The sequence below is a fragment of the Coregonus clupeaformis genome, chromosome 29, assembly GCF_020615455.1.
Source record: "Coregonus clupeaformis isolate EN_2021a chromosome 29, ASM2061545v1, whole genome shotgun sequence".
Classification (NCBI taxonomy): domain Eukaryota; kingdom Metazoa; phylum Chordata; class Actinopteri; order Salmoniformes; family Salmonidae; genus Coregonus; species Coregonus clupeaformis.
The window spans coordinates 39,756,099-39,828,187 of NC_059220.1; the positions used below are offsets into that span (position 1 = coordinate 39,756,099).

The 72,089-nt window shown below is 43.8% G+C and overlaps 2 protein-coding genes across 2 annotated transcripts; one reads left to right on the forward strand and one right to left on the reverse strand.

Annotated features, from left to right (window-relative positions):
* The first annotated feature begins 23,934 nt into the window (after positions 1 to 23,934).
* On the forward strand, positions 23,935 to 31,987 carry marco (macrophage receptor with collagenous structure). The gene is made up of 14 exons (XM_041883345.2): positions 23,935 to 24,069; positions 24,363 to 24,464; positions 24,621 to 24,911; positions 25,141 to 25,167; positions 25,288 to 25,323; positions 26,224 to 26,304; positions 26,523 to 26,567; positions 29,399 to 29,476; positions 29,932 to 29,976; positions 30,149 to 30,238; positions 30,425 to 30,469; positions 30,645 to 30,719; positions 31,192 to 31,356; positions 31,548 to 31,987. Exons 1-14 carry the CDS (start codon positions 23,952 to 23,954, stop codon positions 31,676 to 31,678), a joined length of 1,329 nt encoding a protein of 442 aa, XP_041739279.1. The 5' UTR covers positions 23,935 to 23,951; the 3' UTR covers positions 31,679 to 31,987.
* Positions 31,988 to 60,518: 28,531 nt separating this feature from the next.
* LOC121572827 (complement C1q-like protein 2) lies at positions 60,519 to 62,505 on the reverse strand. Its single transcript, XM_041884858.1, has 2 exons — positions 61,584 to 62,505; positions 60,519 to 61,072 (listed from the first exon to the last, which is right to left on the reverse strand). The coding sequence occupies exons 1-2, from the start codon at positions 62,190 to 62,192 to the stop codon at positions 60,893 to 60,895; spliced, it is 789 nt and encodes a 262-aa protein (XP_041740792.1). The 5' UTR covers positions 62,193 to 62,505; the 3' UTR covers positions 60,519 to 60,892.
* Positions 62,506 to 72,089: the final 9,584 nt, after the last annotated feature.

Below are 72,089 nucleotides of genomic sequence, written 5' to 3' on the forward strand. Positions count from 1 at the left end.
TCTCTTAATGATTGTTGCTAATACAACATCTCTTATAAAGCATTAGATTGACACATACTTGATAGAGGTTTCGCTATCGTCTCTAAGATAGACCCCCATGTGCCTGGTGCTGGAATTCTCAACAGGCATGGACCCTCAAGATTCCTCACTGATCTTACAGAATGAGTTAACTGCTGGAACCAAAGATTCCTACCTGCCCATCCATCTTTAATTTGCAAAACAGAAGAATCAAATCCATATGCCTTCCATTTAGTTTCTCTCTTCCCTAACGAGCTGTATTGATCAGATATATCTTCTCGTCTTCCATTAAAATCAAAAAACTCATCCTGTACCTCCATGATAGTATCCTGCACTATTTCAGATGAATCTGCATCATTCTCTACTACCATCTGCTCTCCTATCTCAACACTATCCTTACTACCATTGACAGCACTCTCCATCCGTATCATAAACTCCTGAGTCACTCTTGCTACATCCTTTAGTTTCAGAAAAGTTGTTGTTGGTGTCTGTGTCATATTTCCTACATTTGTTATTGCCGTCGTACCATTAATCTCTTTCAAAGTTACTATTAAAATAGTTGCTTTAGTTGATGTATTAACACTCTTAATTATTTCCAGTGGGAAAGTTACAGATATCCTCTGTGTAGTATTTACTGTTGGAGTGGCTACTGTAATATACTTCTCCTGAACTCCTTTGGTGACTGTGGAAGCTTCAACAGACTTCAAATCTTCCATCATAAGCGTCACCTTACGAATTACATAGCCTTTTAACCAATAATTCTGAGCCGGAACAAATTTTAATGCTTGCACTAGATAAGTACACATATATTCTCCCTGATCTTTCCATGTAACATTACGCAAAATAAGTGAGCAATCACTCATAACCCTCTTCCACTTCATATCGTTGTACAAAATATACTTCCTTTGACTAGGTGAAACAGCTTCTACTTCTGGTCCTGATAACAACACTTCTTCTCCATAATTATCTCTCTACATGAGAGGAATCTCACCTCTACACATTCCTTCTCTCACATCTACAAGGAAGATGAGCTGTACCACCCATCCTAACCCTAATAACAGTATTTTCCTCTAAAATTGGTGCTGGAGCGATTGGCTCCCTTGTAATCAAATGTGATATATTTATAGCTTTAATAACTGTCAATGTTGAAAGAGTTAAATTGCTTCTCACTGTTGTTATAATAGGCTGAAGTGTTGATGTCATTGTTGTTAATTCATCCATTCTCCCTAAGCTTTGAACTCTTTACTTGTATTTCCATCTATCACCACTAGTGTCACTACATTAACTCTCAGTCCCAACTCTAATCCCTCACTTTCAACCTGTTGATTATAAAAAATACATTCATAATCACCTTGATCCCCCTGCTGGGAATTGTAAATATAGATACTGCAATCACCCTCAATCTTCATTCTTCTCTCATCATTCAGCAACGCATACTTTCTCAATGCAACTGCTCCTAACAGATCTAAACTCCTACCATATCTATCTTCCCACTGAACTCTAAATTTCCATTCACCACTGTTCTCTCTCTCTTACTAATAACATTGAAGCTTAGCTGACTGTCCTAGAGTTCCTTCAACCCTAGTTTTCCTAACTTTTTAATCTGACTTTTCTCCTAATTTTTTCAAAAACCATTTCACTGATTTATCCACAAATTCCTTTCCCACTAATTTTAGAATATGTGATCGGGAAGTCCCCACCTGCTTATGACTTCTTTACACACAGACTTGGCAAACGAATGAGCATCTTTTAGCTTAATTTGACATCTTATTCACCTCTTGGTATAGGAATGTAACCAAGAATAACAGTCACCCCCTGTAAACATCATTTTTCAGACAGATTGTCCTCCTTCCTATGATATAATCAATCTTTTCAAACAAATATGGTTCCCAAAAACCCTACTCCTTTATGATCTGTATCCTAATCTCCCCTTGCAACATTAGCTAATCCCTAGCTTCCTAAATCTTCAGACCTAATAGGTCCAGAGGCGCTACTATCAACCCCTCATGGTTTCTCCCCAAAACAACAATTGATTCCTACTCTAAGGATTTTTCTTTTGTCTTCAAAACACATGCTTTTGAAAGTCCTTCAATTTCTGGTTCAATCCCTTGGATTGCTTCATCTTTCAATGGATACTGATTCTTCCAAGGAGGTCTTGCTCCTCAAAATCTTCACTGAGATTTCCAATCCAGAATACTGTAGACAAATCCATCTCTGTCATCATCAACCATTGGTAAACCTTTTCCTTTGGCACTTCTACCAGACAGCCGTCTGGTGTACATCTTATTGTACAATTCAATTTCCACAATGCATCTCTTCCCAACAATGCAATAGGTGTATGTTCTGATACCAGTATGGGTATTGTAATTTTTTGATTTTTATAGCAGAGCTCAATTGGTTCCGTAAGAGGAATCAACTGTTTCACTCTCTCAAATCCCTATCCTAATTAGTTAATTTTACATAGTGAGATGTGTAACCTCTTCAGGCTGAACACAGGTAAAAGCTGTTCCGCTATCCACCATCACTTCCCATAGTCCTTTGTTTATTTTCACCACAATTGTTGGATCTTTTTCCGGTCCTGATGCTACTAGCTGACATCCCCTTTCGGATCTTCTGGGCACCCCTAGAATCCTTGCTCCGGGCCCTTATAGGGGTTCACCTGTCCTCCAGATGATCTTGACTTGCTCCTGTATCTTCCTCTGAAATTCCCTCTGATGTTTCCTCCTGGCCCATTGCACTCACAGCAAAGTCACCAACCTGTCCACAACTATAACACACTTCTGGAGATTGCTGGAAGTATGGCTTAAATCTTCCTCCTCTTCCTCGTTCTAAGCCTTCTCGTCCTCTTCCTCTCCAATTCTTTCACAGTCCAGAAACTATCTATGGATATGAAACAACTTGTACCACTAGTTGTGGCTGGTACAATTGCATTTGACCTTGTTCAGTTGAAGCTGTGGCAGTGATTGTTGATTTGGTTCACACTGATTCTTCATAACCAAAGCTTTTCTTCTCTTTCTTATTCTCCACCAATTGTATTTCATCAAGTTTTCTGAGAGTTTCTTGGTCCTGTTCTTTCTTGTTGTTGACATATCGGTATTCTTCAAAGGCTTATATTCTAAGTTTTGTCCTCGAATGATCACCTTGCATCATCTTCTTACTGGTGCTCCCTTGTCTTTCCTCAATGTATTATTCTTTCTCCAATTCTTGGGATTCTTTTCTCAGCAGTTTTTTCTTCTGTATCTTCAGCTTCTTGAGTTGTTCTTCCAGTTCTCTTACTTCTTCTAAATTATTCCCCTTATCCAGGCATGATACGCATCAGTCTATATCTCTTTCTATTTCTTCTTTGCTAATCATTGTTGGATAAAATCCTCTTGAACATAAAGCACCTTTAATCTCCAAATCTTTATCACTGTCTTCATCTTTACTTTCATCAGAACTGGAATATCTTGTATTCTTCTTCTCCAAACATCCATCACCCCTTCTTTCCGCTCTGGCCAACCTCCGTCTGATCACAGGGTCATATCCACCCATGATCTCTTCTGAATCACTCTGATCATCATCATCATCATCTTCAAGTTCCATCCTCCTGAACCTCATTCCACCCTTAGTTTCCAGACATCTCATTTTCTTCTTACTTTTGGAGTTTGGATTCATTTTTATGGTCGTTTCTGCTTGTCCTCTCTCTATTATTCAATCATCTTCATCTCTGATGACTTCAGGGTTAAAATCCCTTCCACTAGCTATGGTTGTTCAATGTCAGGCCAACTTTTATTCCCTTTTCCAGATAACCTTGCAATACCATTAACTAGAGGATTACTATTTTCAACTATATCAACAGGTGTAATTACTTTCATAGTCCTGATGTCCTTTTTCCCCATTGTAACAACTATTTTATATTCCTTTATTGTGAATTATTTTATTATTTTAGACTATATAGGTTATGGTTTCCTCCCTATTTTTTTTTTCTCCCTAAATTAATTAATTAATTAATTCATAAATTTACTTATTTATTCATTTTATTTTATTTTACCAAATTATTGATTAGTGGCAATCTTACCACATCCAATCAGGAAAGTACATGAAAGTAGTCAACTTCAGAGCAATCCAAAAAAGAAAATACCTATAATCCTGCAACACTACAGTACTCACAAACCCCTTGCTTAATAAGCACCCAATTACCTTAATTTTACAGAATAATGTCAGTACTCGATTCCCAACACAACTCTAATCAAACCCACTCATGCACAAAAACTCCAAAATGCAATTACATCAATTGATCAGTCTGTTGCCAAGTCCCTGTCAAATTGTCATAACATCAAATATGCTAGGCACACAACATATCCTGTATGGGAAGGTAAGTTTTGTAAATAGAACAGTACTGGCTTTAGTTTTGACTTGATCCGTTGCAGCAGACTCTGTCGCAGCACAACCTGTCGCGTGATGTACACGTCAGCAATTCATCTCTCTCTCTCTCTCCCTCCTCCTTCTTATCGTCTCATATGACAAAAGAACAAAGAAACAGACAAGAATTTAGTAGTTTATGCACTCACTGAGTTATTTCAACCATTCAATATTCCTCCGCTCACATTCGCGCTAAGAAATAAGCAAACTTAACTCAGGAATAGTATAAATAGCTCAATAACATTTTATTTTATTTATTTAATTATTTTATTTTTAATCCGTCAACATATCTCTCATTTATCAATTCAATAGATCTCAAGAAAACAGTTTCATCTTTAAACAACAGCCGATTTAACAACCAGAATACACTATTAGTCTCTAAATCTTCTCTCTCTTTGTCTGCGTCTCCCCGCAGAGGAGTGGCACATTTGCCCTTACGTAACTCTAGAGTCATAAAATCACGCGCATGCGTAGTTCATACACCACTACGATTTCAGAGTGGATGGAGCTCTCTCCCAGCTCTCTCCAAGCTAGACAACAGAAAGTTAACAGTCCCGCTATACCTCCGTTCTTTTACCCCTCATAGACAAACAATAACACTTAACAGAGCTCACAAACCATAGGACACAAATCCTACTCTATTCTACACACAGTTTAAGAGGCTTAATCCATTCCTATGGACCCCTAAGGTAGCATGCAGCATGTAGCATGTATCATGTAGCATGTATCATGTAGCATGTTACCTCCATTGTGCCGTATAATTCCTTTGTTCCTAAATTTAGGCTGCCACGAGGTCCGCGGAAATTCAATGAGCGGTCACATCAATCATATAATTCGTCAACCACATGTTGAGAGGTAACTTGCAACCGAATATATATACCACAGCCTCAAGTCCCCTGGACTCACCTAAATACACCTAACGTGTTTTTAGGATTTTTGGCCCATCCTAATGATCGCCTCCTTAAGAGGGCTTTCCATAGATTCGCAATGGTTCTAATTTGTACACATTTACCCTAGTTCCTGGCCTTATTCCTTTCAATCTATTCTTCTTGAATTTTATTCAAGCAAAATATCCCTATAGACACTCCCCCCTTTTTGCGTTGTTTTACCAGCGCAAACAAATTTAGAACGGACTCCTATCCCACAGCAAATCAGCAAAGCACACACGCAAGTTCTTAACGGTGCATTCATTCAACACACACACACAGACACACAAACTAACCAGAGCCCAAAGTGGTGAGAAAACTCACCCTTATCTGCTGGACTCCGGAGCGAAAGTCAGCTCGGCGCCCATGAATGGAACGCTGAGAAAAAACACAAATCGTCCAAATCCTCGTCGCCATTTTGTTGTGTCGAGAAAACATTGCTAATTATGCTGGTGAGAACAAGGAAATCCGCTGACGCTGTACTTTGATCATAAAGGTTTATTTATATCAAAGGGTTACAGCTTCAATTTATGGATGTCTGCAGACACCCGGAGAACAGCCGACCCAAATTCAAATATGCTATTCTCACCGTCCTTTGTCCCAAACCATAGTATATATCCTATGTAATCTGATATGGGTGTTTCCCCTACAGACCAATCCCAGGAGGTCACCTAACAGACTTCCTCTGCTTTAGGGTACTCCTCTAAAATTGCTCTCCAGATGTCTCCCTGGGCTAAATCAACATTCTCTAAGCTACCATTTGCAAACATTAACAAAGTCATAAATTCCTCAGATACTACATGAGTGAGCACATTTTCTATGCCAGGCGAAACCGCGCCTCATTAGCTCATTGTTATGGATGTATCCAAATAAATGTAACTAGAAAACAGCTTAAACAAATGCAAATGCAGCTACTTTGCTGTTATTCTGGCTGCACTTTTTGACGTGACTGTAAGTTAGCTGTAGTTGGCTAGCTAGCAAGCAAGGGATAAGAAGTTTGCCAGCCAGTATGGCAATGGAACATTTAGAACAAACGACTGGGTAGCGTCTCTAGCAACCGAACCGATGGAACAACCCTAGATTTGTGTCGGGACTATATCTTGTAGAATAATTAAATAGTATGAGTGAATTCATCAAAATAATGTTTTTAATGAAAATATGTCAATCATTATTTGAATATATTGGTAACCAGTTGTATAAAAGTGATAATAACAGAGAAGCCGGTGTTTGGAGGCTATATTGGCACGGTTTGAGGGCCCTCGACTTCGTCTCAGGACTAACAACACCCGTGCCAATATATCCTCCAAACACTGGCTTCTCTGTCATTATCACTTAATTCACAGAATCATGGGAAGTGTTTGCGGTTTTCTCCCAAAAACCTTTCCAATTAAATGTTGACTGCAGAGTAGGCCTACCTGGCAGAATGAATCATGATGATTTGTATCAAATGGGTGCACATTTGTTTTGCGCACTCTGCCATCATATGTGCAGGACAGAAACCTGACAGAAACATAGCTAGCCTAACACAAATGTACTGTGAATAAAACTTGAAGAGCTCAGTGACTTTCAACGTGGTACCGTCATAGGATGCCACCTTTCCAACAAGTCAGTTTGTCAAATTTCTGCCCTGCTAGAGCTGCACCGGTCAACTGTAAGTGCTGTTATTGTGAAGTGGAAACATCTAGAAGCAACAATAGCTCAGCCGCGAAGTGGCACGTAGCGAGTAAAAATCACCTGTCCTTGGTTGCAACACTCACTACCAATTTCCAAACTGCCTCTGGAAGCAACATCAGCACAAGAACTGTTCGTCGGGAGCTTAATGAAATGGGTTTCCATGGCCGAGCAGCCGCATACATGCTCAATGCCAAGCGACGGCTGGAATGGTGTAAAGCTCGCCGCCATTGGACTCTGGAGCAGTGGAAACGTGTTCTCTGGAATGATGAATCACGCTTCACCATCTGGCAGTCCGACGGACAAATCTGGATTTGGAGGATGCCAGGAGAACGCTACTGATAGATTAATTATGAATGGGAATTTGGGGGGCAGCTGTAAGATCAAAAGGGGGGGTCCGAAATAGACTCCAGGTAGAGAGGCCATTACCGAACATAAACTTGCCTTGTGTTGAGACAATATGAAAGAGGGTTGTCAAAAGTACACCAGGAGGAATTAAAATAGCATGTGTGAGAAATAGAATATTATAAGTCACAAACAACTGTAGATTAGCAGTAACTCTATCCGTTCCATGAAACTGGAGCCGTAATTTGTCTTAGTACAAACTCCAAGTCATGGAACTGGAGCCGTAATTTGTCTAAGTACAAACTCCACGTCATGAAATTGGGGCCGTAATTTGTCTAAGTACAAACTCCAAGTTGCCGGTAGTGTTAACCAATAATCTTGCGTGAGACTTAAAATTTGCTCAAAAGTCACATCTAAGAATAAATTCCAAAAACAGGGACCAAAATAGGTCGTGTGAGGAAGTAAGTAACTATAATTGACTATTTTGAGGAAGAAACATATAAGAAATTAATTAAAGATCGAATAAATCATTTAAAAGCAAAATTGTAAAATTATTTAATACCTAACAACTCAGTTAAAGTGACAAAAACTATTATTAGAGAGTTGGAAGTAATCTAAATTTAAATAAAGGTGCGAATTTGGTAAAAGCCATAAAGTAATTGTCAAAGTTTTGGGTATAGGACGATCAATATATGGGAAGGAGACCCAGGAGACCTGCCAATATGGGAAGCAAACCCTCCAAGGAGGTCCCGGGTCAACCGGAGATGAGAGATTTATGGAATCCAGGGATAGAATAAATCTCCATTATGTAACCAGGTGGAGGGAGAGGTATGGTTTTGAGGGACGTCTGGACGCAGATAAACTCAAATCCATGCTTAAACAGATACATAAGGTGTGTAAAGGAGAAAGAAGCAGTGAGAGAGAGAGAGAGAGAGTAGGAGGGGGCCAGTACCCACTGATAGCCTTACCTAATCTATTGACAGGGAATGAAAGGGGCCCCAGCAACCTTAGATGTATACAGTAATAATAATAATAATAATATGCCATTTAGCAGACAGGCCATGAACACAGAGGACGTGGCCAGAGCGGTAGAAGGAATGACCCACCCCCAAAACAGGAATAGTAAGGTTTGGGCTGCCGTTAGAGGGCAGTGGGTTTCAGGGGATGCCCAGAGGGCACTTTTGCCATGGGCCGATCACGGAGAGTATGTTGGGAAAATAACTGAATTGTGTAATAGCCTCAGAGAACATTACCATCGTCATGCAGACTTCTCTAAAGCACATGAGTGTAAACAAGAGGATAGTGAGACTGTCAGCCAGTACTTAGAGAGAGTTAAAGATGTGTTTAACGCAAACAGTGGCATACCCGAACCAGAGCAGAGACAGGGGAATGATACGCCCTACCATCAGCAATTAAAGATAGCATTCCTCAGTGGAATGAGACCAGAGATAAGCAAAACCATTAGAAGGACTTGGGTGGGTTGGGGGGTGGCATCGCTAGCTGAGGTTAAACGATATGCAATTCATCATGAGCAGAATAACAGACAGGACAGAGCCAAGAAAGAGCAGAAAGGAGCAGAGTACCTAATGGCCACTCTTGGGGAAATAGTGGGTAAAGGCAGAAACACAGGGAAAAGTGAAGGCTACAGCGGGGGAGGTCGGTGCTTCAACTGTAACAAAGGAGGGCATTTCGCCAGAGAGTGTGAGGCCCCATGCAGATACTGTGGTAAGACAGGCCATAACTCTTTTCAATGCAAACCCAAAGGAAAGGGAAATGAAGAAAAAAGAGAGAAGCCTAACAGACGTCTATTCCCTAGCTTTGAGCGTGAGGAAGAGGAAGATAAGGCGTGACTAGTCCTTGAGGGAGAAAGAGTAGACTCTAGTGAGGGGGAGACTAAGGAACCCATTGATCCAAATTGTGAGGTGTTTGAATTGGCTACTATTGACTTAGCACTTCAACAGGAACAGAAACCTTATTTGACATTGAAAGTAATGGGTAAGAAAATTAAATCCCTTTGTGATACGGGAGCCTGCAGGACAGCAATCTGTGCAACAGACAAGCCAGATGGAGTCAGGATTGATGGGCAGAAAATCATAGTGCGATCTGCCTCTGGTCATCAATTTATTGAAAGGTTATCAGCTCCAATAACCCTAAAACATGACCAATCAGGAGGAGAGGCAACCATACCCATCCTGATATCTAAGCTGTGTCCGGTAAATTTACTAGGACGTGATGTAATGACTAAATTGAATGTGGCCGTCATTTCCACTGAGAGGGGAATGAAAGCACACATAGTCAGAGACAATATGGTGGTCTGTGGGGAAGGGGAGCCATGTTATTGGTATAGTCAAGATTTGTTAATGAGGGGAATAACTGATATATCCCCGAACCTTGATGGAACTTGCTGATGATATAGTACCAGGCCCCACTAAAATGTCCCCCGATGACCTACACTGTACTCTCTGGTATAACCAACACCCAGGTCCAGATGCAATCTATGAGGAAGCATTATTTAAAACCACAGAAAGGACTATAGCCTTGAAATGGTTTCACTATGACAACACCCATGCAGCAGTGGAGGTGGAACTAGGGCCCCAAAGTCAGAGACTGTTCAGGGAAATATGGAGCCCACATGTGTCCCTAGCAAAGGAGCCAGCAAAGGACTGGAAAGACATGGGCCAGTGGGTATCCAAGGGTAAGAGGATCACTGATTGGGTCAATATTGTGAGTGGAGATCAACACAGCCCATCCACAGATAGGTATCGTCGGAAATTGAATTGGAGAGCCAATTCAGTTCCTGGAGTACATTTAGATGAGAATAGCAGATACTGAGGAGAGGAACACCTGTTGACAGAACAACAGGAGTCAGACTTAAAAGAAGTTCCAGAGCATTTGTGGTCCCGGGGTCCAGCAGATGTAGGATTAATAAAAGGGGTAATTCCAGTACAGGTGATACCCAAATCTAATCATAGGCCATATCAGAAGCAATACCCTATGAAACCAGAAGCAATAAAAGGTATTACTCCAACTTTTGAACAGTTAAGGAAGGGAAGGGTAATTGTTCCAGGAGATGAGGCATTTTGTAATTCTCCCCTGTTCCCAGTTAAGAAAGCAGCTCCAAGTACAGATTGGAGAATGATGATGGGATTTGTGTTGAATGAGAGGCTAGAGACTTCATAAAATAATAATTGGAATAATAATTATATATTAACTTGCTCACCCAAACGTAGACATACGTCATGGGTGAGACATAATTAATATAATATTGTACAAAGCCAATTTAGGGTTTCCATTAAGGAACGTCAATCACTACATTGGATATTAATACTATGGAGATAAATTCAATATATGCTGGTCAACTACGGCATGTGTTTGGTGTTATTTGTAGCCTACTTAGAAAGGACTGTTACCTATATCTGCTGTATTCTAAACAATAACAGATTGGGGGTTTCATAAGAGGTGGCTATAATTTAGTTGATAACAGAGGTAATAAGATTTGAGAAATGTTGAAAAGTAATGTTAGATGGAAAGTCAGCAATAGAGGATAGAGATTGTACAGGGTTTCCCGTGTAAATAAAAAGTAATAGAAATTGGGTGATGAGAAATGTTGAATTGCATTGTTTAAGCAAGAATGGTATTAAATTCATGCTTTCTAGTTATGTGTATGCAAATATGTTATTTGTTTTTGGTAGTGTGTGGATAGAATTTACTAATGCCAGGATTTAGTAAACGAAGCAGAGAGATGTAGTGAGAGCAGTGGAAGGGATACCCCACCGTAAGACGGGGGTACACCAGTTCAGAAGAGATATGGAAGGGCTGACCGCCAGCTTTAAGCTGAATGCAGGGGAACTAGAGAGGGCAGTCAGACAGATAGTGTTAAAGGACTGGGCGGCAGTGAGAGGAAACTGGGTTCCCGGAGATGGGAATGCGCCGGTTCTAGAGTGGGCAGAAGGAGGGGTTTATGGAGATAAATTGGCACAACTCTGTGATAATCTGAGAGAATATTATCACAGACATGCCGACTTCTCCAAAGTCCACGAGTGTAAGCAGGGAGACAGTGAGACTATTAGTCAATACCTAGAGAGACTGAGAGATGTGTTCAATGCAAACAGTGGATTTATTAAACAATAGGTTTATATTTTAATAAATATGCAACAGGTTTAAATCAGTAGATTACCGGAAGGTGGTTATGGGTTTGTTATTTATAGGTTTAGTGAATTTAATGACACATGGAGTTATCTGATGTGTTCTGAGGGGGGATTTTTTATTTTTTTCAGGATTAAGGGAAATCCCCTACAGTATATGTTAAGGGACAGTAGGAGACAATGTATCATTTAAAAAAAAAATAGATGCCTGGAATAAAATATCACTGCTTACCTATGTGAAGTAAGGGATTATATTGGCAAATGAGTGAAATATGACATTAAGAAGGGTGACAGGAACAATAGAAGGGGAAACAGATCTTCCTAAGGTGTTGATCAAATAAACGATAATAGATCATTTGATATGGGATCACATGGAGCAGATTTAGGGGTTCAATAATAATTGTGAGATTTAAAGAGGATATGATCTGAAGGGTAATCAATTAAACATAATCATTGTATACTCGAGGAATTTTTAGTGGTTTTATGGATTAGTTATGAGGAATTAGATTGATACAAACGATTATTGATGAGTTAGGACTGGGGATATCTGTATCATGTTTTGTGTGTACTTACCATCTTTAGATTACTGATGGTAATTGAAGGTTAACAAAATGAATAATTTTTCTTCCAGGAGAAAGAGATTCGCTTATCTCATTGGAATGTTGCCCAGGGATAGGGGGAGCAGTCTAGTGGAGTTAGGCAGTATTTAGGTCGTAAAAGTGAGCTACCAAATTAAGTGGGGCCTGGCTATTTTTGGTTGTTGTTTTTCAATTGGGTTTTTCAAATAAAAAACAACACACCTAGTATGATGTTTATAAAGGGTTGTTATTTAGATTTTAGGGGGTTTTCAACAGGTCAAAGGTGATAAGTCTTAAAGGAGCACACACAGTGAATCTTATGGAGTTTTTCGGTTTTGACTGAGTTTAGGGCATATATGATTTCTTATGAGAATAAATGTCATGAGGACTTAATGAACACTTGGGATAAGTAACATTTATGAAATATTTAGAATGATGGTAATGTTTAGTATACTATGGGATGGAACAGTTCGTTGAATGATTTCAATTGCCTCTGAACTCTGTTTTGACTTTCTAGTGTTAATTAATCATCCACACTGGTAAATTCTAAAGGCATGAGAGGAGGACTTTAAGATAGTTTGTTTTACCAAGTTGAGGGTAATTTATAGTACTGTGAAAAGTGTGAAGATTATAATTTGGTAATAATATATATGATTTGAACCATAAAATAACAGAAGAGAGAGCTTTCCCTGAATGAGGGATACCTGTTGCTAGTCAATTGTACTAATCTGGGATTACTTTTACGGTCATAAAAATCAGATCAGGAAGATAGTAATAATAGGAAGCTGGAAAGGAGAATTTAGGATAGGGACTAGCTGTCCAGAAATAGATGAAGAAGGATGATAAATTACCAATATTACCTAAGTGATTGTTTAGGTAGGTGGTAATATTGACACATGGGCAGTGACATGTGTCAAGGGGGGTGATGGTAGATGGTAGGATTAAAGATAAATAGATGAAGTAAAGATTAAATACTTTTAAAAAAAAATTTTTTTAGATACAGTCTAGAAAGAGAATACTAATGTGAACGGTATGATTAGAGAGGGGTTAAGGAAAACACACAGGAGAGCAGGAAGAAATGGGGTACAATGTCTACCGATAGTGTTAATGACAATCAGGAGAACTCCAGATAAAGAAGGGTTATTGCCATTTGAGAAGGGATTTGGTAGACCATACAGAATGCCCGAGTTAGGAGGACCGGTGCCGGCAGAAATAGAAATTGAGAGCACCCTAGCAGAACACGTGAGAAGGTAGTTTATTAACCACACCTGTATGTCAGAGGTTTTGTGCCCCACAGGTGAACTAAAGGAGAAGGTGACCCACTCTATATAACCTGGAGACTGGGTGTGGATCCAATCGTTGAGGAAAAAGGATTGAAAGCAGTCACGCTGGGAGGGACCATACCAAGTCCTATTGGTAACTGCCTTCGCTATAAGAATAGCTGAGAGAGCCACTTGGGTCCACGTTACCCACTGCAAAAAGGTAGGCCCACATACCAACACCGTTGAACACACACAGAGTTAAAGAGAAGAACTGACCCACTAGGGTTCGGGGGTAAACTCTGTTAACGAAGAAACCCTACCCCGACCTTTCATCACTGTGGGGTGTTTATAGAGGTGTGGGTATGGGGAAGTACCAGGCAGGTGAGTCAGGGACAGGATTGGGATGGCGGTTTTGGGGATTTTGGGGGACTCTGAGCTGCATCATCATGTTAACCATATTATGGATTAATCCAGGTCAACCTAAACAGAGAAATTATGCACTGATTCGATCTCGTAGACCTACTGAAACCAAGAAAGACTATTGGGGGAATTATTATTTTAATAGTTAAAGTCAGTTTAGGACAAGATGGGGGATTCAAGATACCATTCGACTTCTCCCATGAAGCGATAGGAGGTTTTGGAGGCTTTGGTAAGAAGGGGGCGTGTACATGAAAGTTAGGTCCTAGAAGGTATGGTAAATACATTTGACTGGGGAACGCTCATGGCCTTGGGCAAGGGTGTTTAAACATACCTGGGGAACATACTATGAGAATGGAATGGACGCAGTACACCGATGGGGAATTAAACAAACCCATGATAAATGTAAAACGGAACTGGTGATAACGGTAAAGTCAATTATGCAAGATGACATAGCAAGGAACTATTGGGCCTGTGTTGATGATTTCGGGGCAGATATATGTTTGAGGTTCATTTTTCAGGAGAGAAATGAATTTTCCACCCCCGAGACAGAACAGCGGGTAGATCTAATGTTATCACCAGAGGTATCAACAAATAGTCTAATACCCCTTGGAAGGCCCTCAGAAGGAATCCTAAATAGCACTAAACCACCAAGGGTAGAATATTTCCTCTTGCAGGAAATGAACCAAGGAGAAGTAGAAGGAATTTCAAATGAGAACTTCTGGGTAAGGTGGATGAACTACACAGCTAGGGCGTTGGGTTAAACTAATTGTTATGCCTGTTCAACAGGTAGGCCAACCCTTGTAACTGCACCTATGCCTCAGACCATGTTCTCTTGTGTGACAGATTCGGGATCAAACCAAACCTCACCTAATTGTTCTGATATTAAAATAACCACTCTTAAAAAGGATAATACTAAGGCACCCCAATTCACCATGAACCCCGGAGATTATCAATGTTATAGACACCAAAGTAATGCGAATCACAGATCAAATTGGAGAAGGGTTTACAACAATGTTTTTCTGGTAGGTTACAATTGATAAAAATGTTGACTGGATTAATTACATCTACAAAGGTTTGTTAATTAGACAAGGGATGCAGTGAAGAGAATCTCAGGCCAACTATCTGCCACCTCACTCATGACCTGCAGAATAGTTTGGTTCTCGAAATGCTTTTAGCAGAGAAGGGCGGATTTGCAAGATGGTGGGAGGTCATTGTTGTATGTTTATCCCCAACAATACAGCCCCAGATGGTACAGTAACTAGAGCACTGGCAGGTCTCACTGCATTAAGTAAAGAATGGCCTGAGAACTGGGGGGTGAATACATCAATGACTGGTTGGTTTGATAAAATGTTTGGTAAATGGAAAACTATTGTTGTAACTATTTTAGGTGTGGCAATCGCGTCTATGGGTATGCTTGTTCTTTGTGGATGTTGTCTTATTCCCTGTGTCCGAGGGTTGGTGAGCAAGGCGTTGGAGTAGGCGGTTTCCCAACAGATGGTGAGATACGGCCCAATCCCGGACTCCGACCTAAGGAATGAAGAATATGACCCACCAGGCTTGGTGGAGGACGACGACGATTCAGATAGTTTGAGACTGGATGTTTCCCTAGAACTATAAATCTCTATTTTAAAAGTTATTGTAATGATCTTTTGTGTATTAAAGTCTTGTTTTAAGTATGATGTACTAGTTAACTGATGTTGCAGGATGTGATGAAGCAAATGTTCTTCACTATAGGCTTAGACTGTTGTTTCCAGATAGTGGGTAAACAGGTTAGGTACCATTGCTAAAGAGTAACGTTACGCTTTTAATCATGGGGTAACCCTGATGAACCTGTATTGAATGAGACAATTTTTAATGTTTTTATATGCAAATCAACTTACAGTGGGGAAAAAAAGTATTTAGTCAGCCACCAATTGTGCAAGTTCTCCCACTTAAAAAGATGAGAGAGGCCTGTAATTTTCATCATAGGTACACGTCAACTATGACAGACAAATTGAGATATTTTTTTCCAGAAAATCACATTGTAGGATTTTTTATGAATTTATTTGCAAATTATGGTGGAAAATAAGTATTTGGTCACCTACAAACAAGCAAGTTTTCTGGCTCTCACAGACCTGTAACTTCTTCTTTAAGAGGCTCCTCTGTCCTCCACTCGTTACCTGTATTAATGGCACCTGTTTGAACTTGTTATCAGTATAAAAGACACCTGTCCACAACCTCAAACAGTCACACTCCAAACTCCACTATGGCCAAGACCAAAGAGCTGTCAAAGGACACCAGAAACAAAATTGTAGACCTGCACCAGGCTGGGAAGACTGAATCTGCAATAGGTAAGCAGCTTGGTTTGAAGAAATCAACTGTGGGAGCAATTATTAGGAAATGGAAGACATACAAGACCACTGATAATCTCCCTCGATCTGGGGCTCCACGCAAGATCTCACCCCGTGGGGTCAAAATGATCACAAGAACGGTGAGCAAAAATCCCAGAACCACACGGGGGGACCTACTGAATGACCTGCAGAGAGCTGGGACCAAAGTAACAAAGCCTACCATCAGTAACACACTACGCCGCCAGGGACTCAAATCCTGCAGTGCAAGACGTGTCCCCCTGCTTAACCCTCCCGTTGTCCTAGGGTCAAAATGACCCGCCACTGTGTTGAACCAACTTTATTTAATTTTTATATTTTTTGGATCATTTGTGAGAAGGAGGCAGTGATACTTTCTTTTTGGGATCCTTCTCACAAATGATCCCAAAAAATATAAAAATTAAATACAGTTGGTTCAACACAGTGGCGGGTCATTTTGACCCTAGGACAACGGGAGGGTTAAGCCAGTACATGTCCAGGCCCGTCTGAAGTTTGCTAGAGTGCATTTGGATGATCCAGAAGAGGATTGGGAGAATGTCATATGGTCAGATGAAACCAAAATAGAACTTTTTGGTAAAAACTAAACTCTTCGTGTTTGGAGGACAAAGAATGCTGAGTTGCATCCAAAGAACACCATACCTACTGTGAAACATTGGGGTGGAAACATCATGCTTTGGGGCTATTTTTCTGCAAAGGGACCAGGACGACTGATCCGTGTAAAGGAAAGAATGAATGGGGCCATGTATCGTGAGATTTTGAGTGAAAACCTCCTTCCATCAGCAAGGGCATTGAAGATGAAACGTGGCTGGGTCTTTCAGCATGACAATGATCCCAAACACACTGCCCGGGCAACGAAGGAGTGGCTTCGTAAGAAGCATTTCAAGGTCCTGGAGTGGCCTAGCCAGTCTCCAGATCTCAACCTTATAGAAAATCTTTGGAGGGAGTTGAAAGTCCGTGTTGCCCAGCGACAGCCCCAAAACATCACTGCTCTAGAGGAGATCTGCATGGAGGAATGGGCCAAAATACCAGCAACAGTGTGTGAAAACCTTGTGAAGACTTACAGAAAACGTTTGACCTGTGTCATTGCCAACAAAGGGTATATAACAAAGTATTGAGAAACTTTTGTTATTGACCAAATACTTATTTTCCACCATAATTTGCAAATAAATTCATTAAAAATCCTACAATGTGATTTTCTGGATTTTTTTTCCTCATTTTGTCTGTCATAGTTGACGTGTACCTATGATGAAAATTACAGGCCTCTATCATCTTTTTAAGTGGGAGAACTTGCACAATTGGTGACTGACTAAATACTTTTTTTCCCCACTGTATATGCTTCAATGTGTGTGATTCATTTCTATAACAACATATATTTTGTGAGTATGTGTGTAATATTTAGTCAAAGGGTGGATTGATAGATTCATTATTAATGACAATTATTACACCCTGAAACTGTGTGAAATGTGTTAGAATGTGTGAGTGTAGGACCAGTAAAGAATATGACATTGTGTTACTATTTAGCAATGTGAGTAAGAGTTAGGCCAGACAACAAAGGCTACAGGCAACTGAGAAACCAAGATAACTGAGGAATAATGGGAGTGAAAGGCTTGCAGGATATTGTGAGCAGGCGATAACTAAGGATTGCAGCCTATGATAAGTGTGTGTGTGTGTGTGTGTGTGTGTGTGTGTGTGTGTGTGTGTGTGTGTGTGTGTGTGTGTGTGTGTGTTACATGATGGTCAGGAGAGCAGTTTTCCAGTGGAAAACTACAGCTTGCCTAAAGAGGGGAGGGATTTTGTTTTTCTCTGATGTGTGCATATAAAAATATTGTATGACCATTTTGTTTTAGAACGTTCTCATGAATAAAGCCTGATGATTGTATGCTGGGCTGCTTGGTCTGATTATTAGAGATTTACAACCTCTGGGATACAGACTGAGTAATAAGTTCATTTTTGAAACATTGGGATAGAAATTCACGTAACAGCTACCTGCATAGTGTGCCAACTGCAAAGTTTGGTGGAGGAGGAATAATAGTCTGGGGCTGTTTTCATGGTTTGGGCTAGGCCCCTTAGTTCCAGTGAAGGGAAATCGTAACGCTACAGCATACAATGACATTGTAGACGGTTCTGTGGTTCCAACTTTGTGGCAACAGTTCGGGGAAGGCCCTTTCCTGTTTCAGCATGACAATGGCCACGTGCACAAAGCGAAGTCCATACAGAAATGTTTTGTCGAGATCGGTGTGGAAGAACTTGACTGGCCTGCACAGAGCCCTGACCTTAACCCCATCGAACACCTTTGTGATGAATTGGAATGCCTACTGCGAGCCAGGCCTAATCGCCCAACATCAGTGCCCGACTTCACTAATGCTCTTGTGGCTGAATGGAAGCAAGTCCCCGCAGCATTGTTCCAACATCTAGTGGAAAGCCTTCCCAGAAGAGTGGAGGCTGTCATAGCAGCAAAGGGGGGACCAACTCCATATTAATGCCCAAGATTTTGGAATGAGATGTTCGACGAGCATGTGTCCACATACTTTTGGTCATGTAGTGTATTGCGAATGTCTCCACTCTTGTCTTGGCAAGTGCGCTCTAGCCAACAGCTCGCAGAAACAGTGCTGGTAGGATAGCCTAGCCTACATGATGAGATTATTATGGACAAAAGAGCTAGATAATATTTATTTGTCAAAAGGCAGCTAAGCATCAATCATCGTGTCTCCAGAATAAGACACTCAATATTTATTGGAAAGGAGCACCAATCACTGCGTAAAAATCAGTGCATGATGACATAGTGCAAACAAAATGTACTTTTTTGCGTAAGTCTTCATGTACCTAATAAAAATCTAATGTTCAATGTGTTTCCATCACATTTTCAATTCTACCAATAGTTTTGTCACAAACACTGTTGCATTAAATAGCAAATGTGCCTAGTCTGGTCTTGGCACGTGCGCTCCAGCCATCAGCTCACAGATACAGTGTGGTTAAGCTCTGTGGCCTACCCACACAGTCTCTGCTTGTCAACAGAATAAGACCCTCAACATTTATTGGAAAGGAGAATCAAGCTCATACCATGCACTTTCACCACCCTGTGAAGTTCATCATAACTTATTTAATCTGTAGGCTAATAAACTGCATGGTTTCCCGAGTTTACTTCGATATGATGTTTCCACTGCCATTTCTCGCATAATTAATTTTAAAAAAGATCCCCCCATGCCCAACAAACAAATGATCTGTCTGCATTTATATAATTGTACCGAAACTTCCTCTTTCAATCACAGCTGTCATGTTTTTTTTTATACGGTATGACTTTTTCTAGCATACAAACTGTGGATGGAAACGTGGTTAGTGATACAAAAAAGAAACTAGTTTCAAGAGACAAACTCCTCATGGACCTTATTATTGTAAGTACATCAGTACATATAAACCTTATCAACTGATGTATGCGTTTAAATTCAGATATTTTAGAGAAGAACTTGAGCAAGTGTACACTCTTAGAAAAAAAGGTGCTAAGTAGAACCATATAGGGTTTCTCCGGCTTGCCTAAATAGGGTAACCCTTTTTGGTGCTAGGTAAAATCTACCAACAACCCGCTATGAAGGGTTCTTCATAGAACCCTCTGTAAATGGTTCTACCTAAATCCTCTATGAAGGGATCTTCCTAGAACTCTCTATAAATGGTTCTACCAAGAACCTTTTTATCATCTAAAGCAGGGGTATTCAACTCTAATTGCACTCACCTGGTGTCCCTAAATCAGCGGCAGGTAGCCTAGCGGTTAGGAGCAATGGGCCAGTAACTGGAAGGTCACTGTTTCAAATCCCTAAGCAAACTAGGTAGAAAAATCTGCCGGTGTGCCCTTGAGCAAGACACTTAACCCTAATTGCTCCTGTAAGTCTCTCTGGATAAATGTAATTAGAGGGCCTCCCAAGTGGCACAGCGGTCTAAGGCACTGCATTGTAGTGCTAGAGGCGTCACTACAGACCCGGGTTCAATCCCGGGCTGTGTCGCAGCCGGCTGCGACCGGGAGACCCATGAGGCGGTGCACAATTGGCCCAGCGTTGTCCGGGTTAGGGGAGGGTTTGGCCGGCGGGGATGTCCTCGTCCCATTGCGCTCTAGTGACTCCTTGTGGCGGGCAGGGCGCATGCACGCTGACCTCGGTGCCAGCTGTACGGCGTTTCCTCCTACACATTGGTGCAGCTGGCTTCCGGGTTAAGCGAGTAGTGTGTCAAGAAGCAGTGCGGCTTGACAGGGTCGTGTTTCAGAGGATGCATGGCTCTCGACCTTCGCCTCTCCCGAGTCTGTATGGGAGTTGCAGCGATGGGACAAGACTGTAACTACCAATAAAGTACAAATAAATAAAATAATTCAATGTAATTAGAGTGGAACAATTTTTAAAAAAGCAGTGGAATTGTCTTTGAGGCCCAGAGTTGAATTCAAGGGATCTAAAGGTTGTTCCTCTATGAAGGGTCCTACTGAGAACCCTTTTATTTTTTGAAGGGTTCTTCCTAGAACCCTCTATGAATGGTTCCACCAGCCTTATTAGCCTTTTTAGAGCTGATCTTTTTCAGAGCTGATCTGATTGGTCAATTAGTGGGAAAAAATATCAGAATTGGGCTGCCTGTCTAAACACATCCAAAGGAGCATAGGGGGTTTAAAGTGTGTGTGTGTGTGTGTGTGTGTGTGTGTGTGTGTGTGTGTGTGTGTGTGTGTGTCTCAGTCCCCAGATCTCAACCCAATTGAACACTTATGGGAAATTTTGGAGCGGTACCTGAGACAGCGTTTTCCACCACCATCATCAACAAAACACCAAATGATGGAATTTAATAAATGGTGTCACATCCCTCCAATAGAGTCCCAGACAATTGTATGCCAAGGCGCATTGAAGCATTTATGAACACCCAAAGCACACTCTGAGTGCACTCTGACACCCGCAACCTGCATTCAGAATGAAACAGTCCTGTCGCTGAGCATCCACTTCATCGGACCACTTCTGTATTGAGCGTGTCACTGGTACTTTCTGTTTGAGTTTTTGCTTGTAAGCAGGAATCAAGAGGATAGAGTTATGGTCAGATTTGCCAAATGGAGGGCGAGGGAGAGCTTTGTATGCATCTCTGTGTGTGGAGTAAAGGTGATCAAGAGTTTTTTTCCTCTAGTTGCAAAGGTGACCTGCTGGTAGAAATGAGGTAAGAAGGATTTCAGTTTTGCTGCATTAAAATCCCCGGTCACTAGGAGCACCGCCTCTGGATGAGCATTTTCTTGTTTGCTTATAGCCCAATACAGGTCGTTGAGTGTGGTCTTAGTGCCAGCATCGGTTTGTGGTGGTAAATAGACTGCTAAAAACATAGATGAAAACTTTCTTCGTAAATAGTATGGTCTACAGCTTATCATGAGGTATTCTAACTCAAGTGAGCAGAACCTCGAGACTTCCTTAATATTAGAGATCACGCACCAGCTGTTGTTAACAAAGAGACACACACCACCCCCCTTGAGCTTACCCGAGGCTGCTGTTCTGTCCTGCCAATGCATAGAAATATCAGCTAGATTTATATTATCCATGTCCTTATTCAGCCACGACTCTGTGAAGCATAGGATATTACAGTTCTTCAGGTCCCGTTGATAGGATAGTCTCGAACGGAGCTCCTCCAGTTTGTTCTCCAGTGATTGTACATTCGCCAGTAGAACAGAGGGTAGAGGATGTTTATTTACTCGCTGCCGTAGTTTCTTTCTCTTCCGAGTGTCGGGGATTAGGGCCTGGGTTGAGCAATATGTCCAGCGCCGCCGACTCATTGAAGTAGACATCTTCATCCAAATCAAGGTTAGTGATCACTGTTCTTATGTCCAGAATTTTTTCTGGGTCATAGGAAATTATGGCGGAAACATTTTGTACAAAAACAATTAAGATCAGCGGAAAAAAACACACAAAATAGCAGAATTGGTCAGGAGCCCATAAAACAGTCACTATACATTCCAGCGCCATTTCCAAACTACTACTATTGAATAATGTTAAACTCCATAGACGAAATGTATGACCAATTTGTTTAGTGACTGGATTCAATATTAACAAGTTACTCACCAAACCAAAGTAAAGATGTTGCTAGATTGCTGAAGAGCTGTTCTCTGTATGCACCAACTGTGATTCAAAATACCCCAAAAAATAACCTTCCGGGTTAGGTGTCCTGGATGGGAGAAACCTTGTCGACACTGTGGGCAGAGGTATGGCCTCTCCCCTGAATTAATCCACTGATGTGTTTCTAGACACAGTGGTCGTCTGAATCGATGCCCACACGGAAGAGACAGGGCTTCTCTCCGGTGTGAGTCCTTTGGTGTTTGGCTAAGTGCCCCAACTGAGTGAAACTCCTGTCACACTGAGAGCAGTGGTAACGTCTCTCTACTGTATGTGTTGCCTGGTGTTTCTTCAGTCTCTCTGATGTCAAGAAACTCTTCCCGTAGTCAGATCAATGATACAGTTTCTGTTGGCTATGTAATTTCTGGGGTTTCCCTAGGGCTTTGATTCAGTGAAGGTCTTTCCACAATGAGAATAAGTTAAGGGGTTCCCTCCTTCTGTTTGAGTGTGCTGGTGTTGTTTCATGTGCCATGGCTGAGCGATCTGCTCTTCACACTCTTCGCAATGGTTAGGTTTCTCTCCAGTGTAAATGTGGAGGTGATTTGTCAAGGTGCCTGATCTAATGAATCTCTTCTCACACACCTGATAAAGATACGGTTTTAGGTGGGCCGTATTCCCATCAGAATGGGCTTTTGGGTGTCTTTTAAGAACATAATCCTGAGACATTCATATCGCACAGAGTGCTGTGGTGAGGTCACTCTCCTGAGTGAGCTGGTAGGCTGTACTCTTTGGGTTTGTCTCACCCTTGTGGATGTCCTTGGTGGTTTTTGTGTTTCTGATGCAGAGAACCTCTTTCCACAGTTCCTGTCATCATTAGGGATCTCTGCTGTCAGAATGTATATCAACAGGTTTGGGCGTAGGCTACTTATCCTCTCCTCCTTTCCTTCACAGCACTGATCAGTGCAGATGAAGGGGTGGAGACAAGGGCCCCATTCCAGAGCTTAGACGTTGCTGACACCTGACAGATCATCCAACGCCTGGATAGGTATTTTAAGTATCAGCTAACCACATCATATGTTATAGCAATTTGTCAGTTTATGACACAGTCGATGACGTGGCACGCAACCATTGGTTGCTGCATTACATCGCCTTAGCTGTGGAACATGGCCAAGGAGAGGACAGATTTAGGCAATTGAGATAGAGCCACATTTCCCTCATCTAATCCAATCGACTGCAGTGCACAGCCCCGTTAAATGCACATTAGGGCAGGCAGGGAAGTGTTGTTTTCATTCATTAGATTGCCTTCTGTCCAATGACCACAGGGTGGCAGGATGCAATCAAAAATCAGATGAACCTGTCCTCATTGTCCTCCTGATTCAAAATCAGATGAATCAGCGCTGTCCTCATTAGGATTTGACAACTGAGAGAGAGAGAGAGAGAGAGAGAGAGAGAGAGAGAGAGAGAGAGAGAGAGAGAGAGAGAGAGAGAGAGAGAGAGAGAAACAGTATTTCCTACAAAAGGCAATGGAACTGACATTCTTAGCAGGAGATGTAGAGTTCAGTGTCAGGTCAATCCAAACTTATGTACCCATGCTACTTCCCTTTTTCAACAGATTGCTCTTACCACTACCAATGTAGCTCATTTTTGCTACCTCAGCCCCAAATCAGATGACTTCCGCTATGTGTTAAATGGGTGGATTTTATGTTGTTTACGTAATGATGTGTTGTTATAAGAGGGCCTTGAGGAGGATCTCACTTTGGAGTAACATGGAGACATCAGTAGAAAGAGGAGAGGATCACATCAGCTCGTTCTGCCAGAGTAACCCACTGTATGACTTGGACATGAAACTGAGCAGGACTGACATGTACACCTTCCAGAGCAGCGGTAAGCAGGGGCGGACCTGGGAGTCACAGGGGTGGACCTGGGGGTCGCAGGGGTGGACCTGGGGGTCGCAGGGGCGGACCTGGGGGTCGCAGGGGTGGACCTGGGGGTCGCAGGGGCGGACCTGGGGGTTACAGGGGTGGACCTGGGGGTCACAGTGGCAACATTTTGACTCGTAAGTTCTTCTTGACCAAAGGCTTGGTGATTCAACAGTAGTGAGTGCCTAGGGGGGTAGATGGTAGAGCCCCATTTGGAATGTAGCATAAATAGTTTGTGTTCATGTCAACATGTTTCAGATCTAAAACCAGCCAAGGCCAGAGGAGCACAGCGATGTCTGAATGTTATTGTCATTTACCTCATCCTTCTGACTGCACTGAATGCCTTCCTCCTGTATAAAGGTACATCAACCATTGGTTGGTTTTATGTCCAAAATGGTTCAAATACGTTTGTCTAATGTAAATGAGAAACCAGATTTTCCATTATATCCTGAACTGCATCACACGACTTCCTGTATTAGTGACACTTTTTGTCTCTCTCTGTGCACCTCCCCCCAGTCTTTTCGATGGAGTCTAGTAGTTTCTCCTCCTCTGGCTCCAGGACAGCGACGCTGACCGACATCCACATCCCCCTAGGGACGGACCAGGAGGAGGACCTCCGTACCCTGGCCAGAAACACCAGCCTGGAGTCCACCTCTCTCAGAGGAGACCTGGGGAGGTTACAGACCCAGGTCACCAACCTATGTGGGGAGGATGGCCAGCTGGGCCAGCTGAGGACGGACCTGGGCGTGGTCAATGCCAGCACCACTCTCCTTCAGGACACAGTGAAAGCACTCAGATTCCTCAAAGGTAGCTACTGTAAAAAATGGCAGGATGTCCAGGTTGATAGTTCTTACATTTGATATAAAATATGGGTACACATGGAGGTAGGTATACACCCACATTTTGGGTTGTAGAGCAATTGGCCCTTGTGTTGTGTGAGATTAGCATATCATGTTTTTGTCATTATGCTTTGCAAAGTATAAATTACAACACAAGAATGTATTTGGTGTAATAATAAAGTGTTGTTGCATTGCAGCTCCACCAGGCCCACAGGGACCTACTGGTAAGTTCCCTCATCCTTAGTGCCGAATCAACAACCACAGACGAGAGGAAGAGAGGTATCAATGTCCCTTACACCACATGCTTGTAATTCACATGTAATTTGATGCTGTGGTTCCCCTAGGTCCACCTGGTGCGAGGGGGGAAAAAGGAGACACAGGTGAGTCCACATAATGCGCTGCATTGCTCAATTGTAGTGGCATCACTGCATCACTGCAACAGCCAATGTTAGCTCAGCACCAATCTAACTCTACCACACATTGTAAGGTTGTAGGAGAGGAAATATGTAGCATTGTCTGTCCTGTAATGATCTGTGCACTGATGACCTGTCATCTCCAGTCAGGATCAGAGGAAGTGGAGGATGAATGATCTGCCTGCCTCTCCGTTTCATAATAACCCACTGCTTAGTCAATGCACTGACATTTACCCCTGTATGAAGTCTCAATCAGGGATGGACTTTCACACAAGCTAACAGATTACCATGCGAGCCTGAGTCAGGCGTTTTCCAATAGGTCGTCCTACCAAAATGCCATCCTTCATCATACTATAGAATGGATGCTAACTATAGCGGTTAAGTAAGCAGGCAGCCACTTTCAGTCAGCTAACATGGAAAGGTGCCATTTTTTGAGGCAATGATTGTATTTTTGCAATAACATAATCCATCAAAGAAAAGTTAAGAATCCATCAGACTCAATATCAATAATGTTTCATACAGACCTTTCTCTGTCAGGTGATCTGTGATCTGTAAAGTTGATTTGATGTGATTCACGCAGTAACATTTAATGTTTGCTTTTGAATATAAATAGATAGTGAGGGTTACTGTGTTCCAGGTGAGACAGTAGATAGTGAGAGGGTTACTGTGTTCCAGGTGAGACAGTATATAGTGAGAGGGTTACTGTGTTCCAGGTGAGACAGTAGATAGTGAGAGGGTTACTGTGTTCCAGGTGAGACAGTAGATAGTGAGAGGGTTACTGTGTTCCAGGTGAGACAGTAGATAGTGAGAGGGTTACTGTGTTCCAGGTGAGACAGTAGATAATGAGAGGGTTACTGTGTGTTCCAGGTGAGACAGGACAAAAAGGAGACCCTGGAGTTGATGGCCAGACTGGAGCCAATGGAGAACCAGGGGAACCCGGACCCAAAGGTGATTGACCTTACTCCTACTGACATCAAACCTTAACCTCAATATAAACCCCAATAGGAAATGTGACATTATTACTGATATTTTATGTCATAACAATGCATTTAGTAGTCTGTGGTTCTTAATGCTCATTTCCACTGGCTCACACAGAGTTCTCTTGTGGTTCTACCACTAATGATCTCAATCCAGTACATCAACTCTATAACATGTAAATGTTTCAGGTGAAGATGGTGCCACTGGACCACAAGGACCAGCTGGTGCACCAGGTAAGTCCATTAGTACTAACATAGAACCAGTCCAGTAGTACTAACATGGGATAGAACTCAAGCAGTAGAGTTTTGGAGAACATGGTGGATAAGTTGACTGTTTACCATGACAATGACCCATTCATCAACACTAACTTTACAGCTCCTTAGTGGACAGGCTGGGAATATTTCACCATAGTTTGGTTGAAGTACTGTGGTATTAATGAGCTCTTTTAGTCTAAGAGACATTCAGAGGCTAGATTAATTATTGACAGTTTCACAGGGGCCAGATCTGCAGGTGGAGTTGGGTGATTAAGTGTCAGGAATACTGAATATTACCCCTTTTTCATTCTGACTCCGCCTCTCTCCCCCTCTTTCACCCCATCCGTCACAGAGTAAACGTGTGTCGTGCACTTGATGTCCCACAGCCCAATCGAAATAAAATATGCCTTTGATTCATATTTGATTGGCTGAACTTGCTCCAGGACTTTGCATTTGTTACAGCTGAAAAACAAGCCCTGATTCTTCAAAAGCTTTCGAGGGGGGACGTTAATGCGTTTTATAAAGTGTAGGTTAGATGGTCAAAGCTGCTGCTGCTGCTGTTGCTGCCCAGGCAGATACTATTCTTTCTCTCCATGAAAGGAAATGGATATTTTTAACAGCCTGGTGAGCACAAGGCCTTATTCTCTTACGGTCTGGAATAGGTAGGAGATCCACTCCTGACAATAGACTCAAACTCCACTTTTGGGGATAACAGAGTCATAAATACAAATATTCCCCACTAAATCTATCTTTTATATTATCCTATATTATGAGTTATCATAAATATGAAGTTATCATGAATCAAATTAACATGTGACATTTCCAGGCAGTAGTTCCACTTCCATTTCAGCCTTCTCAATTTCTGTTCCTGTTGTCACAGTAATTCGGAAACCATATCAGCAGATCATCATTGTGAAATCTGTCCATTTTAAGTCCTCTGAATTGAAATTAGAAGTGCTGAGTAAATGCATTACTATCTGGAAATGAAGCTATTTTGGAGTTCTACTTGCTTCACCACAAATACAGTACATTTTTCTTAGCACAGCCACTTCACGACTTGTAGCCATTGCTATGGTGCCAGAGATAATGTATATGATGTTAAAAGGGGTGAAGTTCCCCTGTGTTAGGTGTGATATTGTGCATGTACAGTGGGGGAAAAAAGTATTTAGTCTGCCACCAATTGTGCAAGTTCTCCCACTTAAAATGATGAGAGAGGCCTGTAATTTTCATCATAGGTACACGTCAACTATGACAGACAAAATGAGAAAAAAATCCAGAAAATCACATTGTAGGATTTTTTAATGAATTTATTTGCAAATTATGGTGGAAAATAAGTATTTGGTCAATAACAAAAGTTTCTCAATACTTTGTTATATACCCTTTGTTGGCAATGACACAGGTCAAACGTTTTCTGTAAGTCTTCACAAGGTTTTCACACACTGTTGCTGGTATTTTGGCACATTCCTCCATGCAGATCTCCTCTAGAGCAGTGATGTTTTGGGGCTGTCGCTGGGCAACACAGACTTTCAACTCCCTCCAAAGATTTTCTATGGGGTTGAGATCTGGAGGCCACTCCAGGACCTTGAAATACTTCTTACGAAGCCACTCCTTCGTTGCCCGGGCGGTGTGTTTGGGATCATTGTCATGCTGAAAGACCCAGCCATGTTTCATCTTCAATGCCCTTGCTGATGGAAGGAGGTTTTCACTCAAAATCTCATGATATATGGCCCCATTCATTCTTTCCTTTACACGGATCAGTCGTCCTGGTCCCTTTGCAGAAAAACAGCCCCAAAGCATGATGTTTCCACCCCCATGCTTCACAGTAGGTATGGTGTTCTTTGGATGCAACTCAGCATTCTTTGTCCTCCAAACACGACGAGTTGAGTTTTTACCAAAAAGTTCTATTTTGGTTTCATCTGACCATATGACATTCTCCCAATGCTCTTCTGGATCATCCAAATGCACTCTAGCAAACTTCAGACGGGCCTGGACATGTACTGGCTTAAGCAAGGGGACACGTCTGGCACTGCAGGATTTGAGTCCCTGGCGGCGTAGTGTGTTACTGATGGTAGGCTTTGTTACTTTGGTCCCATCTCTCTGCAGGTCATTCACTAGGTCCCCCCGTGTGGTTCTGGGATTTTTGCTCACCGTTCTTGTGATCATTTTGACCCCACGGGGTGAGATCTTGCGTGGAGCCCCAGATCGAGGGAGATTATCAGTGGTCTTGTATGTCTTCCATTTCCTAATAATTGCTCCCACAGTTGATTTCTTCAAACCAAGCTGCTTACCTATTGCAGATTCAGTCTTCCCAGCCTGGTGCAGGTCTACAATTTTGTTTCAGGTGTCCTTTGACAGCTCTTTGGTCTTGGCCATAGTGGAGTTTGGAGTGTGACTGTTTGAGGTTGTGGACAGGTGTCTTTTATACTGATAACAAGTTCAAACAGGTGCCATTCATACAGGTAATGATTGGAGGACAGAGGAGCCTCTTAAAGAAGAAGTTACAGGTCTGTGAGAGCCAGAAATCTTGCTTGTTTGTAGGTGACCAAATACTTATTTTCCACCATAATTTGCAAATAAATTCATAAAAATTTATTTTCTGGAGAAAAACATTCTCAATTTGTCTGTCATAGTTGACGTGTACCTATGATGAAAATTACAGGCCTCTCTCATCTTTTTAAGTGGGAGAACTTGCACAATTGGTGGCTGACTAAATACTTTTTTTCCCCACTGTATTTGATTCTCTTTAGTGGATATTGTGTGTGCGTGTGTGTACGTTCGTGTATACAGAACTCTGATTATGTGTCATACAGACAGTGCAGCCACTAACTGTTCAGGACCCCCTGGGCTGTCAGGACCACCGGGACCAAAGGGGGATATGGGACACATTGGTGAGTCTGCATGGGCTTAAAGGGATACTTCGGGATTTTGGCAATGGGGCCCTTTATATACTTCCCCAGAGTCAGATGAACTTGTGGATAGCCTTTTTATGTATCTGTGTCCAGTATGAAGTACATTGGGGTAGTTGCGTGAGCCAATGCTGATTAGCGTTAGTGCAATGACGAGCCAATGCTAACTAGCGTTAACACAATGGCTGGAAGTCCTATAGCATGCTAGCAGATACCCATAGACTTCCAGTCATTGTGCTAACGCTAGTTAGCATTGGCTCGTGAAACTATCTCTAACTTCCTTCATACTGGACACAGAGATATACTTCTCTGTGCATATTTGCATATTTGAAGGGCTCACATGTAAACAACCTATTTTTTAGTATTCAACAATAAACTGAACCTGGCCTTTATTCTATTCTCTTGCTCTAACCTTTAACCTCCCAACCTCTTCACAGGTTTACCCGGGATACCAGGCCAGAACGGGACCAAAGGGGACACTGGTAAATAACTGTTGATGTTTAACTGTTTCATGAGGCCAAGCATGAGGTTGTCTGTGTTAGTGTGTGTGACTGTGTGCGAATTTCTTCAGATTTTTACATTTTCATCTTTACTGTACTGTATAGCCTCCACATTGTAGAGCGAGTGTGACATAGTGTGCTGTGAATCTTCCAGGAGTCCAGGGGCGTGGTGGATTAAAAGGGGCCCGTGGTCCGAAGGGTGACACAGGGCTGATAGGACAACCTGGACCCATAGGACCTGAAGGTGAGTCTCACACTGTTTCTGAGCTATAGGAACCTCATAATCACGTCCTTCAAACAGTTGATTACAAGAATGACAGGTTATGTAGATGGTCTACATTTTCTTTATTATATTCTCCTACCGTTAAGTGTTATTTTAATCATGTATGACTTCTTGGACAAATCTGTGGTTCTTGTTGTTCTTCCATAGGACCAAGAGGACCTGCTGGTGTTAATGGAACAAGAGGATTTCCTGGTGTGTGTGTGTCTGTGTGTGTGTGTCTGTGTGTGTGTGTGTGTATGTGTGTGTGTATGCGTGTGCGTGTGTGCGTGCGTGTGCGGGATTGCGTGTGAGTGTGCTTAATTTTTTTGTGTCTGCATCTGTGCGGGATTGCGTGTGTGTGTTTAATTTTTACTTCTGTATGTCCTAGGTTTTCCAGGGTTGCAGGGAAGTCCTGGAAGCCAAGGTCCACGTGGAGAGAAGGGTGAAAGAGCAGCTGGACCAGGTGAGTGTGTGGAGCTGTGGAGCCTCACAGACACAAACACACACACATATGTGCTGATGTGCATTTATTTACCTAAATATTTTCTGTATTTAAATATGATATTTATTCATTTAACTGAATATTCATGTGAATATGCTCCCGCTCCCCCTCCCTGGCGCTCAAGGGCGCCAGGCTGCACATCATTACGCACCTGGACGCACCTGGACAAAGGGAAGGACTCACCTGGACTCCTTCCCTTTGTTAATTACCTCCCCTATAGCTGTCTATTCCTCTGTTTGATCCCGGTGTCAGCATTGATGTTGTTTCGTTTCCCCTGTTCAGACGCTGTCCGTGTTTTGTTCCTGTCTGTTTTTTCCATTAAATGCTCACTCCCTATACTTGCTTCCTGTCTCCCAGGGTCTGTCCTCACAACAATTCATTTTCAATCACATGCATGCATAAAGTATTTTCAAATGTCTCTATCTGATGACAGCGAATGTGCGTATTGCTGGCGGGGGGGCTCGTGGGAGAGTGGAGGTGATGTGGTTGGGGCAGTGGGGTACGGTGTGTGACGACAGCTTTGACACACTGGACGGGACGGTGCTCTGCCAGATGCTGGGGTACCAAAGAGCCTCTACAGTCTTCACAGCCAGCGCCGGTGAGTCCATCCTCTACCTTATCACTTCGATAGATACTCCATTTGGTTTTGTCTGTTTGTTCCTTCTGAGGATGTATAGAGATCCTTTCGTGGTTGAGTTTTGTTTCACACTATAGATATTCATAAATTGCTCACTGTTCATTGTTGAATCTCCTGGACTTGGCTTGTGGATTGTGTTGTGATTCTTTTAGGAATGGGTAAGATCTGGTTTGATGACCTGCGCTGCAAAGGCACAGAGACCAGTGTGTTTGACTGCCCCCACAACGGCCTGGGCGTCAACAACTGTCAACACAACGAGGACGCTGGGGTGCAGTGTGTGTGAGTGTGTCCTGGATCCAAAGGAGAGACTCCTGGATGCACAGAAAGAGACACACACACACACAACATGTAAACACATTAACATGTCAAATACTGTAGTTAATGGTATTGAGACTTGTTGCATCTGTCTCATCTTATTAAAACAACATTAATAACTTATAGGCATTTCAATAAACTTGGCATTTAACTAACATGAAGCTAACTTATCACTACCTGTAATAATGTACCCTGGATGAAAGTTTATACAGAATACACTGAACTGCATTTTGTAAACCAGTTTCATCAGTTTTAAATAAAACAGTGAAAAATCAAACAATATGAGTCAGATGCAGTTTGTATAAATGTTGTGAAATGCTGTAGGCCACTTGATCCCACTCCTCCACCCACTCACCATCACCCTCCTACACATACACACACCAAGACTTAATTCTGCTTAGGCCAGCACGGTTAAAAGTCAGTCTGAAGGACAAGCACCTTCCTGACTGACTTACAGTATTTGGGTCAACACTTCTATATGAAACAGCCAGTCAGTCATGTTACATTAGACAGAGTGAAGTTAAGGGACCAAAATAACTTGAGTGTAGATATTATCTAGGGCTGGTGTCCAAATTATTTAATAAATGTATCCAAGCACATTACAGTCCCGTGATCTAGAAAATGGCTAACAGTTTGTGACATGCAGCTTTGCAGTTTGCAATAAGAAACTATTCAGTGCAAAACAAAATGTTTCACATTCAACATATGCCAACACTTTCATTTGCTCCCCAGTTAAGCGATGGCTCCTGAAAATGGAATGGTCTGTATTATAGAATGAGGTGGTATTAGTGTAGGACACTAATGGCCACCTGCTTTCAGGCGAGCGACAGAGCACCTGATTCACAGCCCATTCGTCTACAACCATTCCCTTTCAGGGGACACGAGCCTGAGTCACTTCCTTAGATACAACCATCATCCCTATAAGTGGCTCACTTCTCCCCTCATCCTTCCATCTCTCCATATGCCGGGGGAGTAGACCAGGCGTATTAAAACACAAAGTGCTGATTATCATTCAGCAGCCTTGTCTCCGTCTCTCCTGGGACTCCTGCTCTCAGCAAAGCTGGGAAATAAACATGAGGGGTTCTGTCTCCCTCATTCATTAGCCAGTCGAACCTGGGGTCGCCCCGGCCCGCTCCCTGACCCCCGGACCACCGAATGTAATTGAGGGCTGGCGCAGATAAATAAATGATAGGAGTGGAGGGAGGGAGGAAGGGAGAGAGGGAAAGAGGAGGGGGGCGGGCAGTGACAGAAAGAGTAATGAGCGTGACCTTCCTGTCCTCCTCACCCGTGTGAACTCAGCCACCTCATAGCAGTCAGAGACTGTGAGCAGCACAGACGTTTAGACAAATATTCATAACTCATTACTGCCTATTATTACCACGGACCTAGTGTATAGAGATGTCTCAATATGTGCTAATGGAAGAGAAATATGCAGACACATCATGCACACATCTACACCATAAACAGGGTTTGAATTGCATAGTGACTCCTAAGACAAGGGTAGCCACCCCTCCTCCTGCAGAGCTACCCTGCTGCCGGATTTCATTACAGCCCAAATGCAACACACCTTTTAATAACCTTGGTTTTATCAATAGCACACAAAGGAACCTAACATAGTGCCGTTTAGGACCAGTTCAAAATGAAACACCAAAGACTTTGGGTTGCTATGAGTCACAATTAGATAATTTTCCAAGAAAGTCATATCACATCAGAGCTTCTCATTACATTTCATAATGTCTATTCAGGACAGATGACTGCCTAGCTTCACATCAATGCCCAGTGTGTTCCTCATGAGACACACTGTATTCAACAGCAGACATTCCTGTCAAGGGTTAAGACCTTTGTCTGCTGGTCTACCTTGGCGTGACTCTCTGCCTAAACAGCAGTGAAAAGAAAAGGCTATTATTGTGGTGTGGTTTTAGGTAACCTCTCCTGACAGCTTTTGACCTTGTTTATTATGGTGTGTCAGTGTTTTTCACTAGAGAAGGCAGCACTCCAGCCAAGGCCTGGTGCTTCTTTCTGTGTTTTTGTTCCATTTAGTGCCTGAAGTGTCCTCATCATCATTCAATTTGGCACACTGCATTTTTCATGCCGGAGCATTTGATCCACAAATCTTTATCCTCGCACCTTTCTCCCTGAGTGGCCTTTATGAATTTGGTTTCATGCCCATTGGACTGTGTTCTGCTCCATTATTCTCACTGAACATGTTTGGAAAGTCTTTCTTTGTGTTTACCATTAAAGAACCAGACAGTAAGCCTAACAGGGACAGTGTAACCATATTTTTTATTATTTAAATTAAAATAATTTCATTAATGTGCTAATTGTATGACTGAGTTGCCACTGACAAAGGACATTTGCAAGAAAATTGGGGAAGTATTTGGTTATAAGACTGTATGAAACTGTAACCCTCTTCGATTTCATAACAGTGGCCATTTCACCTTTTGAACAATAGGCTGTCAGCATGGGGTGTGCTGAGGGGTGACGTTCTGTTGGCTATGCTGTCGGTGCGTCCATTCCGTGACAGGACGGCGTCCGTGGATCGAGGCCAGCTGGACGCCCCTGCCGCGCTGCAACACAGCGTAGTCCAGACGACAAATCATCGATCATTCTCTTTCCCTGGCCGTGGGCCTTGGACAGAAGACAGGGTCAGACCTGTGCCCTGAGACAGGCTCTGCCAAGACCACTCAAAAGTTGACAGAACCCGCCATGCCACGCATGCCAAAATAACTGCCAGACATAATGCCAGGGAAAGCAGTGCCACCCTTCATGGGGGAAATTTTTTTTATTTTATGGATCAACAGAACTTAACATGGCTTTACTTCATCATGGCATATCAAATATATTATATTAGTTTTCTGATAAGTCTATGTTTCTTATGTATTCTAATACTCAGTGGTAATAGGACACGATCTGCTTACATTTACACAAGGCTCAAGTCAAAATGGCTGCTATCATACTTGTCTTTTCTATCAAATGTTCAAACAACACGTCTACAATATTTTGTATTAGTCTGAGAATGGTCAAAATAGGTTGGTCATCCTTAGTAATAGAAGAGCAGAGTTAAAGGGCGCAAACATTTAATTCTCTGTCAAAAGTGCTGCCCCTGACACACAGATCACCATAGCGTATTAACACGTTTTCAAAGATACTGCATGTTCAGATCCTAATGTTGCCCTCAGATGCAAACATTAGGCTAAATTAAGGAAGAGTGTTGTGCAATCCTGTATTTATATGGGACAAGTTTGTTTCAAAGAGGGCCAGTGGGTGACATGTAAATATACAGTTAGAGGAGAAGTGTCATCTCTTTTGTACTCTAGGACAGATATGACATACAGATGAAGGATCTTATTTTGATCACCCTGTTGCAGGAAACCTTTTCTGCAAAGCAGGACATTTAAAACCTGTAGTGTATTTGAGGTTTAAAAGGGCTTCTGAAGTTGTGTGTAGCTATGTGGTAGTGTGTGTGCCGGGGTAAGGGTGGGCTGGTGGGGTGGCAGCGACCCAGGGATGGCATGACGAGGCACAGCTGGTGGAGAGGGGACCAGAGAGCACATATCTAGCCTCCCTCAGCTGCTGCCAACACACACGCACACACGCACCGTCAATTAACTTCCTTTGCATTGCCATTGCCCAGTATCTACAGCAAGATGAAAACAAGTACTGTCAACATTACAGAACATGCAATTAGCCCCAGTGTCGTTCTTCCCCAAATCATTTGACTTGAAGGGACAGCGACTGGCTGAGCAGGCAGTGGCAGCCATCTTGGGCCAAGAGGGAAGCAGCAGGGGTTAGCTGGTGTTCAGTTGTAGGCAGCATTCTTTCCCCCATAATCATCTCCTCTAAAAAGTCTGGAGGCCAAACACTTAGCAATCAGTCAATCAAATTGATTATGCTCACAAAACTATATTACTTATAACATCAAGGTGGATCAATGTAATTGTCTCTTAAATTCATCACTAGACTTCAGATGTTGGTGAAGATGCTGGACATTTCCCTGACAAAGTATCAGTGGGGAACATGGAGAAAGTGTACAGCTACTGTATGATAAAAAACTGTTCTAACATCATCAACACGTTTTATACACTTTAAACAATTCAGCAGAACACCTGTTGAATTTTCAAATCAAGTTTGTGATAATGGAGCATGTTCTTCAGCTCTTGGTCTCTGTGTAATATCCACTCATGTGATTGTGCCTGATTGCTGAGGTGTAGTCCTACCCCCCAGCTTTAACATCTATTAAACCTCACCGTTGCTCTTATTGAGTCTTTTTGTGTGTGTACCTGGATAGCCAAGTGGGGTCTGATTCAGCCAAACTAATCAAATGGGCTCATTAAAAGGCCTCATATGCCATGCAGTGTGCAGTCGCTAACCTTAGAGAGTGGCCCCGTGGGAGACGGAGTCTCATTTGTATACGGTGCATGTCAGATGAGGTGTTAAAGGGCAAGCAAACAGCACTCTGTGTGGACGGGAGTTTAGTAACAAGGAGTGTCATGACTGTTTCCCCTGACTTTCCAAATAGGCCTCTTAGCAGCATTGTCTCAGACTGTGGAAGTGGTGCCAAGCCTAGATGAATACAGAAACTATAGCTAGATTTGTGTACTCCACAAGAATAGGGGAGAGAGGGGTAAGTTACATTCAGCACCACTTCATCAAGGGAAATATAGCATTCTTTCTAACAAATACAGTATATCTACATATAATTTAGGATGTTGTGTATCCCTGGAAATAATCAGAATACATGTAAACATTACAGTCTCTTGGCGCAACTCACCCCAGGTGTGAGGTACAGTGCATTCGGAAAGTATTCAGACCACTTAACTTTTTCCAAATTTTGTTAGGTTACAGCCTTATTCTAAAATGGATTAAATAAAATAAAAATCCTCATCAGTCTACACACAATGCCCCATAATGACAAAGAAAAAACAGGTTTTTTGAAATTTTAGCAAATATATAAAATTTAAAAAAAACAGAAATACCTTATTTACATAAGTATTCAGACCCTTTGCTATTAGACTCGAAATTGAGCCCAGGTGCATCCTGTTTCCATTGATCGTCCTTGAGATGTTTCTACAACTTGATTGGAGTCCACCTGTGGTAAATTCAATTGATTTGACATGATTTGGAAAGGCACACACCTGTCTATATAAGGTCCCACAGTTGACAGCGCATGTCAGAGCAAAAACCAAGCCATGAGGTCGAAGGAATTGTCCGTAGAGCTCCGAGACAGGAAGGGTACCAAAACACTTCTGCAGCATTGAAGGTCCCAAAGAACACAGTGGCCTCCATCATTGTAAAAATGGAAGAAGTTTGGAACCACCAAGACTCTTCCTAGATCTGGCCGCCCAGCCAAACTGAGCAATCGGGGGAGAAGGGCCTTGGTCAGGGAGGTGACCAAGAACCCGATGGTCACTCTGACAGAGCTCCAGTTCCTCTGTGGAGATGGGAGAACCTTCCAGAATGACAACCATCTCTGCAGCACTCCACCAATCAGGCTTTTATGGTAGAGTGGCCAGACAGAAGCCCCTCCTCAGTAAAATGCACATGACAGCTTAGAGATAGACAAATGGCACCTAAAATACTCAAGATTCTCAAGAAACAAGATTCTCTGGTCTGATGAAACCAAGATTGAACTCTTTGGCCTGAATGCCAAGCGGCACGTCTGGAGGAAACCAGGCACCGCTCATCACCTGGCCAATACCATCTCCACGGTGAAGCATGGTGGTGGCAGCATCATGCAGTGGTGATGTCTTTCAGCGGCAGGGACTGGGAGACTAGTCAGGATCGAGGGAAAGGTGAACGGAGCAAAGTACAGAGAGATCATTGATAAAAACCTGCTCCAGAGCGCTCAGGACCTCAAACTGGGGCAAAGGCTCACCTTCCAACACAGCCAAGACAGCGCAGGAGTGGCTTCGGGACAAGTCTCTGAATGTCCTTGAGTGGCGCAGCCAAAGCCCGGACTTGAACCTGATAGAACATCCCTGGAGAGACCTGAAAATAGCTGTGCAGCGACGCTCCCAATCCAACCTGACAGAGCTTGAGAGCATCTGCAGAGAAGAATGGGAGAAACTCCCCAAATACAGATGTAGGAATTAGTTTTATTTAATCTTTTTTTTATTTTTTTGCTCTAACGTAACAAAATGTGGAAAAAGTGAAGGGGTCTGAATACGTTCCGAATGCTCTGTATATTCATGAGCTCACCTTGACTGACAGCTCTTTGAAAGGCCCTTGTGGTCGTTGCCAGGTAACAATGTAAACAATGGGCCACATGTCATTGATGACAAGGTAAGTAATGGGCCACATGTCATTCCGAGCCTAAATGATATGCCGAACCCCATTTTCTCTGTAAAATTCTCTCATGGTCAACAGAGCTAATTATGGACTGTTGGATACCAGACAAACACCAGCAATACACAATTGCATTTCTATTGTTTTGTAACTAATTACAGAATACAGTTCACTGATACATTTCTTCACAATAATTAGTAAAGCCTGCTTCACCTTAGAAGCTTAGACATAAGGGAATGTACATGAAAACAGCATACAATAAGTGTACAGGACAATTTATTGGTGCCTCTGCATTAGCGTTATAAATGACAATATGTTCAGAATTGTATGTATTGATCAGACATTTATTTGATCATTTACAATAGGCCATCATAGCCAAAATATTGATCAACATAAACACTCATGAGAAACAAAGTTGAGAAATAATGGTGAGACATCATTTGACATGAAACAAATATTCAGAGCCATAAGCCTAATAATAGAGGCAGCCGGCTGCCCTACACTGTGCCGGACCCATTGATTCATACAATTTGTAACACTAATCTCCGTCCGAATGCTAGAGAAAAACAATACAAAGTAACAAAATGTGATATCATACTACGTAAAAGTGAATTAGGCTTTACCCACATGAAAACATACTATAGTATACTATGGTCTAAATACTGTAGTATTACTATATTGATATACTATATTATTCCCTGTAGTGTTTTTGCGGACATGACTGTAGTATACTGTAGTATTTACTGTAGTATTTTTGCAGACATGACTGTAGTATACTATGGTATTCACTGTCGTGTTTTTGCGGAAATGACTGTAGTATTCTATAGTATTCACTGTAGTGTTTTTGAGGAAATGACTGTAGTATACTATAGTATTCACTGTGGTGTGTATGAAAAAAAGTATGAAAATGTATGCACTCACTAACTGTAAGACGCTCTGGATAAGAGTGTCTGCTAAATGACTCAAATGTAAAAATGTGTATTTGCGGATATGACTGTAGTATACTCTGGTATTCTTGGTCGGGTTTTTGCGGACATGACTGTAGTATAATTTAGTATTTACTGTAGTTTTTTGGCGGACATGACTGTAGTATATTGTAGCAACACCTGCTGACTAATGTTAGCTAAAATGACACAACTACCAGACTACACCAGTTACTGTTTAATGAGGGGAACACCTCAAGCAGAACATAAGACTCACAGGGTCGTGACAGGCCACCTACTGAGTTGGGTCAACAGTTCTGAGCAATGCAACAACTTAGCAAAAATATTTTTAAAATGTATTATAATTGTAACATCTAAATGTTAGATACAGGCTCTAGGCCCATTGAAGGGAAACAGTACAGGTTTGCTTGTTGTGAACTGCATCTCTGCATCCGCCTGCTCTCTAACTGGAGTCCCAAAGTAGATGGGCATCACCATAAGACTCACCTAAACCTCAATCAGTTACAATCTTGTAACTGAAGAATATTGTGTGACAAGCTAGGAACCAACGTTTTGGTCAGTGTTTCCCTGGGCACCCTTATTGGGGGAGGACATGCAGGAAAAGTATAAAAGCGTGTGCGCTGTTACAGCAGCATTGCTGTTGATTTATTTCTGTGAGCAACCATTTTGTGTCCATGCTGTCTTGAATACAGTTTTGGGGTGTGGTCGATTGTTCTGAATGGTACTGTATGTTTTGAGTTTGACCATCAGTGAGTTTATTCATGTGACAATATTCAAGAAGTGAATTATGTAAAGCCACTGCGATAATGTCCTTTTGTTTTCAGTTGGTTTGTTTGGAGTGGCTTTGTTGGTTTGAGATCCAGACAGTTTATTGGCAGCGCCCTCCGATAAGGTCACTGTCTTTAAATAAAGTAATTTGTATTTCTAAAATATGTATTGTTTATGTAAATGCGATGGTTAACTGTTCTTTATTTTCTACCATCAGAAGTATAATATTGTCACTGTTTTTGGTCATCTTGTGAACTTGGTCAGCTGAATCTCTGTGAAAGCACTGTTGTATTTCCAAAAGCTATCTTGCTTTCTAGTGAAGTAACAGAAGTCATTTTGGTATATTCTTGTTAATGTGTGTTATTTATGTGTCAAGCAAGCAAACCTAATCCTCTAAGCTTTACTAAACTTTGCTTGTTATTTATATACAGTGCATTCGGAAAGTATTCAGACCATTTTCCACATTTTGTTACGTTACAGCCTCATTCTAAAATTGATTAAATCGGTTTTTTCCCTCATCAATCAACACACAATACCCCATAACGACAAAGCAAAAACAGGTTTTTAGAAAAATAAGAAAACGGAAATATTACATTTACATAAGTATTCAGACCCTTTACTCAGTACTTTGTTGAAGCACTTTTGGCAGTGATTACAGCCTCAAGTCTTCTTGGGTATGACGCTACAAACTTGGCACACCTGTATTTGGGGAGTTTCTCCCATTCTTCTCTGCAGATCCTCTCAAGCTCTGTCAGGTTGGATGGGGGGCGTCGCTGCACAGCTATTTTCACGTCTCTCCAGAGATGTTTGATCAAGTTCAAGTCCGGGCTCTGGCTGGGCCACTCAAGGACATTCAGAGACTTGTCCCGAAGCCACTCCTGCGCTGTCTTGGCTGTGTGCTTAGGGGTGTTGTCCTGTCGGAAGTTGAACCTTCGCCCCAATCTGAGGTCCTGAGCGCTCTGGAGCAGGTTTTCATCAAGGATCTCTCTGTACTTTGCTCCGTTCATTTTTCCCTCGATCCTGACTAGTCTCTCAGTCAATGCCACTGAAAAATATCTCCACAGCATGATGCTGCCACCACCATGCTTCACCGTAGGGATGGTGCCAGGTTTCCTCCAGACGTGACGCTTGGCATTCAGGCCAAATAGTTCAATCTTGGTTTCATCAGACCAGATAATCTTGTTTCTCATGGTCTGAGAGTCTTTATGTGAATGTTGGCAAACTCCAAGCTGGCTGTAATGTGCTTTTTACTGAGGAGTGGCTTCCGTCTGGCCACTCTACCATAAAGGCTGATTGGTGGAGTGCTGCAGAGATGGTTGTCCTTCTGGAAGGTTGTCCCATCTCCACAGAGGAACTCTGGAGCTCTGTCAGAGTGACCATCGTCGGGTTCTTGGTCACCTCCCTGACCAAAGCCTTTCTTCCCCTATTGCTCAGTTTGGCCAGGCGGCCAGCTCTAGGAAAAGTCTTGATGGTTCCAAACTTCTTCCATTTAAGAATGATGGAGGCCACTGTGTTCTTGGGGACCTTCAATGCTGCAGAAATGTACTGGTACCCTTCCCCAGATCTGTGCCTTGACACAATCCTGTCTCGGAGCTCTACGGACAATTCCTTCAACCTCATAGCTTGGTTTCTGCTCTGATATGCTCTGTCAACTGTGGGACCTTATATAGACAGGTGTGTGCCTTTCCAAATCATATCCAATCAATAGAATTTACCACAGGTGGACTCCAATCAAGTTGTAGAAACATCTGAAGGATGATCAATGGAAACAGGATGCACCTGAGCTCAATATCAAGTCTCATAGCAAAGGGTCTGAATACTTATGTAAATAAGGTATATCTAAAAAAAATATATTATACATTTGCAAAAATGTCTAACAAACAGTTTTCGCTTTGTCATTATGCAGTCTGAATACTTTCTGAATGCACCTTATGCCTCTGTACTGTTTCCCTTTAATGGGCCTAGAACCTGTGTGTAACATTTAGATGTTACAATTGTAAAATAATATTTTTTTGCTAAGTTGTTGTCTGGTCTGTTGCATTGCTCAGAACTGTTGACCCAACTCAGTAGGTGGCCTGTCACGAACCTGTGAGTCTTATGTTCTGCTTGAGGTGTTCCCCTCATTAAACAGTAACTGATGTAGTCTGGTTGTTGTGTCATTTTAGCTAACACTAGTCAGCAGGTGTTACTGCAATATACAGTCGTGTTCAAAAGTTTTGAGAATGACACAAATACACATTTTCACAAAGTCTGCTGCCTCAGTTTTGATGATGGCAATTTGCATATACTCCAGAATGTCATGAAGAGTGATCAGATGAATTGCAATTAATTGCAAAGTCCCTCTTTGCCATGAAAATGAACTTAATCCCCAAAAAACATTTCCACTGCATTTCAGCCCTGCCACAAAAGGACCAGCTGCCATCATGTCAGTGATTCTCTCGTTAACACAGGTGAGAGTGTTGACGAAGACAATGCTGGAGATCACTCTGTCATGCTGATTGAGTTAGAATAACAGACTGGAAGCTTTAAAAGGAGGGTGGTGCTTGAAATCATTGTTCTTCCTCTGTTAACCATGGTTACCTGAAAGGAAACACGTGCCGTCATCATTGCTTTGCACAAAAAGGGCTTCACAGGCAAGGGTATTGCTGCTAGTAAGATTGCACCTAAATCAACCATTTATCGGATCATCAAGAACTTCAAGGAGAGAGGTTCAATTGTTGTGAAGAAGGCTTCAGGGCGCCCAAGAAAGTCCAGCAAGCGCCAGGACCGTCTCCTAAAGTTGATTCAGCTGCGGGATAGGGGCACCACCAGTGCAGAGCTTGCTCAGGAATGGCAGCAGGCAGGTGTGAGTGCATCTGCACGCACAGTGAGGTGAAGACTTTTGGAGGATGGCCTGGTGTCAAGAAGGGCAGCAAAGAAGCCACTTCTCTCCAGGAAAAACATCAGGGACAGACTGATATTCTGCAAAAGGTACAGGGATTGGACTGCTGAGGACTGGGGTAAAGTCATTTTCTCTGATGAATCCCCTTTCCGATTGTTTTGGGCATCCGGAAAACACCTTGTCCGGAGAAGACAAGGTGAGCGCGAGTGTCTGCTAAATGACTAAAATGTAAAATGTACCATCAGTCCTGTGTCATGCCAACAGTAAAGCATCCTGAGACCATTCATGTGTGGGGTTGCTTCTCAGTCAAGGGAGTGGGCTCACTCACATTTTTGCCTATGAACACAGCCATGAATAAAGAATGGTACCAACACATCCTCTGTGAGCAACTTCTCCCAACCATCCAAGAACAGTTTGGTGATGACCAATGCCTTTTCCAGCATGATGGAGCACCTTGCCATAAGGCAAAAGTGATAACTAAGTGGCTCGGGGAACAAAACATCGACATTTTGGGTCCATGGCCAGGAAACTCCCCAGACCTTAATCCCATTGAGAACTTGTGGTCGATCCTCAAGAGGCGGGTGGACAAACAAAAACCCACAAATTCTGACAAACTCCAAGCATTGATTATGCAAGAATGGTCTGCCATCAGTCAGGATGTGGCCCATAAGTTAATTGACAGCATGCCAGGGCGGATTGCAGAGGTCTTGAAAAAGAAGGGTCAACACTGCAAATATTGACTCTTTGCATAAACGTAATATAATTGTCAATAAAAGCCTTTGACACTTATGGAATGCTTGTAATTATACTTCAGTATACCATAGTAACATCTGACAAAAATATCTCATAACACTGAAGCAGCAATCTTTGTGAAGACCAATACTTATGTCATTCTCAAAACTTTTGACCACGACTGTACTACAGTCATGTCTGCAAAAACACTACAGTGAATATTACAGTATATAAATATAGTAATACTACAGTATTTAGACCATAGTATACTCTAGTATTTTTTAATGTGGGGTAGCAGTAAATGTGTAACATGTTTGAACTAGGACCACTTTTTTTGTGTGTTATTCTGAATAATGCTTTGTATCCACATTTGTGGTTATAGAATTCTCCAGTAAGCACTACACAATCAAGGTTGATACTACAGTGTGTAGTGAAGTATACCAGAAAATTATAAAGTAAGTACTACACATGATCAAGGGATAGTAAAGTGTCTAGTATAGTATTCAACAGTTTACTACAAAAGTCTATAGTAAGCACTACACGATCGCGGGATACTACAGTGTGGAGAATAGAATTCTACAGTATACTACAGTTTACTACAGAGTTAAATATAATTCTATAGTAAGTACTATAGTATTCTATAGTAAACTGTATTTTTTATATGTTGGTAGGAAATGCAACCAACTACAGAGATTGATGGGGAAGGGAGTGGGAGAGGAGAGGAGAGGGACCAATGTACCCCACTTCAATCAAGCAGGCTTCAGTCACCCACTTGGCTTCAAACACCCCAAATATTGAAGCGGGAAACAAATCTAGCTATGGCCTCCTCCTTGTCAGGCCTCTCACAACTTTGACTTACAGTATGTTGGGTCTGTCTTCACAGGCATCCCAGCTTCCTTGAGAAAGCTGATTGTGTATCACAGCATTCCTACTGTGGTGGTTGCCTGGGAAGCTGTGCAGACAGCGTAGATGTTGAATTTTCAGCTTTATGATAGTGGAAAGACAAAAGGAGATGAAAAGTGAAATAATAATACCCCTCCCCCTAATCATCATGATCAGCCCCAATGACACAGGCTACATCAACTGTAAGACAACAACCCACACAATGGAATGGCAATATAGGATTTTCAGGGGTAAATTACAAATACTATACACACCGCTACTCCTTCTGTGGACAACATTCCTTTGTGCCAGCTGTGTGCCAGCAGTTCTCAGACTCAATGCAGGGGGCTTAGGGGCAGAATAACTAAAACCATATAGTAAATATCAGGTGTGTTACAGAAAATATACCGTTCACAAATATGCACTGCACACGCGTGACATGTAATTTTCAGTGCAGCCAGTCCAACCGAAATGAAATGCAGCCACTGCTGTCCAAAGTCTTCATTGTTGCATCCTGTCACAACACAGTGTGCTTTTGCCGGCATGCTGGTAAATTGCTTGCTAGCTAACAGTCACACCGCAGATTAAAGGTTGCCAGTATCTTTGGTCGTACATTCTGTCTGAGCTAGCTTAGTAAATCCGGAAGTAAATCCTTGGTGTTTGACATGGAGGGACGGGACCAGTAACTTTATGATCAAACTTTATCAGCTACAGTCATTTTTCACACTTGGGTCACCCTACTTTGAACTGGTTTCATCCAAATATCATCCAATTTGATGAATAACATGATTTTCACTGTTTGGGATCTTTAACATAGGCCAGGCCCTGTTGTTACCTCATATCCCAGCAACAGTGCCTTGCATTATGCCTGGGAAGAAAACACTTCAATATGCTCAACTTACCATTGGCAAACATTTTCACTATATTAGCACACATACTTACAAGGATGACCTTTCATGCTAGGTTTAGGACCTCATATTGAAGCTTATAGAGACCCCAACTGATGTATAGAACAATCTTAAAATGATCTACTTTGGTTCATAAAACCTCTAACACAATAAATTAATTTGACTTTTTGGACCTAACTTGCTTACTACTTACTACTTTTGCCATGTGGTTTCTTCCTTCACAGATGCCATGAAATGATGACCTCTTCCTAAATGTTTGGTCAACTTATTAATTTTGTGTATGGTTTCCCAGAAACAATGGGGGCTCAACATAACCCTTTTCCACAACTTACCCCACTCTCCCCTAAATCAAAGGGATCTTGTCACGATCGTCTTGACGAGAAGTAGACCAATACGCAGCGTGTTGAGCGAACATGATTGACTTTATTACCGTCAGTGATAATAAGCACACTAAACAAAAACAATAAACGACTCGTGAAGTCCACGGTGACAAAGACCGACAAGGAACAAAAACCCACAAACACAAAGTGAAACAGTAAAATATGGCTCCCAATCAGAGACAACCAGCCAAACAGCTGACACTCGTTGCCTCTGATTGGGAGCCACTCAGGCAAACATAGAAACAGACTAACTAGAAACACCCAACATAGAAACAGAACACATAGAATGAACACACCCTGGCTCAACATATAGAGTCCCAGAGCCAGGGTGTGACAGTACCCCCCCCTAAAGGCGCGGACTGCGACCGCGCCTAAATACGAGCAAAACAGGGGAGGGCTGGGTGGGCATTCCTCCTCGGCGGCGGCTCCGGCTCCGGGCTTGCCCACCACCCTCCAACAAACCCCCCCATAGCGCCCCTGGTCCGGTCTGGCCCCGCTGGCTGGAGCTGGACTGGACGTAGCAGGAGCGGTAGGCTTCAGCTCCTTAGTGGAGCAGTTGAGCGGTACCTGAATTGGCACCGATGACCCAGGCACGGGTTGTGCCGGACTGACGACTCGCACCCCTGGCTTGGTGCGAGTGGCAGGAACGGGCCGGGCCGGGCTGGCGACGCGCACCGTAGACTTGGTGCGAGTGGCAGGAACAGGCCGGACCGGGCTGGCGACGCGCACCGTAGACTTGGTGCGTGGAGCAGGGACAGGCCGGGCCGGGCTGGCGACACACCCCGCAGGCCTGGCGCGTGGAGCAGGGACAGGCCGGGCCGGGCTGGCGACGCACACCGCAGGCTCGGTGCGTGGAGCAGGAACAGGCCGGACCGGGCTGGCGACGCACACCGCAGGCCTGGTGCGTGGAGCAGGGACAGGCCGGGCCGGGCTGGCGACGCACACCGCAGGCTCGGTGCGTGGAGCAGGAACAGGCCGGGCCGGGCTGGCGACGCACACCGCAGGCCTGGTGCGTGGAGCAGCAACTGGCCGGACTGGGCTGGCGACGCACACCGCAGGCTTGGTGCGTGGAGCAGGAACAGGCCGGGCCGGGCTGGCGACGCACACCGTAGGCATGGTGCGTGGAGCAGGGACAGGCCGGGCTGGCGACGCACACCGTAGGCTTGGTGCGTGGAGCAGGGACAGGCCGGGCTGGGCTGGCGACGCACCCCGTAGGCTTGGTGCGTGGAGCAGGAACAGGCCGGGCTGGGCTGTCGACACACACCGTAGGCTTGGTGCGTGGAGCAGGAACAGGCCGGGCTGGGCTGGTGACGCACACCGTAGGCTTGGTGCGTGGAGCAGGGACAGGCCGGGCTGGGCTGGCGACGCACACCGTAGGCTTGGTGCGTGGAGCAGGGACAGGCCGGGCTGGGCTGTCGACGCACACCGTAGGCTTGGTGCGTGGAGCAGGAACAGGCCGGACCGTACTGGGAACACACACCACTGGCCTTAAACGGGGATCAGGAACGGGCCGGACCGGACTGGCAATACACCTCAGTACCTCTCGCTGTGCCTCTACAACTTCCTTCCCTCCTCTCGCCAATGGCTCCCGTAACCCGGTGGCCTTCTCTCCTCGTCTCCCATTTCGCCCCTGTGGCAGCCTCCTGCTGCCCAGTCGCCCATGCCGTGTGCCCCCCTAAAAATTCTTGGGGGTGCCTCTCGTCCTTCCGACGATGGCACTGCTGACGCCGCTGCTCCTCTCTCGCCAGGGCCTTAATCCTACCCCAAGGTCCCTTGCCCCCGAGCATGTCTTCCCAGGACCACGATTTGCCCACCTGGGCCATCGCCAGCCTCTCCATCTCCTTTCCTGGCGCTTCCTCCCATGTCCAGTCTGCCTGCTCCTGGACACGCTGCTTGGTCCTTTTACGGTGGGTTTTTCTGTCACGATCGTCTTGACGAGAAGTAGACCAATACGCAGCGTGTTGAGCGAACATGATTGACTTTATTACCGTCAGTGATAATAAGCACACTAAACAAAAACAATAAACAACTCGTGAAGTCCACGGTGACAAAGACCGACAAGGAACAAAAACCCACAAACACAAAGTGAAACACAGACAGTAAAATATGGCTCCCAATCAGAGACAACCAGCCAAACAGCTGACACTCGTTGCCTCTGATTGGGAGCCACTCAGGCAAACATAGAAACAGACTAACTAGAAACACCCAACATAGAAACAGAACACATAGAATGAACACACCCTGGCTCAACATATAGAGTCCCAGAGCCAGGGTGTGACAGATCTAGTGTTTTCCTCAACACAACAAAGTCTGGCCATTTTGTATATTTTTAGCATTTTAATATATTTATTTCTGACACAATACACAAATACACATCTTACTGTAGCCTACTCATGATTACATTTACATTTTAGTCATTTAGCAGACGCTCTTATCCAGAGCGACTTACAGTTAGTGAATACATCTTTTTTTTTAATACTGCCCCCCCCCCGTGGGAAACGAACCCACAACCCTGGCGTTGCAAACGCCATGCTCTATCAACTGAGCTACATCCCTGCCGGCCATTCCCTCCCCTACCCTGGACGACGCTGGGCCAATTGTGCGCCGCCCATGAGTCTCCCGGTCGCGGCCGGCTGCGACAGAGCCTGGATTCGAACCAGGATCTCTAGTGGCAAAGTTAGCACTGCGATGCAGTGCCTTAGACCACTGATATCAACATAGTCCCTCTCCCTTATCTCTCTCTCTCTCTTTCTTGAATATTGAGTGGCTGGAGGGATCATCTGTGTGACGCCACTAAAGTGGTGAATGTCAAGGAGCGATGCTGACGTTAGCAAGAGCGTTAGCGTGGTGATTATGCATCAGAGGTGGGCGACAGCATGCAGCCCACTCCAGAGAGAATTATGGGAAACTCCTGATAGGAGCAACGCGTCCCACCGTCCACTCTGATGCCCTAGGGGTGGCCATGTTGGGTGATGGATTTTCTGCCCTGCGTAGCTGCTGCATTAATCATACGGTCCATGAATAGAGATGTGACACATCTAGGAAACAGTGGCTCCCCATTACGTCTGTTTCACAGGATCCTGAGTTTAAATCAATCGGAGCTGAGAGGAGAGAAGAGACATAAATCAGCCACTATGCCTTTGTCTCAGTGGTGGATACTGCTAGGACATAGTGGATACATCGGAGGAACAAAGAAACCTTTTGTGTGTGAGATTAAAAGAGCGTAATCATCTTTTTGTAGAGTTTGTAATATGGGTTCTGTGGCTACTGTATCAATCACAACTGAAGGTTTATAAGGAGATTTTTCAGTGGAGTTGGAGAATATAGGACAGTGTGATTTTGATCTCCTTTGCTCACTCCATAGTCCCACATAAAGGTCAGAAACTCCAACTCATGTTATTTTTCCTCTAGTGATTTTAAATCCAGGCTTTTCAATGCTGTGTCTGTGTACAGTATCACTCACCACTGAGCTTAATAGAGGACATTTTACAGTGAGGTTGGAGAATATAGGACATGATGACTCCTATCTCTTCTGCTCCTCTATAGACCCACATTTTCATTTCCAATTCCAGGGACTTGAGTCTGTCTCTAGCCGTCACAGCTGATCGTTCCCACAGCGCTTCATTGAGACGACACTGAATCAAAACAGTACAAACTCAAAATAGAGACTCACAGGAGTGGACAAGCTGCCTCAGCACTCCCAGTCCCAACACCAAACATGCACTGAGGCAGAATGCCCTATGATTAACTACTACAGGTTGTCCAAATATTTGCTGTGAAAGCATGTAAAGGTGGAAATATTACATTTTTGGAATTGGGAAGGCATTTCAGCCACTGTTTTGATGCTGTACGTTTCAAACATTCAGTATGGCCTTGTCTTTACATTTAGGCAGAATTTTTCAAATTAATTAGAAGACTCTAAAAACCTTTATTCTTAGGAATGGGTTTCTAATTGCTTGTATAAGCTGGTGTCTTTGGGGATTGGTCCTTTGAAAGGGGCTCAAAGCAGGGACATCAAAGTCCAGTGGAAAACCACAGGAGTCCTTAGCATACTGATATCCTGCATCTCAGTCCCTGCTGAAGCCACAAAGAACCTGACAGTCACAGGACGAGGACAGTTACGGATTCAGACAATGTCTACTCTGGAATCAAGAGCAATGACTGCTGGCTTTGTTGTACCATTAGAGACTACTCCCGACCTCCCTCCCAGAAAGAGAGGTGAAAGGTAGATAGAGAACACCCAGGAGGCCAGAGCAACAATAGTTGATAAAACTTACATGAGCTGACTTTGAATAGTAATAAATGTCACAGACACAAAATATACAGTACCCGCTACCGTTAGCCGTTAGCCGTTAGCCTACTTGTATTCTTTTTGAGTTCATGTCTTTTTTTGGAGAAGGAAGGATGTGACTGTGGTTGGATCTGAAATTCTGAACATTTGTGGTGAGGGGGGAAATTAAATAATAAATGTATCTCCCATAAAATCTCCTTGTGCTCTTCTGCTTTTGTAAAATGCGACCTTTAGCAGCCTTTGAAATAAACATGGTAAACAGATAAGGGTTAAAAGTGTGTTTGCTCGGATCTTATCACTCACGTATGATGAGAATGTCAAGTCAGTCACTCTGCGCTTAATAAAATGCAAATAGATTTAAGTGTAAGGCATTAAATAGAGATTTCATTGCTTCCAATTGTAACATGGCATCATGTTCCAGTTAGTCTTTGTAGATCCAAAAAGAAAACTAAATCTGAAAAGAGAGAGAGAAAATAAAAACAAATATGACAGTTCATCTCTTTTCAGGATTGTTTCCTGTTATATTGGTGGTAGTAACCCACAGTAACTACAATACATTTGTTACATCCGCATGATGTCGTCTTAGGTGCTCAGTGTGTCCCTCTCACTAGGGTGAATGGTCACAGTGACGGTCCGGGGATCTCACTCAGGACAGCGCTGGCACGTTTGTTGTATCAAACGGCCAACAATGTGTACAGAACATCCAGGCCATCGCCAGGGTGATGACACATCCCCACCTTGTTGTCGTGACGACACATTCACTTGCCTTATTTACCCATCATTCTGTTGGAGCACTCTCAGAGAAGGTTGTGGATATTATAGGATGTGAGGTGGTGAATGGTATGGGTTGGTCAACCTTGACGCTTGGAGACATCTGGGCTTGAAGCTTCATACTGTGCTACATATGTACCCTTTGAGCCTGCTCAGAACTCTTTTCTTCTCTGTCGGAGATGAAGGGAAGGGAGGAGAGAAGACAGAGAGCTGTCATTAGTATGCATGGACAGGAAACCCAGCAGAGCTGACCTTTGACCTCAGAGCCACACAGAGAATGCAGAAATAGGAGAGATATGAGGACAGAAGAACAGAGAGAGGAAGGATACAGGTGGGGGGAAGAGGAGAAGATAGAATAGGAAGGAGGAAAATAGTGAAATATTCTGTTTTCATTCAGGGGGTTTTGTCTATAAGTACAGAGCAATTAGCTAATTAGTTAGTCTGCTAATCATACACCCTTGTGATAATTGGAAAAATACACTAAGCAGCTTAAGTCATTCAAGCAGATAGATGGTCAGTGTGTAAGCTTTCCAGGTACGGATAAAATCATTTATAATCTGTTTATTTAGGATAACCTGATATCATCCTTAAGAGACAACATCAAATGTAAACATGATTAAATAGATAAGCATTAGAAAGGAAGAGAGGAGATAATCTGAATATGTGTTAATGGCGAGGAAAGGTCTGAGTAGAAACTATTTTGAGTTCAGTACATTCCAGTACACCCCTTTCTCTGTTTTTAGCATTTTCTGTAAGATCAATTTCAATTAATGAGTCCCCCTTTTCACTTTCGCCTACTGTTATACCCAGAAGAAGGACATTTCAGTGGGTGTTTGTGAGAGCTATCTCTGCCTTGCCAGCAGATTTATTAATATAATTGTGTAAAAAAATAGTGGAAGTGGCTCAGAGACAGCTGAGACCATGATAAAAAGATAAGGAGCTCACATGCGGGACAATAGTTGAAGGGGAGGACATCTGTTCATTGGCTTCGAAAACTAAAAGAGGCATTCTCAGCACTTTCCCTCAGAAAATTCTGCTTTTACATCACACTGGAATGCACTGTGTGACCAATCATGTAATCAGGCAAACTCTGAATGATTCTGATGAGTCAGGCAGTAAGAGGAAATAACTCACTCACAACCCACTGGGCACAAATGTCAATTCAACATCTATTCCACGTTGGTTCAACATAATTTCATTGAAATTATGTGGAAACAACGTTGATTCAACCAGTGTGTGCACAGTAGGAATTCACTCATCGAGATTCAGCACCTAACCTTTACTTTTACTAGAAATAAGGAGGAAACTAAAAATACTGTGTTCTTTTGTAACAGTTTCGCATAATCAGATTTATGGCTTCTGAATAATCTGAACACAGTTGAAAAAGCATTTATTGCAGGTAGGCTTCTCAGTCATCATGCTGCTAATTGTTGCTCTTGTATAGCTCTGAGAATCAGTATGGCCACCACTACCTTGAACCATATCAACATGCAGGACTGAGACTGAGATCCAGGTTTTTAATCAGTCAAAAGTGAATGGGAAGCATCAGTGGCACACTTGAGGGGAGGGAACACATTCTGTTATTTTTAGAGGGAAAACGGAGAGCAGTGTCACGCCAACTTGTTGTGAAGGGACGGTCTTTTCACTTCAGTTAGCATCCCCCTCACTCTCCTCCTCTCTTTCCCTCTCCCTCTCCCATTCCCCCTCTCCCTCCCATTCCCTCTCTCTCCCTATCTAGCTATCTCTCTCCCTTTCTTTGCCTCTCTCGCTCTCTCTCTCTGTCTCTCTCTCACTCTCTCTCTCTCTTTCTCTGTGATTCTGTGATAATATCGGCCCACTTCTGCCTCCCCCTATAGTCAAACAGCCAACATTTCATGCTGTCTGACGCATCGCCTTGTGGAGAAACATGTTTCCCAAGAACAAATAGAAACCATGCCCATTACATTAGAGTAACAATGATTTAACAACTACTGCATCAACAAGTCAACCATGGACACAGAATGGGGAGCGGTGTAAAGCATATTGTCTGTGTGAAGCAGTCACATACTACAGAATATAACAAACTAGCAAGTTGTTATTGTATAGCAGTTGTGTGATGTCTCTAGCAATGGTATTGTGGTATTGTGTCAGTATTGTGTCAGTATTGACCAGCACTAATTGTTACGCTATGGTTCAACCCAGCACTCAGAGAAACAAACACGACTAAGGGAGTGGAGGAAACAAAAATACTTTTAATAAAAGTTCAATTTGTCATAGTCCAAAAAACAACAGAAGAAAAGGAACAGAGTGGGCTAGTCGGCTCCGGAGGAAGGGGAGGCTGAGGCAGGCAGGCAGGCAGGCACGAAGGCAGGCAGGCCGGGAGGTATGTCTGAACTGAAGACAAAACAAACGACAGGTTAAGGAGAGTAAAACGCCAGGCTGAAGACTAAGATAATATAACTTTACTGGTGAGCCAAGTTACCGCTCTAGTAAGAACAACGATCTGGCGCCGGTGGGGAGCCATGCCCAGGAATTAGTAGTGCAGGTTGATGAGAGAATAGGATGCAGCTGCGTAGGCAGGAATCACTGGAAACAACCCGCAGCTGCACAGGAGAGGCAGATCCTGAGCACGCCCCCTGATCCACTCCAGACACACCCACATAAAGGGGACAAACACACATACAGATACAACAGACAAAGAGGGGACAAAACAAGGAGGAAGGGAAACAGAAAAGGGAGAGACAAGCTGCCCACATAACAGTACCCCCCCCTCAATGGTCGCCACCTGGCGACCCACCAGGCCTGTCAGGGTTGTCGTGATGGAAGTCCGTGATCAGCTGAGGATCCAACACAAAACGCTTAGGGACCCAAGACCTCTCCTCTGGTCCATAACCTTCCCAATCGACTAGGTATTGGAGACCCCTACCCCGCCTCCGAGAGTCCAGGAGCCTACTGACGGTGTAGGCCGGATGGTCGTCAATGAGGCGAACAGGTGGAGGTGGATCAGCCGGCAGACACAAAAGGCTGGAGGACACAGGTTTCAGTTGGGAGACGTGGAAAGTAGGGTGTATCTTCATGGCTGAAGGCAACTTCAAACGAACCGCAGCGGGGTTAATGATGGACTCCACCACAAACGGACCCAGGTACCGAGGAGACAGCTTGCGTGATTTGGTACGAAGGGGTACATTCTTTGATGACAGCCAAACCTCTTGACCAGGATGAAACACAGGTGCGGGAGTCCTGCTCCTATCCGCTGTCGTCTTGTTCCTGTCGGTGGTCCGAAGCAATGCTTCCCGAGCGTCGCTCCACACTCTCTGGCAGCGGCGGAGGTTCTCCTGAACCGAAGGAACAGCCAATTCCTTCTCCTGAGCAGGAAACAGAGGGGGTTGATAGCCCATGGTAACCTCGAAGGGTGAAAGACCGGTGGCAGAGGTGGTGAGGGAGTTGTGGGCGTACTCTATCCAAGGCAGATGTTTGGCCCAGGATGATGGATGTTGAGCAGCCACACAACGAAGGGTTGCTTCGAGGTTTTGATTGGCTCTTTCTGTTTGACCGTTGGTCTGGGGATGAAACCCTGAGGACAGACTAACGGAAGCACCCAAAGCAGAACAGAAAACCTTCCAAACACGGGAAGTAAACTGTGGGCCTCTATCAGATACGATGTCCACAGGTATTCCATGGGGACGGAATACATGTTGGACTAGGAGGTCCGCTGTCTCACTGGCAGACGGTAATTTTGGTAATGCTATATAGTGGACAGATTTAGAGAATCTGTCCACAATGGTAAGTATAGTATCATTACCTTCAGACTTGGGTAGGCCGGTGACAAAATCCATGGCTATGTGGGACCAGGGACGGCTGGGAACTGGGAGGGGTAGCAGCAGCCCCGAAGGGGATTGATGGGAGGCTTTGCCCCGAGCACAGGTTGAACAGGCTGCCACAAAAGCCCGAACGTCAGTTTCCATTGAAGGCCACCAAAAATGTCTCCTAAGCAGCGTCAACGTGCGTCTCATCCCAGGGTGACCAGCAAAACGGAAGGTGTGAATCCACTGCAATACCTGAGACCGGACCGTCTCGGGAACAAAGAGTAGGTTGGGAGGTCCATCACCCGGTCCCGGGTCCGTGGCAAGTGCAGTCTTCACAAGAGACTCGATCTCCCACTGTACTGCCGCCACGACGCATGAGGAAGGCAGGACTGCCTCAGGCTCGCTGGTCTCCGAAGGGTCAGCAAACTGGCGGGACAAAGCATCTGGTTTAACATTTCTTGACCCCCGGTCTGTATGTAAGAATAAAGTTAAACCTACTAAAAAACAGGGCCCATCTGGCTTGGCGTGAGTTGAGTCTCTTAGTGGCTTGGATGTAAGCCAAGTTTTTGTGGTCTGTCCAGACCACAAATGGCAGTTCAGCTCCATCCAGCCAGTGCCGCCATTCTTCCAGTGCTAGCTTGACTGCCAGCAGTTCCCGGTTTCCAACGTCGTAATTCCGTTCTGTGGGTGACAATTTCTTGGAGAAAAAAGCACAGGGGTGAAGCTTTTGGTCAGTGGGGGAGCGCTGGGAGAGGACTGCTCCCACACCTGAGTCCGACGCGTCCACCTCCACAACAAACTGCAGAGAGGTATTGGGGTGTATCAACACGGGGGAGGTGGAAAACAGTTCCTTCAAAACCCCTACCGCCTGCTCCGCCTCAGGGGACCACAGAAAAGGGACTTTTGGGGATGTGAGTCTAGTAAGGGTGCCACCACTTTACTAAAACCCTTAATGAATCTACGGTAGAAGTTAGCAAAGCCCAAAAATCGTTGAAGTTGCTTACGGGTGGTGGGTGTGGGCCATTCCGTCACTGCCCGGATCTTCTCGGGGTCCGCCTTCACCTGCCCGCTCTCAATTATGAAACCAAGGAACGATGTAGACTGTTTGTGGAACTCACACTTTTCTGCTTTGACGTACAGCTTGTTCTCCAAGAGCCGTTGAAGGACTTGACGGACGTGTGACTCATGCTCCTCGGGTGACTTGGAAAAAACAAGAATATCATCCAGGTATACAAAGACAAAACGGTTCAAAAAATCCCTAAGAACATCGTTCACCATGGCTTGGAAAACAGCAGGGGCGTTTGAGAGCCCAAAGGGCATGACCAAATACTCAAAATGTCCCAGTGGAGTGTTGAAAGCGGTTTTCCACTCATCTCCCTTTCGGATTCGGACAAAGTGATAAGCGTTCCTGAGGTCGAGCTTGGAAAAAACTGTGGCGCCATGCAGAGGTTCAAAAGCTGAGTTGATGAGTGGAAGGGGATACTTGTTTTTAACAGTTATGTTGTTTAAACCCCTGAAATCGATACAGGGGCGTAACGACTTGTCTTTATTTTCCACGAAAAAGAACCCTGCACCCAAAGGAGACGATGAGGGACGGATTATGCCCGAGGCCAGAGAATCCCCAATATACTGCTCCATTGCCTCTCTTTCCGGTCGGGCCAGATCGTTCTGTTACGCCATGGTTCAACCCAGCACTCAGAGAAACAAACACGACTAAGGGAGTGGAGGAAACAAAAATACTTTTAATAAAAGTTCAATTTGTCATAGTCCAAAAAACAACAGAAGAAAAGGAACAGAGTGGGCTAGTCGGCTCCGGAGGAAGGGGAGGCTGAGGCAGGCAGGCAGGCAGGCACGAAGGCAGGCAGGCCGGGAGGTATGTCTGAACTGAAGACAAAACAAACGACAGGTTAAGGAGAGTAAAACGCCAGGCTGAAGACTAAGATAATATAACTTTACTGGTGAGCCAAGTTACCGCTCTAGTAAGAACAACGATCTGGCGCCGGTGGAGAGCCATGCCCAGGAATTAGTAGTGCAGGTTGATGAGAGAATAGGATGCAGCTGCGTAGGCAGGAATCACTGGAAACAACCCGCAGCTGCACAGGAGAGGCAGATCCTGAGCACGCCCCCTGATCCACTCCAGACACACCCACATAAAGGGGACAAACACACATACAGATACAACAGACAAAGAGGGGACAAAACAAGGAGGAAGGGAAACAGAAAAGGGAGAGACAAGCTACCCACATAACACTAATAGAAGCCATGTAGTTCTCTGTAGCTCAGTTAGTAGTGCATGGAGTTTGCAACGCCAGAATAGTGTGTTCAATTCCCTGGACTGAAAGTCACTTTGAATAAAAGCGTCTGCTAAATGGCATTTACTGTTATTATATTACTATGGTGTCATTGTAGAGACACCGCTGAGCCTTGTTAGTGTCGGTGGTTTAAGTGTTTAAATATAAATGCCTCCTCAGGCCTACAGACGATCACTGTGGACTCAGCTGCAGAGCTTTAGGGACAGTGTGCCTCTAATACACTCATATCACACAAACAGCCAAGCAGTCTCCGTTCTTCTGTCCCTCTCACTAGCACCAAACATCCACTCTAATGACTGCTTCTAAACACATCAACAAGACACTCAGACACAAGGCAATAGGCATTAGATCTTTACCTTTAGGAGTTTAGTTCTTATTTACATTCCCAAAATAAATCTGACGTTATTATACAAAGTTGAAATGTGTTGTATTTAAATGTAACCCTGCATAAGGTAATGTCTCATGAATTCTAAATGGGCTCAGAGTTGAGCCCTGAGGAATCCTAAGTATGATATGACACGCCCAGAATCCCGTAGTGGAATCCCCTGATAGAGTGTGTGAGTCATGGGTAAAGGCCCGTCTCTGAGTGTTTAGTACCCTCCTGACCCTTCCACAGGGTGGGAGCTGAGGCCGCCCACAGCTATGCCAATCGAATGACTCATTATGCTAATTGTTCACTAGGGAAAACAAGTTTAATGTTTCCACAGATACACAGTGTACTATGAGATATTCTCTCAGACGGAACAAATTAATGCAAAAGGTTAAATCGAGATGTCCTAATCTACTATACCGTGCATGTATAAAAGCACACGCAAAACTATACACACACACAATCACACACACAGATACACATTCACGTACATACCTTCCACCTCACCCATTTTTGCATTTAAACTGCCTTGTTGAAGCTGAACACATTGACTATGTCCCCTTGAGCCCATTCTTTCCATTATCAGCTCTCTGGCAAGCGGAGGGAGGCTGATTTCTGTTGTGTTTTAAGATGATGAGCATATGAAAAGAGCCTGTTGCCTGACAAGGTCAGACAAGGAAATAGGAAACTTGACTTGCCTAAATGTAAAGAGACCGACTCCCACCGTTTACTGTTCAGCTGTAACTTTTCTTCTAGGATTTGGATCTTGGCTAAGTGCCACAGGACTTATGAGGTCTATGTCCTTTGAGCTGATGTGTCAACATTGATGTCTTCCATTTTCTGTAATACCCTAAGGGGCCCAGGGATTGAGGCACAGAGATTTCTGTTCAGTGAATGCCTTCTAAAAGCAGTAGGTATTTGGATCTCATACAGCGTACGTTAACATCCTATGAGGGGGTCCTGCTGTGATGCTATATTTTAGAGGGGGACAACCTCATCTCTAGGTTATTATCTCGATTACATCCCAAATTTCCTCCAGCATTTTCCAGATGTTCTCTGTTCCTTGAAAAATTATGTTGATGATTTCAGAACAATAACCTTAGCACATTTCAGTATTTCATACAGACCCTGTCCCACCCCATACAACACCTCCACATGCCAGCCCCTTCCCCAGCCCCCAGCCTGATTATGCATCATGGTTCCTCATCAGACTGCTTCCCATCCCATACTGGCCAATAGAAAGGTACATTTCCAAGGAGCATGTGCGTTCCTTTGCCGGCATAATGGGCAACCCAAGCCAACTCCTCTCAGCTCATATGGGTAGAACTATTCTGACAAAATGTTTCCTTAAGTGCCTTTGCCTTTGTTATTTCTTCCTCTTTCGTTTTCTGAGATATTTCTAGAGAAAGAAACCTAATTAAAAGTGACTCCTACTCAGAAGAAGTTAGTATGGGATGCCAAACCCTAACCGAAGGTCTCCACCTACTCCATTTGTTTCCAGGAGTGACAGATAATGTCTTGTTTTTTTATTAGTGGTGATGGGAAGGGAATCTAGTGTTTGTCAGAGCGTCCGTCAGATGTCAGTGAGCGAAATAAAGCACACCTGCCTCCTCCTGTCTCTCTGGGGAGAGAGAGACAAACCAAAGAGACGGGAAGCGCTGAATGAAGTGATATATCATTTCCCGCTGCGTTTAACATTTGCACGTTTTTTTTGGCCTGTAATTTAAGGGGCAAGCTTCGACCATAGTGGAGGGATGGCAGTATTAACAGCTGTGTGTATCCCACCTCCCCACACTTGTCACAAGGCTGATGGATAAATGCAGTGGCCAGTAGTTGATGTGTAGGCTACTGCCGTCACAGACACTTTTATTTTATTTTCGCGAGATATTGCGTGCAAATCTATAACCACACATGAGATTTGTCATGCCAGTTTATTTACTCCTGTATGTGAAAGACCACACTGAATCCGTGACAATTGGACTACTCAGCAATGTAACACTCTCAGTTCCTATATTGACTCCCCCAACTTCTCTTTTTTCAACTGTTCTCCATCATGAAAACAAGAAAAACCAAACTTACATTGTTGTTTTTTGTTTAAGCTTTTTCTTGAATCTATTACCCTAGTTACCTTCTGCAATTATCTCACAGGGCAGAGACAAGGCCACATTGCGCCACTTAGTGGTAAAGATGAAAATATAATTGTCTTTGCCTAACCTACGCTGTCCATGGTGCTGAACAGATTGGCGCAGCGGCGGTTGCTGTCCAATGTGCTGAAGCCCTCTCTAACGCAGCAACTTGAATAAATAAATGCACCAGCTTGACTTCGGAAATCAGTAGGCCTATAAAAGCCTGTTTATCAGCTTTTGTATTATTTCAATGCAGAATAATGGCATCATTAACTAAATGTTAACATGAGCCAGTGGATCTTAGTCCTTAACAATGTCTAATCAGCCTTCTATTAAGACATTTACATTACATTTTATTAGCAGACGCTCTTATCCAGAGCGACTTACAGTTTGTGAGTGCATTAAAAAAAATATATACTGGCCCCCCGTGGGAATTGAACCCACAACCCTGGCGTTGCAAGCGCCATGCTCTTCCAACTGAGCTACACCGGGCCGACGTGAAGAACACGCATAAACATATTAAAAAGTGTTTACGCAAACTACAACGGCATTACATGGCAAGTGCAAGCACAGAATAAAAACAAGATGCTTGATGATTAACAAATGTTTACCCAGTGTGTGTGAGGAGGCATGCTATAAATATCTTAATACAGGTTTAACATGCAGGCGGCGTCCCTTGAGCCATCAGGTCTTTTGTGATATCTGTTTAGTATGGACGGGTAGCATAATGGAGTTTAATTTCTAAGCTGTTGACTTATTTAATGGGACATCTTCGTAGAACATGAGGTGCTTACGCCAACGTCCCGCCAATGTTACCGGGGCCTGGATAGATCAGTGTCGAGGTAATGCAGGCCACTGTGCCCAGTAAGACATCCATCTCCAACCATCCGGGGCGGCAGGTAGCTTAGTGGGTAAGAGCGTTGTGCCAGTAACCGAAAGGTCGCTGGTTCTAATCCCTGAGCCGACTAGGTGAAAAATCTGTCGATGTGCCCTTAAGCAAGGCACTTAACCCTAATTGCTCATGTAAATCGCTCTGGATAAGAGCGTCTGCTAAATGACTAAAAATGTAAAAATGTAAATCCCCACCACAAACACCGGCAGTGACACCCACAGACACCCCAGCCTATTAGTTCTAATGTGGGGTGGAGGACAGTTCCAAACAAAGAACAGCGCTCTGCAGACAGAGTCAGACAAACGCAGCGCAACGCCATTCTGACGTCCTTTAAAAACATCTAGCCTATTAGGCCACATATTCTAGGTTAAATCTCTTGGAAGGGTTCATTTATGGTTACAATTATATATCTAATCTACAATCTATTTGAAGAATGAATGTGATCTTAAACACGCCAAAAAATTCAACAAATAAACTGACATAATAGAAAACAGAATTTATTGAAATACTTACTGTACTGGAATAAGCTACTAAGACATAAAACATTTAGTAACTTTCGGTCCTTTGTGGAACAATACATATGACATCTGACTTATTTTTGATACATAGATATCTTAGTAGGCTATATCTTGAGTGGAAACAGAGACAGACGTTCAAGCAAAAAATATCACATCACACGGAAATGTCCTCTGTATATGGGCGGTTGGCATGTCTTTGCGCCCCAAACCCCCCAAATACAAACAGATGACGCACAGCCGCTTACAGTGGCGCCCGAACAATGCGCAACTTGCTCTAGGTATGATAGAGTCTAATAATGATAGTAGAGTTCACATCCCTGCATGTCTGGGAAGCGGTTTAGTCCGGATACAAAATGAAACCGGAAAACGTGCTGTACTTGTTGTTGTTTCCCCCATGGGCCTTGCCTCCGTCCAGCTTGATGTAGATCTCGTCCCCGGAGTCTAAATGAAGCACCACACTGTTGCTGGCGTAGTCATAGTTCTGGTCTGCGTCCTGGGCTATCGCACTGGCGCGGACCTGCGGATAAGACAAATTATTAAAGTAGTGAAGGACTTTGTATCATTACTTAACAGGCTATTGACGAACTCGTGCCCACCCTGACCCAATGCTAAAACATTATAGATTCACCACTTTGAACCTACCAAACGAATAAAGGATTTCGTGTTTGTTTATGTTGGCAATGTGTAGACGCTGACACCGAACAAAACGCTCCAGGTGGCTTACAAGGGTAGGGCTGACCGCTACAGTAAACGACAAAAACCTTCTTAAACCCACCTAGCGATTAGTTTGTTTTTGCTGACAAATAAAGTGGCTCGAGCATATTAATTCACTTACTGAGCTCACTGTGTGAGATTAAGCGCATGGAGCAGATGCCGTTTTGGAGAGATAAGCGCTTTCTGCGCGTAATACCTCCAAGATTGATCTGCGGCAATGCACACTGAATGTGGCCGCTCTCCCTCAACTTCAGAAGTGTACAGTAGCATAATAACTTTGAAAATATCATTGCATAATATCAGGTATAGCCTACCTGTCCGTTTCTGCACAAATCTGCCCACATGCTTGTCCCGTCGCCTCCGCGCATTAATACATGGTATGTAAAGTAGTAGATCCCGGACACTTGGCACGTGAACTTGCCGGTAGACGGGTCGTAATGGTTCCCTAGATTTGTCACCACGTCGTCGAACCTTAGCACCTCGTATCCCTCGTGGGGGTTTTTAAGACCCACATAAAAAGCGATTTTTGTGCCGCCAATTGCGGAGCCTAGGTCCTCACCATTTTCGGTCCTGGCACTGCTCACAGTCCCCTCCACCGTCTCTCCCGTGGTATGCCCGGGATAGCCCGGTTTCCCCGAGTCCCCCCTATCCCCCGGCGGTCCTCTTGGACCCGGTGGACCCGGTTCGCCGGGCGGACCTCTCGGTCCGGGTTTCCCCGGCCGACCCGGCTCGCCTTTAGTCCCATGCGAGAATGCCGGGGGTGGTATGGCGCTCAGGTCCCGCATGACTTCCAGAGCATTGGCGCTGGGTTTGGGGTTGTATGGATCACATATCATCCGACAGGTGCCCATCATCTCGTAGTGCGCGTCTGTCTTGGACGCTTGGACCAGCAGCGGTATCGCTATGATAAGTGCTAACACCATGACGATGCCAACCACAGCAGCAACGACACGCTTCCTCTGGAGAGTCCGAGAAACAAGCGCTAAAAAGTCAGTTTTGCTTTGGGAAGCAATGGTGAAAGGTTGCGCTAAAATTCACTGCAGAAAACGCGAGTGCACCAAAAAGGAATAACTTTATTTCAGGGTTAGGAAAAAGTAAAAACAACAAATGTGTTGTAACCTTAAGCCTAGTTCACCTTGGGGCGTTGTGCCACTATCACTACCCTTCACAGAGTTGACAGGGGAAGTATTCGTTTTGGCATGGCTGGACACGCGCTGGATCTCCGAGCTGAACAGAGAAAGCTTCGAGCGATTTCTGCCGGTCTGCAACAACAGAGGGGAGTAGAGCTGCGCTGACGTAACAAGTTGAGGGCAAAGCCTGTTGCAATTTGGATGAATACTGCAACAATAATCATGCCATCTTTATGTATGAATTATAAATCCCCTGCACCTACCAGGAGAATATTGGATCAGAAAGCATCACTAACACTTAAACCCCATTATGGAAATGTTGACAGTGAGTTGTCTCCCCTATATTTCTGCTTATTTGAGAGAAGAAATCTAAGTGCACGTTTTTGTTATAAATGTGTCCTGTGAAATTACATTATTTAGTTAAAAATTCTGAAATGGTCCCTTACATTCAACGTGTGGAAGATAAACATTCCAAAGAACAATCAAAGAACATTGGAGAAAATAATCCACATCAAGAGCCATATAGGATGTCTGGAATCCACAATGAAAATGGCATCTTCACCAGAACTGTAATCTTTACCATAAAGCCAAGGCTGAAACAATTCAGTGCCCTGTGCTAATTTTGCATGTGATGTTGAACACCTAGTCCTATTTATGCACAACATGGGTTTTGGTGTCAAACTGCTGAGCTAGGCCTGAGATAGGAGTACTCTCTGGGCAGACTGGTCAAACGTCAAAGACATCAACTTTGGGGTTACTTTGAGACTAATATTCTGGGTCCGAACCCTGGTCTCTTGCTGGTCGTATTACACTGTCAATGTGATAACCCGCTGAGCTAAAGCCCAGGAATTAGTTTGGGGAGCTAACTGAAGTCTTTAGGTGTCAGGCTATGTTACTCATCACAAGGGCATTGCAACAGTGTAAAATAACCACCTCCATGATCTTTCCAAGATGGCGTAGCAGTGCGGTCGTGTACTCTGTTGTGTGTCCGTGTAAATAGCCAGTTTTTTTTTTTTTTTTGTATTTTGTTGTATATATTTCCCCTATCACACTTTTCATCCTTTCCTGCAACCCGCCTCACTCAATGTGGAACGGATTCTATTATTTACCTTTTATCTAGAATCTCCAGTTGAAACTAGCTAGCCAGCTAACTAGCTACTTGCTATTAGCCACCGTTAGCGGTTTTCACCCAGAACATCAGATTTTCTGCCAGAATAACTGAATCACTGGACCTTAACACCGGATCGCAACCAGCTAGCCACAACCGAATGGATGTTGCTGTTGGCTAATCACCACTGCCCCCGAAGCAAGCACCAGTTAGCCTTGAGCTAGCCTCGAGCCAGGCCCATATCCCGGCTATCTACCTCTCTGTCTACCGGACGGGAGTAGCCAGCTAGGTTTTTTTTCCACCATTGTCCGTGGCCTGCACTACCTACCAGCCAGCTCTAGCCTGAACTATTATCGGCCAGTCTGCACAGCGCGTTATCGACCAAGAACATATCTCATTTTCTGCCGGAATCACTGAATCACTGGACCTTTAACACCGGATCATCGCAACTAGCTAGCTGCAACCGAATGGATGTTGTGGTTGGCTAATCAGCCTTGAGCTAGCCTCGAGTCAGGCCCATCTCCTGGCTATCTACCTCTCTGTCAACTGGACGGGACCTCCTAGTGTCGACACGGAGCCCCGCCGATCCATCACGACTGGTCTGCCGACGTAATCGTCTGTGGTTTCAACAGGCTTCCCGTTGCGACGACCACGAAGATCCATCTGCTAGCCCCGGCCCGCTAGCACACGCAATTCAACAATCGTGCTTCCTGATCGCCTGTGCTGTTGCACCAATTCGAGCTGCTCTCGGACTCACATTGCTGTTCACTGGACCTTATGATCACTCAGCTGCACAGCTGATGCCTGCTGGACTGTTCATTTACATGGTACCCTGTCCTGTTTTATCTGTTTAGCCTCAGCCCAAACTTTCATCGCCATTACCAGTTGTTGTCTTAGCTCTCTCGAATAACACCTGTGATTGCTTTATGCCTCTCTCCCATGTCAATATGCCTTGCCTATTGCTGTTCCAGTTAGTTCTTATTATACAATTTCACTGTAGAGCCCCAAGTCCCTCTCAAACTGCCTCAAATAGCTCCTTTGTTCCACCCCCCCATACACGCGGAGATCGGCTCAATCGGTGCCTCCAGTGATGCTATCGCTTTCATTGTTACACAACACTTAGGTTTACCTCCACTGTACTCATATCCTTCCATATCCTTGTCTGACATAATGCCCTGAATCTATTCTACAACGGCCGTAAATCTGCACCTTTTATTCTCTGTACCCAACGCACTAGAAGAACAGTTCTTAAAGCCTTTAGCCGTATCCTTATTCTACTCCTTCTCTGTTCCTCTGGTGATGTAGAGGTTAACCCAGGCCCTGCAGCCCCCAGTATCACTCCTACTCCCCAGGCGCTATCATTTGTTGACTTCTGTAACCGTAAAAGCCTTGGCTTTTTGCATGTTAACATCAGAAACCTCCTTCCTAAGTTTGAGTTATTCACTGCGTTAGCACACTCCACCAACCCTGATGTTCTAGCAGTGTCTGAATCCTGGTTTAGGAAGGCCACCAAAAATTCAGAAATGTCCATCCCCAACTACAACATTTTCCGTCTAGATAGAACTGCCAAAGGGGGTGGAGTTGCAATCTACTGTAGAGATAGCCTGCAGAGCTCTATCATACTATCCAGGTCTGTGCCCAAACAGTTTGAGCTAGCTCCTACTTCTAAAAATCCACCATTCCAGAAATAAGTCTCTCACTGTTGCCGCTTGCTACAGACCCCCCTCAGCCCCCATGTCACGTTCGTTTAATGACGGGACAGACCAAGGCGCAGCGTGATATACGTACATGTTTATTTACACTGAATAAACACCACGACAAAACAATAAACGAAACGAAACGTGAAGTCCAAGGTAGTACACAAAATAAACCTTACACGGAACAAAATCCCGCAACTCAATAGTGCCTATAGGCTGCCTAAGTATGGTTCCCAATCAGACACAACGAGCGACAGCTGCCTCTGATTGGGAACCACACTGGCCAACATAGAACTAAACATACTAGATCCCACATAGAAAATACTACATAACAAAGAATATACACACCCTGACTCAACATATACGAGTCCCCTGAGTCAGGGCGTGACACCCCAGCTGTGCCCTGGACACAATATGTGAATTGATTGCCCCCCATCTATCCTCAGAGTTCGTACTGCTTGGTGACCTAAACTGGGATATGTTTAACACCCCGGCCATCCTACAATCCAAACTAGATGCCCTCAATCTCACACAAATTATCAAGGAACCTACCAGGTACAACCCTAAATCCATAAACATAGGCACACTCATAGATATCATCCTGACTAATTTACCCTCTAAATACACCTCCGCTGTCTTCAACCAGGATCTCAGCGATCACTGCCTTATTGCCTGCGTCCGTAACGGGTCCACGGTCAAACGACCACCCCTCAGCACTGTCAAACACTCCCTAAAACACTTTAGCGAGCAGGCCTTCCTAATTGACCTGGCCCAGGTATCCTGGATGGATATCGATCTCATTCTGTCAGTAGAGGATGCCTGGTTGTTCTTTAAAAGTGCTTTCCTCTCAATTTTAAATAAGCATGCCCCATTCAAAAAATTCAGAACTAAGAACAGATATAGCACCTGGTTGTCCTCAGACTTGACTGCCCTTGACCAGCACAAAAACATCCTGTGACATACTGCATTAGCATCGAATAGCCCCCTAGATATGCAACTTTTCAGGGAAGTTAGGAACCAATATACACAAGCAGTTAGGAAACAAAGGCTAGCTTTTTCAAACAGATATTTGCATCCTGTAGCACTAACTCCAAAAAGTTTTGGGACACTGTAAAGTCCATGGAGAATAAGAGCACCTCCTCCCAGCTGCCCACTGCACTGAGGCTAGGAAACACTATCACCACCGATAGATCTACAATAATCGAGAATTTCAACAAGCATTTTGCTATGGCTGGCCATACTTTCAACCTGGCTACCACTACCCCGGCCACCAGCTCTGCACCCTCCGCTGCAACTTGCCCATGCCCCCCCCCGCTTCTCCTTCACACAAATTCAGACAGCTGATGTTCTGAAAGAGCTGCAAAATCTGGACCCCTACAAATCATCTGGGCTAGACAATCTGGACCCTTTCTTTCTAAAATTAGCAGCCGAAATTTTCACAACCCCTATTACTAGCCTGTTCAACCTCTCTTTTGTAACGTTTGAGATCCCCAGAGATTGGAAAGCTGCCGCGGTCATCCCCCTCTTCAAAGGGGGTGACACTCTAGATCCAAACTGTTACAGACCTATATCTATCCTGCCCTGCCTTTCGAAAGTTTTTGAAAGCCAAGTTAACAAACAGGTCACCGACCATTTCGAATCCCACCGTACCTTCTCCGCTATGCAATCCGGTTTCCGAGCTGGTCATGGGTGCACCTCAGCCACGCTCAAGGTCCTAAACGATATTATAACCGCAATCGATAATAGACAGTACTGTGCAGCAGTCTTCATCGACCTGGCCAAGGCTTTCGACTCTGTCAAACACCGCATTCTTATTGGCAGACTAAATAGCCTTGGTTTCTCAAATGACTGCCTCGCCTGGTTCACCAACTACTTCTCAGATATAGTTCAATGTGTCAAATCGGAGGGACTGTTGTCTGGACTCGACTCTTTTCTCTGTGTATATCAATGATGTCGCTCTTGCTGCTGGTGACTCTCAGATCCACCTCTACGCAGACGACACCCTTTTGTATATAACTGGCCCTTCATTGGACACTGTGTTAACAAACCTCCAAACGAGCTTCAATGCCATACAACACTCCTTCCATAGCCTCCAACTGCTCTTAAACACTAGTAAAACTAAATGCATGCTCTTCAATCGAATGCTGCTGGCACCCGCCCACCCGACTAGAATCACTACTCTCGGCGGGTCTGACCTAGAGTATGTGGACAACTACAAATACCTAGGTGTCTGGTTAGACTGTAAACTATCCTTCCAGACTCACATTAAGCATCTCCAATCCAAAGTTAAATCTAGAATCGGCTTCCTATTTCGCAACAAAGCCTCCTTCACTCATGCTGCCAAACATGCCCTCGTTAAACTGACTATCCTACCGATCCTTGACTTCGGCGATGTCATTTACAAAATAGCCTCCAACACTCTACTCAGCAAATTGGATGTAGTCTATCACAGTGCCATCCGTTTTGTCACCAAAGCCCCATATACTACCCACCACTGTGACCTGTACGCTCTTGTTGGCTGGTCCTCACTACATATTCATCGCCAAACCCACTGGCTCCAGGTCATCTATAAATCCCTGCTAGGCAAATCCCCGCCTTATCTTAGCTCATTGGTCACCATAGCAACACCCACCCGTAGTATGCGCTCCAGCAGGTATATCTCACTGGTCATCGCCAAAGCCAACACCTCCTTTGGCCGCCATTCCTTCCAGTTCTCTGCTGCCAATGACTGGAACGAACTGCACAAATCTCTGAAGCTGGAGACTTATCTCCCTCACTAACTTTAAGCATCAGTTGTCAGAGCACCTTACCGATCACTGCACCTGTACACAGCCCATCTGAAATTAGCCCACCCAACTACCTCATCCCCATATTGTTATTTATTTTGCAAATTTGCACCCCAGTATCTCTATTTGAACAACATCACATCTATCATTCCAGTGTTAATACTAAATTGTAATTATTTTGCACTATGGCCTATTTATTGCCTTACCTCCATAACTTGCTACATTTGCACACACTGTATATATATTTTCTGTTGTATTTTTGACTTTATGTTTTGTTTACCCCATATGTAACTCTGTGTTGTTGTTTTTATCGCACTGCTTTGCTTTATCTTGGCCAGGTCACAGTTGTAAATGAGAACTTGCTCTCAACTGGTTTACCTGGTTAAATAAAGGTTAAATAAAAATAAATAAATACAATAAAATTATACTGGCAGACACAAGGTATACCACTAAATACAAGTGGGCCTGCATGCCATTTGTAGCCTGAAGCCCATCAATGAGGGCTGCAAAGTGGCACCACCCTGCTGCTGGCTGGCACTCTCCACTGTAATCTGGCGCAGAGCTCCGGCTTCCCTTCTGTTGTTGGGCTCAGCTAATCCTTATCTCCTAGATCCGGGGTTTAACTTCTCACACCCCTGTCTCAGCAGGCTAAGCTAGCGGCTAACAAGGCGCCAGTGTTAATTCCCCCTCGTTCCTCGCTGATGAGTTTCTCACAAACACAGAGAGGAGCAGGAAGCGGCAGGGAGCCCGTAGTGTCACGCCCTCATCCCCCAAGCGACGCCCCCTGGGGGAGGTAATGAAGTCATTACACTTTGTGATTAGCATCCTTCATCCTTCTCCTGGATTTTGAGAAAGTTTCTCTGCACGAACTCTGAGCTCTTCACTAGTTTTATCAGTGCTGTAATGCACAGTCATTAGAGTATTGTCAGGGTGTGCCTGTCGGTTACTTGGCACATTCTAACATTACCAGGCCAATCAGGCTTTTCATCAGTAGTGCCTCAGAAGGCCTGGTTTGAATATACATGCATATTCAAAAGGTTTCAGTTAACATAATAGACAGTTGGTACAACCTGCTTTTCTCTCTATTGGGGGTTATAAGGCAAGGCTAATGGGATGTGGAAGCAGCAGCAGGAGTGTCTTTTTATCTCACCATCTACTGTAGAAGAGAGGAGAGACTCCTAAGACAGGGAACATAAATCATCAGATACTGCAGAAGTCATTGTGCATGAACAGGAGGATGAAGGGGGCATGGAGCGTCTGTTATTACCACATTCAGCACTGTTCAAAGGAAGTATGGAGGTCAAATTACTGCATGAAGGCTTTCATTACTGTACGTATTATTTGTGGATCAGTTAGTCGGTCAGTCTCTTTCCAATGCTCGTTCTTCTCTCTCGCTCTCTCTCTCTCTCTCTCTCTCTCTCTCTCTCTCTCTCTCTCTCTCTCTCTCTCTCTCTGTGTTTGTGTGTGTGTGTGTGTGGGTGTGGGTGTGTGTGTGTGTGTGTGTGTGTGTGTGTGTGAGACTGTCATTGCTCATGTGGATGTGTGTTAGTCACCGCCAGTGATGTCCTAAATATAGTTCACTATGCTTGAAGTCTGAGAGGCAGCTACACTTTGGCTCTATAAGGAGACTGTTTACCAAGTGGTTCATATTGAATAGGTATCTAGCTACATACAGTACTAATGTATACACTGACTGAGGCCTGCAGCTATTGGCCAACACCAACATGCATCCTGACATTCGATACAGTGATATACTTTTCAAATCCCATTTAATATCATGTAATTTCTCTCTAGGTCTCACATGCTATGGATACATGAGCTTTATTTGCAGAGGTCGCTGTCCATTGTCATGTGGTGCTGAATGTTGGAGTTCCGATTATGTCGTTGTCCGCTCCAATGGTGATCGCCGCTATTAGCTTGTTTGTAACTATAGCAACATTTGACCTTTTACTCCTATGAACATGTCACCACTGTGTACTGCTAATGTGATACAAAGAGAGCAATGCAACTTTTTAAGCTGTCTGATAGTGGGAGTAGATATTTCTCTCTCTTTCTTTTTGTCATTTCAACAATCTCTTACAACAGACTAAATGAACCCCCTACACAACTGACTTCCTGTCAGATTGGGAGACACTCAAAACTGTTTTGTTCCAATGAGCTAGTGGCGTTGGGTGAAAGACAACCACGCAACACAGCACTAAACAGCTCTAAGTGTTTTCTGTCTGAGCCTCTGGAGGCTGTGGGATCACATGTGAAGGCTGGGTGACTAACAAACACCCAACATGGAGAATATACACACAGGCCCTGCAGAGGACAGCTGAAGGTGAAAGCAAAGCTACCACAAGATTTTTAGCACACAGAGCTAAAGCATTGGCATTTGCTTGGGGCGCTAATACAAGTCACACATACATAGACACATAGAGTGTAAACAGAAATCACCATTGCGCTCTCTAGACTTTGCAATGATTCACGTCTGTATCATGACTCATTTTCTGCAGTAAAAATATCAGTTGCCAATACCTACATGTAAACAGTCTCTTACACCACTCCTGTGTAAATGTCAGTTTGCCATTTACAGCACACAACGTGGCGCAGTGCAGAACAGGATTCCAGGCAAGGGCAGCACTACACCACTACACTAAGCCACTTGGCGACCTCCTTGAATTCAACAGACCTCCAGGCCACAAGAGAACAAGATGCCAGCTCTGTGTGTCATACTAACACCGCAGCACTGCCTGTGACATCGCCACACACTGCTTTGGTAGCACAACACAGTCCAGTCAAACTGTCTCCACCTATAACACTGCTCTCTTGAAGCTGCCCTGAGGGGTGATTGGTCGAAGCAGGCATGGACAGTTTGCTTGATGTACTGGTCAAATCTTCAGCTGTAGCATTTGCTAATAAAGTTCATAAGGTCATTTAGAGGTACTAGAGCTAGGCGATATGGACAGAAATCCATTGATAATGATAAATAGAACGATAAGATTATAACAGTTATTTTTTTATATTTCCCTTCAAACTACTACTACTACTTTGAATGTTGTAGCGATCAATTGTCACATTAACAATCATCCATATTAGCAAAGTTATTTATTTTCAAACGTTACATTTTTCTAGTAGTGCCCTATAGGTTATTTATCGTAATGAATGATATCAGCAAAATGTCCACGATAAGTGGATGGTTTGGCCGATGTAGATCATTTTTCGGTTTATCATCCCAGCTCTAAAAGGCACAAACATTTTATAATAATATATTTTAAAAACTCCAGCACACTGGTGATCTGTGTAATTAATGGATCTTTCAAACAACGTTTCTATTTTAATTAAATTGTTTGTGGAGCATCTAAGATCTTCATTAATAAATACAGGGCCAGGCTTGCATACAGCCAGGACCATGGGGCTCTGCTGTTCTCAATCTGTGTGCTCAGCTGTGACACTGTCCAGAGAGCCATAGGCTCTCCCCAAACGCCTCCCTAATGATGCCCAGCACAATCAGCCACTGACACAGGGCCCATTACAGTTCAATCAAAGGCACTCCATACGGTTTTTCCATAGACAATTCTTATGTAATGAAATATACTTTACATGAACATCTCAAAGCATGACCAGTGTGAGACCTGATGAAGCTTTCAATTAACCTTTTTCCGAACAAATTTGTATATCCAGTGTCCTGCTAAATACACTGTATGTAATCCTTTCTAACACATAACATGCACATCAACCTGGCATGTCACACTGTATATCATCACTTGAGGCAGACATGTTTGGCATGTCACTCTGAACTGCTACTGCCCAGGGTCAACATGGAACCTGCTACCAGCCAACATCTCTGTTCCATATTATTCAGCCTGCAAGTGAACCGTGTCTGTCCCCTTTGGCTGAAGAGACTGAGAAATTAATGTATTTCCATGTTCCAGTTCCATGTTCAAGTAACTGAATTTAACACACCAATACCACCGATTTAACACACCAATATATTGCCGTTATAAATGTGTGCAGAGACACAAGAGGAGAGAGTGAGTGATTTAGCTCAGTTAATGTTTAATATTGAGACTATAAGACATGGGGACATGGCGAAGAACACAGACCAGTATGTGAG

What these genes read in the sequence shown, in the direction of transcription:
- LOC121572827 (XM_041884858.1), bottom strand. Translation starts at nt 62,192, where the DNA reads ATGGTGTTAGCACTTATCATAGCGATACCGCTGCTGGTCCAAGCGTCC. An exon ending in ATTTGTGCAGAAACGGACAG is followed by an intron (nt 61,073 to 61,583) that starts GTAGGCTATACC and finishes TCTTATCCGCAG; the next exon opens with GTCCGCGCCAGTGCGATAGC.
- marco (XM_041883345.2), top strand. Translation starts at nt 23,952, where the DNA reads ATGGAGACATCAGTAGAAAGAGGAGAGGATCACATCAGCTCGTTCTGC. An exon ending in GGGGGATATGGGACACATTG is followed by an intron (nt 29,477 to 29,931) that starts GTGAGTCTGCAT and finishes ACCTCTTCACAG; the next exon opens with GTTTACCCGGGATACCAGGC. An exon ending in TGGAACAAGAGGATTTCCTG is followed by an intron (nt 30,470 to 30,644) that starts GTGTGTGTGTGT and finishes TGTATGTCCTAG; the next exon opens with GTTTTCCAGGGTTGCAGGGA.